General features: G+C 34.2%; 5 protein-coding genes across 5 annotated transcripts in view; 4 read left to right on the forward strand and 1 right to left on the reverse strand.

The window, feature by feature from the left end:
- LOC111986819 (triacylglycerol lipase 2-like) overlaps positions 1 to 779 on the forward strand; it is a 10,480-nt gene extending 9,701 nt beyond the window's left edge. Inside the window, exons 5-7 of the mRNA XM_065765990.1 lie at positions 1 to 14; positions 100 to 195; positions 457 to 779. The exon at positions 1 to 14 is cut by the window's left edge and continues 73 nt beyond it. Coding sequence (XP_065622062.1) covers positions 1 to 14; positions 100 to 195; positions 457 to 779 — 433 coding nt within the window. The remainder of the gene's footprint in view (positions 15 to 99; positions 196 to 456) is intronic.
- Positions 780 to 12,025: 11,246 nt separating this feature from the next.
- Positions 12,026 to 15,388, forward strand: LOC111986821 (triacylglycerol lipase 2). Its single transcript, XM_024018505.2, has 9 exons — positions 12,026 to 12,154; positions 12,250 to 12,357; positions 13,434 to 13,574; positions 13,661 to 13,771; positions 13,886 to 14,029; positions 14,160 to 14,200; positions 14,548 to 14,627; positions 14,708 to 14,803; positions 15,066 to 15,388. The coding sequence occupies exons 1-9, from the start codon at positions 12,026 to 12,028 to the stop codon at positions 15,386 to 15,388; spliced, it is 1,173 nt and encodes a 390-aa protein (XP_023874273.1).
- A 12,828-nt stretch (positions 15,389 to 28,216) lies between these two features.
- Positions 28,217 to 32,662, forward strand: LOC111986807 (protein disulfide-isomerase like 2-2). Its single transcript, XM_065765989.1, has 5 exons — positions 28,217 to 28,404; positions 30,576 to 30,734; positions 31,194 to 31,307; positions 32,206 to 32,363; positions 32,527 to 32,662. The coding sequence occupies exons 1-5, from the start codon at positions 28,279 to 28,281 to the stop codon at positions 32,645 to 32,647; spliced, it is 678 nt and encodes a 225-aa protein (XP_065622061.1). The 5' UTR covers positions 28,217 to 28,278; the 3' UTR covers positions 32,648 to 32,662.
- On the forward strand, positions 28,898 to 30,233 carry LOC136064352 (protein disulfide isomerase-like 2-3). The gene is made up of 5 exons (XM_065765998.1): positions 28,898 to 28,922; positions 29,118 to 29,233; positions 29,319 to 29,464; positions 29,686 to 29,832; positions 29,910 to 30,233. Exons 1-5 carry the CDS (start codon positions 28,898 to 28,900, stop codon positions 30,082 to 30,084), a joined length of 609 nt encoding a protein of 202 aa, XP_065622070.1. The 3' UTR covers positions 30,085 to 30,233.
- A 12,242-nt stretch (positions 32,663 to 44,904) lies between the features above and the next one.
- LOC111986786 (uncharacterized) lies at positions 44,905 to 45,489 on the reverse strand. Its single transcript, XM_024018462.2, has one exon. The coding sequence runs from the start codon at positions 45,487 to 45,489 to the stop codon at positions 44,905 to 44,907; it is 585 nt and encodes a 194-aa protein (XP_023874230.1).
- Positions 45,490 to 72,089: the final 26,600 nt, after the last annotated feature.

Raw genomic sequence — 72,089 nt, forward strand, 5'->3', positions numbered from 1 at the left:
ATCCACTGTTGCAGGTTGTTTTCACTTGCCTTAACTTCATAATATATAATCTCCCTTTCCCTAACACTACTGATTTACATGCGACATTTCTATTTATAGGCCCAAATTGCTGCATAAAGCCTTCCACCTATGATGTTTTTCTGGAACATACACCCCAGTCAACGTCAACAAAGAACGTAGTCCATTTGTCTCAGAGTAAGTCTCTGAATTTTGGATACTCCACTCAGCTCGCCTTTGTCTTTTTTAAACCTTGAATTTTATGAATATAAAAATAAACCTATATGTGGATATCTCATTGTCATTTAGCCGTTCAAGTCCAAGGCTTACAAAGTAACACTACCAATAGTCAGAGTCGTTTTACTTCGAATGTAATTAATAGGTTAATTTAATTGAATTCCTTAGATCACAAGGACTTTATAAATATATTAATTCTTCGTATTTTAAAATTTTGGATAGTGCTTCTAGCTGGAAACATAGCAAAGTACGACTACGGTGACGACAGTGAGAACGAGAAGCACTACGGGCAGCGCACTCCTCCTCTGTACAATCTGACACGCATTCCAAAAGACATTCCTCTTTTCATTGGTTATGGAGGGAAGGATTCGCTTTCTGACGTTAATGACGTGAAGCTTTTGCTTGACAACCTTGAGGATCATCAGAAGGACAAGCTTGTGTTACAGTACAGAGATGACTATGCTCATTTTGATTTCGTTATGGCTGAGAATGCGGAAAGTGTTGTATATGATCCTCTGTTGGCTTTCTTCAGGACCCAAACTTGATTTTCAAAACTCTTTCAGAGATCCTCTACAGACGATTCTTTGGTCCAGTCAAAGTTTCTCATTATTATTTGTACTGCACCCTAGATTTGATTTTAACTCTATGTTTGGTTAAACATTATTATTATTATTTTTTGGCCCTGTATAAGGCTGTGAAATAAGGTTCTACATTTGTAATTTGATGTAGAACTCTTTGAATTCTGAAGGTTTGGTAAAAATTATTTTTACCAACTTATTTTACTATTTAATTTATTTTTGTTACTATTTATGAGTTTCACTGTACTTTTTGATAATATTCATAAGTTCCACTGTACTATTTCAGTTAACTTTTACTTTTATCTACAGTACTTTCATCTATTTTTTTTTTTAATTTCAGTAAAATAAGTGAATCCCAAATTAGACTCAAAATTTGCAGTCTCTTTATTCCAAAAGAAAAAGTTTGTCAATGGCGAAAAAATGAATGTTAAGGAACTCAGCCAATTTTTTATTTTTTTATTTTTTGCTGATTTGATTGAAAAAACTTGATTCCTTTTTTCTAGTAATACGTAAAATGTCATCATTTTTGCCACAATTATTTTACATATCAAACTATGACCAGTAGCTAATCACTTTCATATAAATCCATCATTTTTCTTCATCATTCACAATCTGTCATGTGAACAATTATAGCACAAATTATAATAGCATTTTATGTAATCTTAGAATTTTTGTCCTCGTCATTCATTCAAAGGAAAATAATTTATTTGCTAATAAGAACTAACCATGTCAAAAGCTGCGTAAAAGATCATGAAAATTTGTATCCCTGTCATTATTAGGTAGGTCACGTTGAGTTCCGCTGCCATTATCAAATTCAAATTTGTGAGTTAAAGGGAGTTTATGAAAAGAATAAAAGAAAATCTCTTCTTCTGAAGATATGTAGGTGGAAAGCATAAAATTATAGATGATTTTCCTTTTGACAAACTTCACTGTGAAAATGATAAGTTCCTCATGTCGATAGGTCTAGGTTTCAAATTTTCTTTTTATAGGTTGAAAAAAGAACAACTAGGAAAAATTTCAATAATGGTGACAATGATAATAGGTTTATTTATGAGAAAAAATTAACAGATGCCCTAAGGTCTAAGGGAATTAGTTTAGGAATTTAAAAAAAAAAAAAATTTATGGAAAAAGGAAAAGCAAATGATTTTACTTTACAATTTTTTATATTTTCCATAAAAATAGTATCAAAACTTTCATAAAATGGTTCATTAATAATGATGTCGCGAAAGGCCAGAAGAAAGCATACACAATGCTATCTAAACTAAATTGTTAGTTTCTGATAGTAAACCTCAAATCCATAAGCAGTTTCTTGAATCCACAAGATAATAAGTCTGGAATCCACTAAGGAAAAAGAAAACAAGAGACAAAGTCTAAATTTTTATTAATAGACAAAGTCTACAATGCATTTAAATAGTAAAAAGAAAACTTAGCGCGGCTACGAGAACACATAAAATCCTAATTTGACTAAACAATATTAAAAGCACCTAAAAAAATGATGAAATAAATACTCTAAATCTAAAATAATGTAAATTACGTAAAATATCAAAATTAATGAATTATAAATATTAAATTGTAGATTTTGTCCTACATCAGACCCCCACACTTGAAAAAAAAAAAACACGTCATTGAGTTGAATAGGGGTGGCGTCATGTTCAAGCCAGTGGGTTCAAATGAACCCCCTAACCTGTCAAATATATATATATATATATAACTTCTTTTTGACTCCCTAATTTTTTTTTTTATTTGGACCCACAATTAACATCATTTTTTACCTATCATTAACAACTTGCCACCTAGATTTGTTATAAAATTTTTGTGTATTGAATTTTATTTTATTTTTAAATGTTTCAAATTTTTGCTCCTTCATTAAAAAAAAAAAAAAAAAATCTCCGGTACTTTAGCTTACTTTATTACTGATAGCACAATGAAGTTATTTTTCCCTGTACTTTTTTTCTTCATAAGCAAAAAAGTAAATTACTGTTATAACCAACAGATCTCTATCTACATATGTGATTTTTTGTCATTCTCCTTATCTCTCTTTCTCTCTTCTATATTTTCTTAGTTTTTCTCTTTATTTATCAAATAGTTTGATAAATACTCTATAAATTTCTAAGTCCAAGAAGTATTTTAGTGCTTGCTCAAATTCCAAGAGAGTAACCACATGTGCCATTAAAAAACCATACTTCAAAAGCAAAAACTTATATTAGTTACTATTTTTTTCTTAGTTTCACATTTACTCCTAGTTCTACTCCTAGGTGTGTTACTATTCTCCTTTATTATATATTTTTATTTTTACTTAATTGATAATACATATAAATATAATAAGTTACTATTAATTTGACAAAAATGTATGATTAGTAATTTAATTATATTTGTTGTTAAACCAATCTTTAAACTATTAATAACTTTTTTAGACTATTGTACAATAAAGTTGTATTGTATACTAAATTGTAAAGTTTTATGAACAGAATAAAAATATATAATTTTATTTTTTAACTACCCCATGACAAATTTCTAGCTCTATTATTACTGACCCCCTTAGAAAAAAATTCTAGAGCCGTCACTGGAGTTGATAATTGAAATCTAAAATCTTCCACTCCAAATAAACAAATACTTTAAATGCTCTAATAATTTTATCCGGTTTTGAAACTTGAATTCTTCATAAAGTGTAGCATAAAATTTCTTCTCATTTACCTTCAATTTATTTGCAACATCAATCAACAAAAGGTTGATAATAAAATTAAAATTTTCTACTCCAAGAAAATCAACATATTGTGTCATCATCTTCAACAAATCAACCAAAACTTGGGGATTGTGTAGAAAACTTTCATGTTTTGAACATATTGCTTTTGGTACGAATATACAGATTTATAATCAACACTTGTATAATCTAGTATATCATAATAGTCATTAGGAAACCATAAATCAATTAATACCCTTTTCTTTGCCAAGAGTGGATTGGATGCTTACCTTGTCAATTTCAATCGATTTGAATGTCTTCCCACTATTCCTCTGCTTCATTGTCCAATTTATTAGATGCAATCCAACTTACACATATCTCTATCAAAGAATGAAATTTTCTTGTAGTTAGGAGTGTATCTTTGTATATATTGATAATTATTGTTGTGATATGATTTCCTAGCAACAAGAGTTGCAATCCCTTGCCGGATTTGACGCATACTTTGCTGTCTATCTTCACGAAATTGGTGAAACTCAGCCCTAGTGAGAACTGTGTCTTCAACTTCATTTTTGTTGTTATGGTGGTTACTGTCTCGTCGATTAGGCATCAGACTAGAGTAAGTTAAGGCTCTAATGCAAACTGATGTCGCGAAAGCACACACAATACTCTCTTTGATAGAACAAAATCTAAACTGTTAATTTATGGTAGTAAATCTTGAATCTATAAGGGGTTCCTTGATTTATAGGTTTGGAATCCACTAGAAAAAACAATAGACAAAGTCTGAATTTTTATTAATCTAAAAACTAAATTGCCTATAGAGGCAACAATACATTAAATAGCTAGGAAAAGCCACAAAACCTAATTTGACTAAATAACATTAAAAACAACTAAAAACACTGAAATAAATACCCTAACCTAAAATAACATAAATTACATAAAATGCCAAAATTAATAAATTACAAATACTAAATTGTAAATTCTGTCCTACATCAAACAAATTCCCTAAGAGCACCCCTTAACCATAACATTTTTTCTAGACTTATCTTCCTCTCCACAACTTTCAAACAGTGTTGGTTTTATACTCATAACAAATGGGGTGTCACGAACAGTAGTGTTGGCATCCCATGGAATATATAGAAGCTTTATCGAGGCTCTGCTTGGTTCATGAAGCTTGCTTGCATTTTCTTTTGGTTCCCACACACACACATATATACACACATGCACTCTAGCATGACTGCTCTAGGAATTTTTGTTTGGGTGGTTACTAAATTATACAAGAAGAACAAGAACAAGAACAAGAACAAAAGTATGGATTAATAAATTGTTGATAAATATATATTGTTAATTGTAAAACTATTCTTAATTATTTTTCTAAGCTAGTATTTGCTCAAACCTTAAATGTTAAAAAAAAAAAAACATATCATATTATATTATATACTATATAATAGAAATTGGACATAAAAGTCGTGGTTACGCCAAGTAGTTACATAAAATTGTAGAAAATTTATAGTTGGGTTTAGAAATTGTGGTTGAGTCAAGTGATTGCATCAAATTGCATAATATTTATTAATTTTTTTTTGAAAACATTAGTTGGTGGTAGGGGTGTTCACTATGCAGTTTTGGCTATTTTAAGCATAGCACTTTGTGGTGCAGCTTGGCCAAACCATCACCGCACCACACCTTAGTTTTATAGTCACATATGCGGTGTACAAGGCATGGTATGGTCGGTTTTGGGATGATATATTTTTTAAAATGTCATGGTCAATTACTAGTTTGCTATTAATAACCATAACAATATGACAGTAAGTTTTTTTTTTTTTTTAAATATAATCATGCAACAAAAAAAATCCATGATAGATTGACAATAAACTAAAAGTACCACAAATATATACCCAAAAAAAAAATGCATTAAACTTTTGAACTTTTGATTTTGTGAGAGTGAGAGGTGGAGAAGTGAATGAGGTTTGGAACTTTTGATTTTGTATTTAACCAAAACAAAGTTGTTTTTAACATGAAATTGGAATATACTAACACTGAGTTGGCCACTTACTTGATATAATATTAAATTATTAATATATTTAGTCAAATATATATATATATATATATGGGTGTAGTGCAGTGCGTTTTCTTGTTGTAAAACCGCACACCGCACCTCATACTGTAGCGCAGTTCATTACCACTTGCGACACGGTGTGGTTACTCTATTTTGAGGGCAGTTTTGGTCAATTTAAGTGCGGTAGTGCGGTTTGGTAAACACCCCTAGTTGGTGCCATTCAACTACTACCTACAATAAACTTAATGAGTTTAAACCTAAGCACCTTATGTCCTGGTGTCATACAACTACTATCTAACAGAAACCTAATAAGTTTGAATAACAATGAAATTCTACTCAAAACTTACATACTTTATGTTCTTTTTCATACTATGATTATTTTTTGTGTAGATAAACATGCATCCTATACCATCTTCTTGCATGTATGTATTTGTTTTCAAGATATTTTTTTTAAATAAAAATAAATAGGTTTTGTGTATTTGTTGCCTATTATTATATAGTATATGATATAATTTTTCTCTAAACTTTTGTATCTATGAATCTCATAGTGATTAAGTGATCGCATTTTATTTATTTATTGTTGTTGTAGACGTCGCACCTTTTATTGATGACTTATATATAAATTTTTAATTTAAGGTATTTAAAGGGATTTTGCTGTGATGTAATGGTGTGGAATGTTTTCTCTTTAAGTAGATTATATAGCAAGGAAAATATGTGTATCATTTATTTTCTTATCACAAGAATGTTTGTTGTTGACAATCATGGTTTTCGTTTGGTGCTTTGTCATGTGTAGTCTAGCTTCTTTAAAAGCAAAATTTACTGCCAACATGAAATTGGATACAAGAGAAAAAGAAGCATAAAAAAAAAAACGTTCTTACATGGGGGCCTAGCTTGTACTAATGAGATAATTAGATCAATTGATGCAAATTCCTATGTAAGCCACCCCTTACTTAACTCCATTCTCATATGTTTTAAATGTTCAGAAATCCGGATTGTTCTTAATTAATGAATTGAAATGTTTGGTTAATTTTGTTTTTGAAATTTTTTTATTACTAAATTCATTATTTTTTCCATGTGTATATATTAATATATGTGTTGTGATTTTTTTCTTTTAGTTTTAATTATTTTGTAATACTTATAAATTTGGATAGTTTATAGATATGGTGATTGCTTGAGGCTTAAAACACAATGTAATTAAAGGCATTACTCAAGTTGAATAAATTAGGGTTTTATATATATATTAGCCTCATCACACGCGCTTCACATGTGATGAGGCTATTTTTTATTTTCTATTTTGATTTAGTGTCATAATGTTTAAAAGTGAGATAAAAATAGCGTCCTAATTTTTAGGATCATTTTCTACATGAATTTTTTTTCTTATCTAATTAGTTATTTGTATTTGAGTTAGTGGCTTATAAAAGTTTGAAATTTAGAATTTAGAATAAAACGTGGTAATTTAAATTGGAGAAGAGAAAGGAAAATGCCTAAAATTTAGGAACTTTTTAAAAAATAGTAAATTACTCTTTTAACTAGTTTATTTTTTAAATTTTAAAATTAGGGTAAACTACAAGTTTGGTCCCTGACTACTTTTATATTATATATCAATTTGGTTTCTAACATTTCACAAGGGTCAATTTAGTCCCTAATCATTTGATATTGTTCGAAACGGTCCTTACCGTTAAGTGATGAATGGAAAAAACTAACATAGTTAATAGTTAAAATAAAATATTATTTTCATGCCACATAGATTGCCACTTGTATTGCCACATCATCATAAACTTTAAAAAGAAAAAAAAAAAAATATATATAAATATATATATATATATATATATAGTAAGGACTAAAAAAACCTAGAATTTTCTTTTCCTTTGCTTTGTTGGGGACCATTTTGAGGTTAAAAACCCAAAATTGAAACTCAACTTCATTCATTTTCCCATATTTTCCCAACAGCCAAACGTGGAAAAAAACAGAACTTCAAAGCTCATGGAACCATTCTTAAATTCCCATTCCCAGATTAAGCAATAAAACATATCATGTGGTGGAGTGAAGAGCGGCAACGAGATTTCTCTCCCTAGTCCCTACTATCTCTATTCAATGGATAGTAACTCATATGGAGGAATTTTGTAGGAAATCTATGGCTTTTAATTGATATTTGAGTGGGGCACTTGCCGATGAGAGCTATGGTTCCCACCTAGCTAATAATTCATATACAAACTACAAACTTGTATAGCCACCCAAAGCCACAACACCAAAAACATTTTTTCGATTCTCTGATGCAGCAAAAACGAAAGCCAAAACCACATTTTCAACTCTTTAACAAATCACTTCCCTAAACTCCCTTGCAATCCTAATTCCAATTTTCTCAACAACAAGACTTTCCCACAAATGGAAAAACATTGTCAATGAGGCCTCTCCCCACCATCCATACATGGTTGGTTGACGGGAAATATGGGAAAATGAAGGAAGTTGAATTTTAAGTTCTAACCCCAATTTGGTTCCCTAGAAAGCAAAAGGGAAAAAAAATTATGAGTTTTTAGTGTCTAACTTTTTTATATAAATTTTTTATGATGATGTGGTAGTATATATATGTGGCATGAAAATATAATTTTATTTTGACTATTAGCCATGTCAGTATTTTCCATCCATTACTTAATTATTGGTATGGATCATTTTGACACAATACCAAAAGGTTAAGGACTAATTGACGCAAGTGAAATATTAGAGACCAAATTGACATCAACTTAAAGGATAGGGACCAAACTCCTAATTTACCCTTAAAATTATTTAACTAAAATATAAGGGTATTTTAGAGAGTTTAAGAATTTGTGAGGATATTTTAGCACATAAAATGTTGAAATCTAAATAGGAAATCCTGTTATTAGTAGTGTGTGTGTGTGGGATGGGTTCAAATTACACATAGTATAACTTTTAGCAATGTTACACCACCTAATAATTTGTTGTTGAATTCATATTTTAAAAAATTCACTGTTGAATTATATGTTTTATCTGTTCTTAACATGCATACTAATATTCATGTCAATTAGTTATTATTTACCATTTGATTCATAAACTCATCTTTTATTCATTATTTTAAACTACAAAAATTTAAATTTAAACAATTGATTGATAACATGACTATTGATATTTAATCATCTTGAAATTTTTTCAAGCATGGAGAATGCATGAAGATAATGTAATCTAACGATGAATTTGTCACAATTCGCATTCAATTAAAAAATACTGAGTGATTTAATATTGTTTAAAGTTATACTATGTGTAACTTATACCTCTCTCTCTCTCTCTCTCTCTCTATATATATATATATATATATTCCTTTTCTTTTATTAGTAAGTTAGAATGTTATATGTTGATACCACATATGTAGGTTTTATGATAGGTTAAGAGGGTGATATAACTATTTGAATAAAATCAAAACTACAAGTCTACAACAGATGATATTTCTTTTAGGTGTACAAATACAATTGATTTTTTTTTTTTATCTTAAATTTGGAATTAATTCTTTTAGGATAACCTTATTCATGCAAGTATTAGAAAATATTTTATTGCGAGAGTTCAAATTTCCCTCTTGATTAATAAATATGGAATTAGAAATTTTTTTTATTAATCATTTTAATTAGAGATATTATATAAAAGGAAAAATATATAAAACTATGCATTTTAGAAGCAAACAATAAAAGATCATTTAAATATTATTTCCAAAAAATATATAGAGAAAATTTATGACCACAACTGTGCAATTCAAGGCACTTTCACTAGTATAGTGTTATAAAAAGTTAAAATCAAAGATAAATGAATTACCAAAGAAGAAGGTTGATATCAACAAAATTACAAAATGGGAAAAATCATAAAATGAAAAAAAAAAAGTTGATATTAGTGATCGAGCTTTTGAATTTATCAAATTGATAAATTTGATAAGAACAATTAAGATTTTGTGTTTATCTAAAAATAACTTCAATTTAGTACAATCACTTGGAACCTCCATGGCTTCTATCTAAAAATTACTGCAATTAGGTTTAGCTACTTGATGCATCTATGACTTTTAAGCCCAACACACACACACACACACACATCTAATTTGAATCCCCCCCCTATAATTAGATATGTGTATTTGGAATCTTTCTATTAAAAAAATAAATCTGTTAACATTTGTAATTTATTATGGTACTAAATTACATATATCTAGCATATTTTAAAACTTTCTTTTAGGTTGCCCCTAAGAAAAATTTCATTTGAAGTTAATTAGGAAAAAAATTAAGGGAAAAAGAAAATGAAAAAAACAATGATGGAGTATTTAAAGGAGCTTATAGTGAATATTTACTCTTATAAAGTAATGTTACAGCCACAAACTATTTTACAACATTTTTACAAAATGTGATGTGACCAACTTCTTATTGATTTTCATCTAGACTCACCATTAATATCACATTTTCATTTACCAATAACACTCACCACATTAATAGTTTAACAAATTTTTTGTAAAAAAAATTGTATCACTAGCATTACGCTTTATTATAAAGATAGAATTTATAGTGTGCATTTAATGACTTTTTTTTTTATTAATTTTTTTAATTTACTATTGGCATATGGCAAAAATATTTACATGTACAAATAATTATATGATATGTGGCGTTAATTTTCCATATCATACCAAATTGATGAAGAAAGTTGCAAAAGATGAGATGTGTCATTGTTTATATGCATTGTCAAAGGGACATGTATCATTATTGTGTGCATCAACAAATATTGGGATCAACTTTTATAATATAATAATTGTGATACTACATTACACATATTTAGCACATTTTAGAACATGTCTTTTAAGTTACTTTTGAAAAAAAATTAATGGGGAAAAAATTGATGGAGTTTTTAAAGAAGCTTATTGTGGATATTTATTATCATGGTAGAATTTATAGTGTGCCTTCAAAGAGATTTTATTTTTTTTTAATTTTTTTTAATTACTGTTGATAGATGGCAAAAGGATTTACATGTACCAATATTTATTTGCCACATGGCATTAATTTTCCATATCATACCAAACTGATGAAGGAAGTTACAAAAATGAGATGTGTTATTGTTTTATACATAGTCAAAGGGGCATATGTCATCATTGTGCGCATCCACTAGTTTTGGGATCAAACTTTTTTAATATATATTATATATTATGGTACTACATTACACATATTCAGCACATTGTAAAACATGCCTTTTAGGTTGCCTGGGGAAATTAGACTTACCCTCTAAACTATACCCCCTTGTACATTTAACCCCTTAAACTATGAGAATGCAAGTTTTACCCCCTCTAAATTATTACCCACATAACAATCCCCCCCCCCCCCCCCAAAAAAAAACCATTACTAGTGTTACACCACATCCCATGGGTAATATTTTAGAAAAATAAGTGTTCATTCTCATATTTTATGGGGTAAGTGTAAAATGGGTTATATTTTAGGGGAGGAGGGGGCAAAATGTGTATTATCATAGTTTAGGAGGGGTAAGTGTAGAAGGTGATATAGTTTAGGGGGTAAAGTATGCATTTTCATAGTTTAAAAGAGTAAGTGAAAAACATATCACAGTTTAAAAGAGTAAAGTGTAATTTTTCAGGTTGCCCTCTTAAAGGAAAAACTATCTTTTAGATTACTCCGAGAAAAGAAATAAGGGAGAAAAAAAAAAGGAAAAAAAAATCGATAGAGTATTTAAAAGAGCTTATAGTGGATATTTATTATAATTGAAGAATTTAGTGTGCACTTAAGGACATTTTATTTTTTTAAAATTTTTATTTACTATTCACACATGAGAAAAAGATCTACATGTACCTATAATTATTTGTCACGTGGTGTTAATTTTCAATATCATACCAAATTGATGAAGGAAGTTACAAAATATGAGACGTGTTAATGTTTTGTGCATTGTCAAAGGGACACACGTCATAATTGTGTGCATTCATTAGTTTTGAGATCCAACACTATTGTATGCATTTAAGGACTTTTTTTTTTTTTTTTTTTTTTATAATTTCTCATTTATTGTTGGTCATATCATACTTTTTTTTATATAGAAGATTTTCATATCATACTTAATATGGAGGAAGATACAGAAATATGGTGAGTCATTATTTTATGTATTGTCATTGTAACACTTGTCATTGTTGTGTATAGTATATAACATTTATAATATATAATAAATGGTACTATAATATAACATGATGCAGAGATAAGGTTTAAGGATATGAAAAACAAAAATGGTATTTTATTTATAGTTGATTCTAAAAAAAAGTATTTCATTTATAGCAATTAACGTGTCTCTTAAAAAATATATATTATATTAAAATACGTACATAATAATGAAACATATGTAATTTAGTATGTAATTCAAGTTACCAAACAACATAATCTTTGTATGAATTTGGATTCTTCAAGCATAAATAGCGGGAAGTGTGAAAGTTGTTACATCACTGAAATGAAAATGGATTACACTTCAAACACTCTACTTCTAGCGGTTCTACTATTTGCATCAGCAGTTGCTGTCAATAGTCAAGATAGTCTATGCAAATCCATGGTGGAGACAAATGGCTATGTTTGTGAAGAACATAAAGTTTCTACCATGATTGCCTGCTTATTAGTTTATAAAGCTTTTTCGCTTTGTCTCATATAATGTCTAATTAGTGTGATTAAACTTTGATGCTTCAGGTAACAACACAAGATGGTTATATTCTTGGAGTGCAGAGAATTCCCGTGGGGATGACTAATACGACGGCAAATAGGCCACCGGTTCTGTTACAACATGGGATTTTCATGGTTTGACTAATATAATTAGGACGTCCCTTCTACACCATATATTTGAATTACTTTTCTTTTTGTATATGCGCTCGTGAGGTATTTCTTCCATACATGGAACATTAGTCCGATAACATCAATAACTAACTGTTGGAAAACACCAATTTGCATCACATACAAAACCAAAATAGAGGATGCATGCCGTAGGATCTACTTCTATAATACAATACAATTCGCATGAACTACGAATGTTAGATAAATGGTTTGATACACATACCTTGCTCATTGAATTGACTCCATGAAACACCACCATAGTGAAATGACGTCATAAATTAATTGCCACTTTGTAAATTACTATTTTACTCCTTGAATCCTTGATTTAATCTTTTAGTTATTCGTATATTTATTATATTTAATTTTATTAAATATAAACTTTAGTTATTATTTACTAAAGTTTGATGAAGATCAATCCCTATTTAAATTATCTTTTATTGAGATTATAGATTACATCTCAATAATATGTGTTCTCGCAACACTACATGTGATTGCCCAATAAACTGAGGTTTTGATTGTTATATGAAGATCTCACTTTTTTTTTTTAGGAAGATCTCACTTCTAATATATTAAAGCAACCAACATTTTTGTGATTAGGTTTACAATTCTTTCATGATTGAGAATCTATGGAAATAGAAGTCATAAGATTTATTAAGTGATAGTTGTTAATAGAATAATAAATTAGGCAAGGGTCTAGTTTTGTGTCTTACTCATTTAAGATACACCAATACAACAACTAGAAGTCTTCACTTCCATAATTAAGACAAATCATCTTTGTTGATATGTTATAGTTTTTATAAATGAAAAACGCAATTTCATCACCAACTACGAACTAGAGTTTTGAGTTTATATAGAACTTATGATTTATATCTTACGTAATTAAATCACATACAATGCATTTCATGGGCCATAATATAATATCCAATTAGTTCATGTTGATATTGTATCATATAATTAAACATTTTAATTTATCATATTATGTCATGCAAATTGGATTTTAGGGCACAACTCCTAATACTAACACAAGTTGTGGCTGGTCACAGGATGCAGCAACATGGTTGTTCAATTCTCCAGATAAATCTTTGGCGTTCATCTTAGCAGATAATGGATTTGATGTGTGGATTGGAAATAATCGAGGCACAAAATCTAGCCGTGGACATACTTCACTCACTGCTAATGATCCGGTTCTCTTTCATTTACCAAAATGTCAATTGCATTATTATATATGAACCACATTATATTTTGTAATTTTAACCTTCTTATGCTATAGGCATACTGGGAGTGGACGTGGGCGCAATTAGCGAATGATGATCTTCCTGCTATGTATGACTATATACATAATCAGACAAGGCAGAAACTGTACTATGTTGGGCATTCCTTGGTATATATGTGGAATTGTTGCTTCCATTCTAGTTAAGGACATTATTTATAATTTGGAATTTTGTTCGGCATGTGATAAGTGAAACAAAGGTAATTTTTTTTTTCTAAATTGTAGGGAACTTTGCTTGCTTTAGCTTCCTTTTCCCAAGAGAAGCTGGTGAACCTGACAAAATCCGCAGCTTTGCTTTGCCCAATTGCTTATACTAGTCAGACGACCTCGGTGTTTCCAAGAACTATTGCCAAAGTATATCTAGCTGAAGTAAGACAAATTATGAAACTCTCCTGTTCAATTGTGAAACCCATATTTTGCTAATATCGAATTCAATATCATAACTTCTCAAAAAAAAAAAAAAAAAAAATATCATAATTATTTTTGTAAAATTTAACAGCGCGCATACAGGCTGGGTCTCCATGAATTCATTGCAGGAGGGTGAGGAAGCAATTGGCGATCTTAATTGAGCAACATCTTGCACATCCTTATAAACAAAAACAAAATCTTGCACTTGCTTGCAGTCGATGAGTAATTTTTCAATCAAAGAATGGAGTGTGAATTTTATCTATGATATTTCAACATTATTAATCAAAACGGACAAGTACTAAAATTCTCACTTGCTGAGATTTGTTTAAAGATATTCTGAAACTTTCCAAGTGAAGAAGTTACCCAAATTGTGAATCAAATTAAGACTGATATTTTAGTTTATCTTTTAGACTCTCAAATTCTTGTGAACCCAAATAATGAAAATTACACACAAACAATCTTTTTTTCCTAACAAACAGGTCAGCCGTTGGCAAACTTCTGGAAGGTATCTGCCACTTACCACTCATTGATTGTAGCAACCTGGTATCCGCTATTGCAGGTTGTTCTCACTTGCTTAACATGATAATATAACCTTCATTTCCCTTCGAGTACTGATTTATATGTCCTCTCTATTTATAGGCCCGAATTGCTGCATAAAACCTCCCACGTATGATGTTGTACTTAATCATACACCCCAGTCAACGTCAACAAAGAACATGGTCCATTTGGCACAGAGTAAGTCTCTGAATTTTCAATTTTGTTTACACTCTGATAAGCTCATTTTAGAACCAAAATGAAAAATAAGCCTACTATGTGCATATCTCATTGTCATTTAGCGGTTCAAGTCCAAGGCCTACAATTTACACTGCCAGTAGTGAAAGCTGCTTTATTTTATTTCGATTCTAATTAGGAGCAATAGGTTTATCTAATTGAGTTCATAGTCAGATCACATGGATTTTATAATTATTAACTCTTTTAAAACAAACACTTTGGATAGTGCTCAGAGCTGGAAACGTAGCAGAGTATGACTATGATGATGAAGGTGAGAACAAGAAGCACTACGGGCAGCCCACTCCTCCTCTGTACAATCTGACAAGCATTCCAAAAGACATTCCTCTTTTCATTGGTTATGGAGGGAAGGATTCGCTTTCTGACGTTAATGATGTGAAGCTTTTGCTTGACGACCTTAAAGATCATCAGAAGGACAAGCTTGTGCTACTGTACAGAGATGATTATGCTCATTTGGATTTCATCGTGGCTGAGAATGCGAAAAATGTAGTATATGATCCTCTGATAGCTTTCTTGAGGACCCAAGCTTGATTTTCAGAGCTCTTTTAGAGATCCACTACAGATAATTCTTTGTTCCAGCCAAGAGTTTCTCATTTTAGTTGTACCAGTATGGCAAAAAAAAAAAAAAAAAAAAAAAACCACAATTTTAAGATAAAAACCACTACCATTTCTTTTACTTAATCAATCTAACTGAGGACACCACAATTTTAAGAATCTTATTCATAACTTTTGAAATGGCACGTGGTGTGTTGCTAATAAACAAGGAAAGAAATTGATGCTAATTTTTTTTTTTAAATGGCATCTCTTTAAAATTTTAAGTATAACTTTTATAAATTGACATGGCAATGGGCATGATTGGTGGAGTTTAAAATCATAATATAAAAGAAGGAAAATGTTAAAGGTTTTATAAGTTTTACTAAAGAGTAATGTTAGAAATACAAATTATTTTACAAAAATTTTTATAAATTACTAATATGGTGAGTGGTTATTGGTAAATGAAAAAGTGATGTTAATGGTGAGCCTAGATGATAACCAATAAGGAGTTGGGTATATTAACAATTTGTGAAAATATTGTAAAATAGTTTGTGATTATAGTATTACTCTTTACTAAAACATAAAACTTACAAATTGATATAAAAAAAATGTGATTAATGGACTTCTATTAACTTATAAATGAATATTTGAACTACTTTTTTTTAGTAACATATTAGTTTATAAGCTCCTTTTTTTTTTTAATCCAGTTTATAAGCTCTATATAGTAAAATTTGTAATATTCCTAGCATCACTCGTAAATCATGTCAAAATCAAATTTTTGTAATTTGTAACACATCAACTTGTGAAGATATTGTAATAAAATTTGTAGTGTCTCTATTATTACTCAACAAACAATAGAGTAATCCTTTACAAACTGATCATCAGTCGGATCTTAAGTTTAAGATTTCATTATATTTTAAAAAACAGTTAAAACACTGGGAAAAAAAAAAAAAAAAAAAACCAATTTTTGGGGAGCGCCCATCTTCTTTGACGTCAAGCTGAAATCGCAACCCAGTCACTTGGGAAAATTTAATAGATTTCTAGGGCCTTATAAACTGAGAAAACATAACTACACAGCGCTAATCTATTTTGGAGAGGATTTCAATTAAACCCTATAGTTTCATAAGTTACAAATTAAATCTTATAGTTTAAGGGGTTTCAAATTAAACCTTACAGTTTTATAAGTTACAAAATAAACCTTAAACTTAAAATTTTGTATTAATATAAATCCTCTCTCTCTCTCTCTCTCTCTCTCTCTCTCTCTCTCACTGACTTTAGAAGCGTTGGGTAGTTCAAGGAAGCTAAAACCTGGCCTTCATGTGTTGGACTATTGTGAGTGATGGAGGTTGGCCCAATTTGATCTAAAAGTTGGGAAAGGTTGAGTGAGGGGGAATGGGACAAGCCATAAGGTTGCTTGCCCATAGCTTGCTATTTAGTTAATAAACGGCCATCGCTAAAGTAAACATTACAAATTGTGTTAACACCATGTATATTTTACTACAAGGAGTAGGGTGATCACATCATAATTTTGTGCATCCTTATACGTGCAATTACCTTCCACTTGGTGGATGGTGTTGCTTCATAGGCATAGAATTGTTTTGTGTAGAGAATTAATAATAAACGGTATTTAGGTAAAGGTATGACTCTTGGAATAAGTATATCTATTCATAATAGATATTTCCATTCTCAAGGTATGACTCTTTTAGTCTATGATTCTCACCTAGACAAGACTGCTATCTACATTAGGGACTAACAGCTATAGACACCACATTTTACAACTTGCATTTAACCAATATTATGGGCAAAGAAGTAATTTTGCATCAAGGGCAATATCATAATTTCAACAGTTAAATCTTCGGGTTTGTGATACAAACAAATCTTAATGCTCTAACGATCACAATGGTATGTCATGAGCTTTGATCGGGCCACTTGATCAAAAGTTATCATACAAACAATTTTCAATGATCGTGGTTCACCTACACAATAAATCCAATCACGTCCTATTTTAAACACTTAATTTTGATTAGTTCCAACAAGAATTAATTTAAAATTAATTAAGTGTGAATTTTGATTGGATTTTATTTTATTATTATTATTTAAGAAATAATAATTAAAAAAAAAAAAAAAAGTTTTCCTTTATGGCATCTTACCTGCTCTTTTGAAAAAATTGGATAGAGGAAAAGATACATTTTATGAAAAATTTAAAAAAAACAGAAAAATGCTCAAAAAATGTTACTATTTTCAACTGCAACTTAAATCTCATTTTTGGCCTGGAAAACTTTGAAATTTGGTTTTCTCTATTTCTGGAAAAGTTATAGAGAACTCAATTTACTTTCAAAAGAAACAATCAAGAATCAATTGAAATTTTGAGCAGAAAGTTAGAGCCAAAATACGAAATAGGTGCAGAAGATAACACAAGTTCAGCATCATCTTTCAAAATTCAAATGGGGATTAACACCAAATATGTTCTAGCTTATCTAAACAGGCTTATCCCCTCCCTTAGCTTCAGAAGAAAGCTAATAACTTAGCTTTAAAGCTAAGCCATCCCTTCCCCTATAAATAGAGAAAACCTCTTCCATTTTTGGCACCCCATTCCCTCTGGAGAGCTAGTCAGAAAGCAGAAAAGAAAAACTATTGTGCAACCATTGTTCTTACTTTGGTTGTAGTTTAGTACTTCCTTGCTTTCTCCCTAACCCTTTAAGTGACTACTTCCCCCTTTAATTTATGCTTTATGCTGGTAAATAGTTAATTATGTTCTTTAAGTTTTTGCACATGCTTGAATAAATGCTTCCAAGTCATTATTTGTTTCTTTCATGATATGCTTGGATGTACATGCCTATATATCTCATTGATATTCCTTTTACATGCTTAGATGAATACTTCTAGACTAATGTACAACTTTTTCTTGAATGCTTAGATGAACATGTCTAGGTAGTTGTTTTTCTTTTTATAAATACTTAAACAAACATGTCTAAGTATTTTAATTTTCTCTAGATGAACATGTCTAAAGGATTTTTCTTTACTTTTTTTTTTCATAATTGCTTGGATGATCAAATATGCTTAAATGTTTTTTTTTTTTTTTTTTGTCTCTTTGCAATTGTGTGGATGACAAATAGCATGACAATTCTTTGTTTTCCTTCACATGCTTGGATGAACACTTCTAAGTTATTATTTGCTTTTCATAACATGCTTAGATGAACATGTCTAGGTAGTTGTTTCTCTCTTTTTTGAATGCTTAGACGAACATGTCTAATTAACATTATGGTTTTCGCTTAAATACTTGGATGAACATGTCTGGATGATTTTTTGTGTTCTTCTCATGATTGCTTGGATGATTGGTAGGTCTAAAAATAAATTTTCTTTTGCAATTATGTTGATGACAAATAACATGACAATTTTGTTTTCCTTCACATGCTTAGAAGAACATGCGGCTAGGAATTCCTTGTTTACATTAATTTCTTGGATGAACATGCCATTACTTTCATGCTATCTTTACATTTACATTGTTATCTAACAAATTTCACTTTTTGTTTCTCTTTATGCATGTTAAATTCCCCAACACATATTTGTTTACAATTCTTGCAAATTAACATATTTATATGATATATTATTTGTATTTGTTTGACATGACATGATATTGGCCACCTTAACCCAAAAGACCAGTTTTACTAGGGAAGATGGGTACTTAATCCCTTCCCATCTCATAAATTAGCCTACGAACCAAGATCAAGGGTTCTAGACTAGGCTCTTATATATGCAATTTTACATTTTTTAGAATATAACTAGGAAACAAAGCAATATAATTTACATTCTTAGATTATATCTAGGACCAAAAAGCATTGTAAATTTGTGTTACAAAATTGATGTAAATTGTCATATATAATAATACAACAGAAGCCTCTTTTTTTTTTTTTTAGAAAAGGTTTTCTCATTTTTTTCATTTAAATTAAATAAGTGGTGACTATGTAAAATCCTTGATCTAGGGGGGGGGGGGGGTGTTACATTTTACAGTGAATTCGACATTTTAAGCATCACAATCCCACCCGTTCGAGTGGATTAGGCCTAATTTGAGAAAAAATGGGCAGGCCGAGGTTGTGGTCGCTTACAACAACAAAATGTAAATAACTTATTTTGTATCCTACACGACTTAAGCCCTTTTTCCTCACTGATAACATTGAAAGGACCCATTCCTAAGGCCTTTGTCAAGCAAGATGCAAGAGAACTATTATATATATATATATATATACAAAACCCTAGCTTTGTACACACACAATTTGATACCTACATGTGCATGGTATCAAGCTTGCCCTCGTAGGTTAGAGCTAGTGGTGGAGCTATTTAAAGAAAGTTTCTCTTCGAAATTAAATGCAAAATTGATTCCACACTAGTGGAAGATGGTTTTGCACTCCCATTTTCACCTATAAAAGCCTCATTGGCATTCTTTTCAAAACAACAAGCAATTATTCACTAAAATATGAATTAGAATAATTGAAAAGTGATTCTAGAGTAAAAAGATGGGTTTTTCTTAAAAATCCTTTGAAGTTATTTTTGTTTTTGCTTGGCCAACACCTTTTTCAGGTCTTTGGCATTTTAGTTAAAAGTTTACTAACTTGTTTATTTGTGTCACTAGTGTTTCCTAGGCTTAGGTTCCTTAGGTTACAAATATTTAGGTTAAAATAAATAAAGAGGAGGGTTCCAATCTTGAGGTACATATGCAAGCTTGACCGCATGTATGTGTCTTGAGAAGCTTGTGTGCATAGCTTTAGTCATGCGTAAGCAAGCTCATCTAGAAACCTAGATTTTCCAAATTTCTTTTCTTTGCTTAATGTTTGTTTGATTTCTAGTTTTCAAAAACATGCTAGTACCATCTCTAGGGTTTTAATACTTCCTTAGTAACATGATTAGGGCTTTTGATTGATTAGAAACTTTTCAAGATGCTTGAATCAAATAGGAACGTGTATAGGATTTGGTTAAAGAACACACTTAATTCACTTTCAAATCTTGTGTTGATTCTTGTGTGTGAGTTGGGTTGATGTGTAATTAGGATAAAGCCCTAATAATTGACCTTATTGGAATATGGCTATGGAATATATAAGTGGAGGCTAGTTTGCTTGGCCAAATGGGCTTGGATGATTAACACCTTTCCAAGTTTGTACCCTTGCTCTCTCTGTCTCTGTCTCTCTCTTTGATTCTCCCAATGCTTTAACCCTTTTAGGGATTCTCTAGGACATTCTCCCAAAGATCTCTCAGATCCTCTCAAGGACACTCTTTAACTCTCCTGAGGACATTCTCTGACCCTCTTAGGGACTATCTCTAAGTCTCCCGAGGATTGTCTCTGATCCTTTCAATGATACTCTTTAACTCTCTTGAGGACACTCTCTAACCCTCTTAGGGAGACTCTTTAACTCGCCTAAGGACACCTTTTGATTCGCTCGAGGACTCACACGACATCTAGATTCAACAGAGCCTCCTTCAATCAATAAATTCATAGTAGAAAAGTCAACTAAACCAATTTTGGATCCACTATGACTGGCGTTGTTACTAGGGAGCCGAACTAAAGCAATAGTGCAACTTAAGATCAAGGTCCAACCCCTGCAGTAGAGTAGTCTATAGAAACTCTTAGACCATTCTCCTCGATCTATCTTAACGACTTATTACTAGAGGTTTTCTCAGGATGACCTATCACAAAGGCCTTTTGTAAGTTCCTATTTGAAGACATTGGACAATTAAAACCCTAACATATCCAAGTATGGTCGAGTCATTAGTCGCCATTATCTCAAACCTTAGTCCATCCCCGCATTGTAATTATCTAAAACCCTAGCCTATCCAGGTATAACCAAGCCCCACATCGCCAATATTTTAATCATCGATTTTGTTTATGCATCTTAAAACCTTGGCCCGTCCAGGTATGGCTAAGCTCTACGCTACCATTAGCTCAAAACCCTAGCCTGTCTAGGTTTGGAAAAGCATGGAGCTATCTAAGGTCCCAAAATGCCTCCAGTTTCCACTTCCCCTCCTTATCTTGATAGTGTTGTGAAACTAGGAGGTCCCACTTAAAAGACACATATTGGCACACATTCTCTATTACTAACCACCACATATTCCCTTGAGCACCTACAAATGCACATCTCTCTTTAAAAGGAAGAAGACAATTTGGCAAATGGGGCTAGCTCTTCCTACTTCTCTTTAATTCTCTTATGGCTCTGACCCTTTTAGGGATTGTCTCTAACTCTCTTGGACACTCTCCCAATGACTCTTTTTGACCCTCTCAAGGACACTCTATAAGTCTCCCTAGGACACTTTCTAACCCTTTTAGGGACTATCTCCGAGTCTCTCGAGGACTATGTTTGAACCTCTTAGGGACACTCTGACTCACCTATAGAAACTCTATTGAGGATAATCACTAATTCTCTCAAGGACTCTCTGATTCACAGAACGACATTCTTCTAAGGACTCAAGTGGTACCTAGCTTTAATAAAGCCTCCTTTCATCAATAAATTCAATGTAGAAAAGCCAACTGAACCAAATTTTGACCAACTACTATACACACACACACTACTATTTAAAGGGCTTCACCTATTTGGGACCCTCAAAAATGCCCCTACACCCCTATTTTTATGTAGAGACAAAACTAAAGGATAATATAGTAAAAATACAACTCTAACTCCCGCTAAAACATAGCTTAAAAAATAGGGTCAATCTCTTGTTGATTTTCAAATTGCTTTATCCACTAATAAATTAGATTCTCATAATAAAAAAAAATATATATATATATATATATAAGGGGGGGGGGGGGGGTGTTACATTTTACAGTGAATTCGACATTTTGAGCATCACAATCCCACCCGTTCGAGTGGGTTAGGCCTAGTTTGAGAAAAAATGGGCAGGCCGAGGTTGTGGTCGCTTACAACAACAAAATGTAAATAACTTATTTTGTATCCTACACTTTCCTCACTGACAACATTGAAAGAACCCATTCCTAAGGCCTTTGTCAAGCAAGATGCAAGAGAACTATTATATATATATATATATATATACACAAAACCCTAGCTTTGTACACACACAATTTGATACCTACATGTGCATGGTATCAAGCCTGCCCTCGTAGGTTAGAGCTAGTGGTGGAGCTATTTAAAGAAAGTTTCTCTTCGAAATTAAATGCAAAATTGATTCCACACTAGTGGAAGATGGTTTTGCACTCCCATTTTCACCTATAAAAGCCTCATTGGCATTCTTTTCAAAACAACAAGCAATTATTCACTAAAATATGAATTAAAATAATTGAAAAGTGATTCTAGAGTAAAAAGATGGGTTTTTCTTAAAAATCCTTTGAAGTTATTTTTGTTTTTGCTTGGCCAACACCTTTTTCAGGTCTTTGGCACTTTAGTTAAAAGTTTACTAACTTGTTTATTTGTGTCACTAGTGTTTCCTAGGCTTAGGTTCCTTAGGTTACAAATATTTAGGTTAAAATAAATAAAGAGGAGGGTTTCAATCTTGAGGTACATATGCAAGCTTGACCGCATGTATGTGTCTTGAGAAGCTTGTGTGCATAGCTTTAGTCATGCGTAAGCAAGCTCATCTAGAAACCTAGATTTTCCAATTTTCTTTTCTTTGCTTAATGTTTGTTTGATTTCTAGTTTTCAAAAACATGCTAGTACCATCTCTAGGGTTTTAATGCTTCCTTAGTAACATGATTAGGGCTTTTGATTGATTAGAAACTTTTCAAGATGCTTGAATCAAATAGGAACGTGTATAGGATTTGGTTGAAGAACACGCTTAATTCACTTTCAAATTTTGTGTTGATTCTTGTGTGTGAGTTGGGTTGATGTGTAATTAGGATAAAGCCCTAATAATTGACCTTATTGGAATATGGCTATGGAATATATAAGTGGAGGCTAGTTTGCTTGGCCAAATGGGCTTGGATGATTAACACCTTTCCAAGTTTGTACCCTTACTCTCTCTGTCTCTGTCTCTCTCTTTGATTCTCCCAATGCTTTAACCCTTTTAGGGATTCTCTAGGACATTCTCCCAAAGATCTCTCTGATCCTCTCAAGGACACTCTTTAACTCTCCTAAAGACATTCTCTGACCCTCTTAGGGACTATCTCTAAGTCTCCCGAGGATTATCTCTGATCCTTTCAATGATACTCTTTAACTCTCTTGAGGACACTCTCTAACCCTCTTAGGGAGACTCTTTAACTCGCCTAAGGACACCTTTTGATTCGCTCGAGGACTCACACGACATCTAGATTCAACAGAGCCTCCTTCAATCAATAAATTCATCGTAGAAAAGTCAACTAAACCAATTTTGGATCCACTATGACTGGCGTTGTTGCTAGGGAGCCGAACTACAGCAATAGTGCAACTTAAGATCAAGGTCCAACCCCTGCAGTAGAGTAGTCTATAGAAACTCTTAGACCATTCTCCCCGATCTATCTTAACGACTTATTACTAGAGGTTTTCTTAGGATGACCTATCACAAAGGCCTTTCGTAAGGTCCTATTTGAAGACATTGGACAATTAAAACCCTAACATATCCAAGTATGGTCGAGTCATTAGTCGCCATTATCTCAAACCTTAGTCCATCCCCGCATTGTAATTATCTAAAACCCTAGCCTATCCAAGTATAACCAAGCCCCACATCGCCAATATTTTAATCATCGATTTTGTTTATGCATCTTAAAACCTTGGCCCGTCCAGGTATGGCTAAGCTCTACGCTACCATTAGCTCAAAACCCTAGCCTATCCAGGTTTGGAAAAGCATGGAGCTATCTAAGGTCCCAAAATGCCTCCAGTTTCCACTTCCCCTCCCTATCTTGATAGTGAAACTAGGAGGTCCCACTTAAAAGACACATATTGGCACACATTCTCTATTACTGACCACCACATATTCCTTTGAGCACCTACAAATGCACATCTCTCTTTAAAAGGAAGAAGACAATTTGGCAAATGGGGCTAGCTCTTCCTACTTCTCTTTAATTCTCTTATGGCTCTGACCCTTTTAAGGATTGTCTCTAACTCTCTTGGACACTCTCCCAATGACTCTTTTTGACCCTCTCAAGGACACTCTATAAGTCTCCCTAGGACACTTTCTAACCCTTTTAAGGACTATCTCCGAGTCTCTCGAGGACTATGTTTGAACCTCTTAGGGACACTCTGACTTGCCTATAGAAACACTATAGAGGATAATCACTAATTCTCTCAAGGACTCTCTGATTCACAGAACGACATTCTCCTAAGGACTCAAGTGGTACCTAGCTTTAATAAAGCCTCCTTTCATCAATAAATTCAATGTAGAAAAGCCAACTGATCCAAATTTTGACCAACTACTATACACACACACTACTATTTAAAGGGCTTCACCTATTTGGGACCCTCAAAAATGCCCCTACACCCCTATTTTTATGTAGAGACAAAACTAAAGGATAATATAGTAAAAATACAACTCTAACTCCCGCTAAAACATAGCTTAAAAAATAGGGTCACTTTCTTGTTGATTTTCAAATTGTTTTATCCACTAATAAATTAAGTTCTCAAAATAAAAATTATATATATAAAATAAAAACACAGGGTTTTTCCTTTTTTTTTTTTTGCTACAAAATAAACGTGTAATATTTGTTCATTTTTTGAAGCTAGCCTCATGACACTCCTAGTATTAGTAATTGTAAATCCCTAATATATATATATATATATATATATAAGATTTGTATCCTAGATATATATCTTTATAAAAACTAATGTTATGAATTTCGTTTCATTTCGGCCAAAATGGCTAAAATTTCCCATACTGGCATGCAAATCGGAATGGCAAAACTATATGTTCCACCTCGAATTAAATTTCAAACAATATTAGGACCTTTAAACCATTCTAGTCAATTCTAGGTAATTTCAGCTGAAATTCAAATTTCGCCCAATATGAAGCGTAGAGTTCTTTCAGAGTGAGAGTGGAATTTTGGAATAGAGAGAAGGAGGTGAAAGAGAATTTTGACAAAATGAAAGTATGAATGAGATCCAATATTCTTTTGTAGCCGACAATTGCACTGTTGCTAAAATCTTACCATTTACTTTTGGTTGAAGTAGATCTAATCTATTTTGGGGAAGACTAAAAATGTAGCAAAGGCCAGAAGGTAACAAAAAAAATGGGAAACAGAAGAGTTAAAGAAGGAAACAATGGTTGGTTTTGATATTTTGTTTGGAAAAAGGTGAATGACATAAGACATAAGGGTTTTGGAGACTTTTTTTTTTTTTTTTTTAAATCAAATAAATCTCTCAAGTCTCATCTCATGGATATGAGTAAGGAAACTTGTCCAGCCGCCCAACTCATTCAATTCAACCTGAGAATAGGCTGACCCAATGCCGGTGACAGTTGGCAGTGGGTCTCCGTTCCTAGAACCCGAAAACGGTGGGTTAATTTGGCAGGTCTGAGCCTGAGAAACCAATTTTCAACTGACCCGACTGACTAAACATCGGAAAGTTGTCGTTCTCCATCGATAATAGTGGTTTGCTGGTGTTTTTGTCTAATATGTTAAGATCCGGCTTGATCTCATCAAGATCTGGCCAGATCTCGCAAAATTCGTCGGCTTTTGACAAAATTTCTGACAACCCGAATCCGAACAAGGATCGATTGGTACTCGATGAAAATTTAACCACTCGAACCGACTTCTTTTATCAGCTAGCGGTGAGTCTAGGTATGGGAAACCTGAAGTGATCAGGTTTGTTTTAGGTTGGGCACAAACCCAACCTAGACTGACCCATAGACAGCCCTAGTTATGAGTGGCAAATGGAAGTATATTTTTTTTCCTTGTACTAGTTGTTCTTGTTCTTGTTCTTCTTATTATTATTTAACGATGCCAAAAATCGTCAATAAGCCACACAGTACTCACGTGTTTGAAATAAGACCTGCAAAACAACAACAAAGAAAACCCAAGGAGAGTACTGGTGTGGTATCGGCTAAAGACCCCCCGAAGGTTAAGTTAGAGAACTTTTTCACAACTCTAAAGTACTAGAGCTGAGATAAATTATGCGTATCTTGTTTTCTGGGAGCCTTTGGGTTTTATAGTGATGTAGAATCGACCTTCCTTTCTTGTGTGGGAAGTCTTTTCCTTATGGAGAAGATCATCATTAATGGGTGCATATCACGGGATCTTTCCCATGTTAGGATTCTAGTTATATTGGGACTCTATTGACTAGGGTTAGTCGTAAGACGCAAGTCATTTCCATTTAGGATTGCTTGGAAGCCACTCAAATCATGTAGAGGCCACGTGGCCATGGAGATCCATCCACCTTGCGCCTATGAATCGAAGATCCGTCCACCTCTAGAATCCATCTACTATCAGTCTATTGATCTAATACAGTTAGGTTCATTTGGATGGATCCGTCATTCTCATTTTACCCTCTTCATTATTATTATTATTTCTGTTGGAAGCTTTAAATAGAATTTCTAAAGTATTCCTGTGTATAATAAGTTCTTATTGCTTTAAAAATTATATATTAGTATTGAAATTTTTGTAAAATTGTTATATATTTTTTAATATATTATTACTAAAAAGAAGTATACACTTACCTAAAAATTATAAAAAAGAAAGTATACAATTACCCTATATATATATACATATATATATATACAAGGTTGTCAAAATTGGGATCCTACGTAGGATCGTGGGAGATAGGTGAGATTGTAGATCGTAGGATCGGATCATGAATCATAAGATCTTACATTATTTGGAAAAAAAAAAAAAACATATTGGTATGTTAAATAATCACATAAATTATACATTCATTGATATAATTACCATACATCACTACATCCATTTGTAAGCATCATTTAAAGATGCCAAAAACCTCAAAATGTGACACTCTATTGAGATATTTTTTATTTGAGTCCAACTGACACTCTCTCTACATTAGAGTGGAAAAGCTTGATCTATTGAGATTTTATTTTTCATTTAAGTCCAATTAAGCCTTTTGTCAAGTTAAAGAAAATTACAAAAAATCAAGGTCATTTGGGATCGTCATAATTGTACAATCCTACCGATCTTAAACGATCGCAAAAATCCCTGAAATATCCGGATCATTTTAGGTAGGTGAGATCGTAAAATCGTAGGATTGTAGGATCCAGATCAGGATTTTAACAACCATGTATATATATATATACATATAATGTTATCGACCAGTACCTAAATATTTTGTTTTAGTAATCAACTCGAAATGATGTCCAACTTTGATAAAAGGTTTTGACTTTGAAAAATACTATGTTCATAATATTTTTTTTCAACAAATTTTAAGTGACAAATTGTTACTAATAGGCAAAAATGTGTTTTTAATTTTGGATTTAAATTAGAACTAATAACAACTTTTACTTATGATTTGTTGTGAAAATATTATAGATTTAGCATATATGTCATGGTTTTAAAAATTAGTCTGGACTGGACTAGTCGGTCTAACCAATTCAACTGAGAACTGAGCACCAGTTCAATTCGAAAAAAAAATCCTAAATTGGTCAAAAACCGAGTTAAACTAAAAACCAAAGGCAAAATCAATTTTTGTTTCAGTTCGGTTTTTAAAACCACGATGTATGCACTCCTTTCCTACTTACAAATACTGATAAATTAATTACCGATTAGCAAAAAATAAATAAGGTACTCTCTTGAAGACGTGGCATGGCATAAGGATTTTGACAGGTCTCACCCAATCACTGCATCTAAAATATGACATTTTAATGAGGAGCTGAGGTGTAAGTCGCTGATTGGTGAACACACGTAGCTTGACCCAGCAGAAAAACCAGAGTGAGGTTTCCGTCTTCTCTCCCCTCTTCGATTTGGAGTCCCTTATTAGTGTGTGTAATTCATTGATTCAAAGCGCAGAGAGAGAGAGAGATAGCGAACGAGAATGAGAAAGAATAGCAGAGCCGTGGTCGTATGTGTGTTTATTTTCATCGCATTCAATCTCTGTGAAGCACTGTACGGACCCTCTTCTCCAGTTCTTCAGTTAAACCCCTCTAACTTCAAGTCCAAGGTTTTTCCTTTTTCTTTTTTCTTTTTTTCTTTTTTAAATTTTAAATACTATTTTCCTTTGTAAAATTTCTTCACATTTCGCGAACATGTGAAATCGGCATCGTTTCTGCTGAAAGATCACTTTCCGAAAATCTTAGCTCGGGAAATATATATATATATATATATATATGTTGGAATATATCGAAGTAATTCTTAATTCGTATCTGCTTGTCAGAATTTTCGATCTGATTTTACAGTGTCATAGTGCAGATATTGTTGTTGTTGTTGTTTTCATTGTTGTTTCACTTTTTTTTTTTTTTGGTCTAAAAGAATTACTTTTTGGGTGATGAGATTTTGGTTTACTATAGCTGGGTTTGGAAATAGTGATTAGTGTTGGGAGTCTAATGGATAAACAATTTCTTTTAAGGAAAAATATGATTTGGTAGTTTGTGGATTCCATCTCCATGTGAGGGGTCATGTGTACCCTTAATTGTATAATATGTTAAACTTTTTAAATGGGTTTGTCTGGAAATGGATCATGTAATGTTCATTTATGTCTTCCATGTTGTTTACTATATAAATTCTTCTCTTTGGGGCGTTTCCTGAATACATGTGGCCGACTTTGACTAATCTGATCCATTTCCTAAGGCTTTGTTGTTTGTGGTGGTGGGTCTCTATAAGTTTTTTTAAATAGTTTTCTCACTGTCATCTTTTTGACAATCTAAACATATGAAGTCAATATTACTTTTTCACATGAGGGTGCAAGAAGTGCCTCAGCAATTGAATCATTTGCTTTAGAGCAGCTGGAAACAAATATTGCACCTCCTGAAGTGACTGAGCTGACAGGCCCGGTAAGCCCCTTGCTTTACTTCCAAAACTTCTTATGGAACCATAATCAAGGGGAGTGCATTAATTTTATTCAAGTTCTTCATATAGGATGCCATGGAAGAGAAATGTGGGTCAGTCGCCATCTGTTTTGTATCTTTCCTCCCTGACATTCTGGATTCCAAGGCAGAAGGGAGGAACAAGTACATCCAGCAGTTATTATCAGTTGCAGAGAAGTTCAAAAGGAATTCATACAGGTATCTTGGAGTTCTTACCATTCTGATTTACTCTTTCTTTTACCCCAAATGTCATTTTTTATTCTATTCCTCTCTGAGTTAGGTTCTTACGATTTTTTTGCTGGCAATCCAATTTTATTTATGCATCAACTACTTCATTGAATTCAAATTATTCTGAGAAACTTCTTTGGCTTAATGGTTGAAGATATCATACTGAAATTAAATTTTTCTGTATCTTACAGCTATGTCTGGGCGGCAGCTGGTAAGCAGCCGGATCTTGAGAAGCGTGTAGGTGTTGGTGGGTATGGGTATCCTGCCTTGGTAGCATTGAATGTGAAGAAAGGTGCATTTGCGCCACTTAAGAGCGCATTTGAGCTTGACCATATTATGTAAGTTCTGTTGTGCTTTACCTCAAACACTAATATAGATAAGGACAGGAGGATGAATATAGTGTTTGGTTTTGCAGAGAATTTGTGAGGGAAGCTGGGCTTGGAGGAAAGGGCAATTTGCCTCTGGACGGCACTCCTGAGATTGTGAAGACAGAGCCATGGGATGGTAAAGATGGGGAGATCATTGAAGAGGATGAATTCTCCCTCGAAGAACTCATGGGGGAAGATGCTGCAAGCAAGGATGAGTTATGATCACCTTGAAGCAGAATATTAGAAAACGAGAATGAGATTTCAGTCTAAGAACGATTTTGATGCAAAAAACAATGTTTTTGTGCCATGAGACATTTTATAGTTACTATTAAATGACTTATTTCCCATAGTGAACGTGCTCTACTTCCTAATGACTTCTTATGAGGAATGTTCTCCAATTCTTCCCTTGCCTTCTTTTTGGTAGTCCAGAGGTTTGAAGTACGATCACCATCTAAAGGTTTATTATTGAGGAGCATCATGTCATGGAGAAAAAAAAAAAAAAACTAAAAATATTAAATTGATTAATAAGTTGATTTCTATAATATCTTATAAAGCTNTGAATGGTATAAAACATAATGATTTTTCTTTTTTGGGGTGCTTCCATTTGAATTTTGAAAAACACCTCGATGCATTAAGCAAGCTCTGGAAGACTAAAAAGAGTTTAAATCACATCCAATTATGATTTTCTAAGCAATGTCTTGGGAACATGACAGGTTCTGAACTCTAATGGAGTGGTACTGGTCGAGTTCTTTGCACCATGGTGTGGTCACTGTAAGGCTCTAACACCTACATGGGAGAAGGCAGCTACTGTCTTGAAAGGTGTTGCCACTGTGGCAGCGCTTGATGCCGATGCACACCAGTCCCTAGCTCAGGTTTGGAATTCTTTTCATGACAGTAATCTGTTCCGAATAACACATAATTAGAGTTAATAATAGATTTGCAGATATAGTTTGCTGACTGCTGGTATTTTAATTGATGCAAATTACTTAACTGGAAAAGTGATAAAAATGGCAGTGAAATATTGCCAAAAGCCTTGTAACTCAACTGGTTGACACCTCTTGGTGTTTTCAAAGGAGACATCTAGTGTTCAAATCCCCCCTTTCCCAACTGTCAAATTATAAATAAATAAATAAAATTGGTAGTGAAATATTTACTGATATAAAGAAGGAATCTGTGTTCATGTTTCATCAAAATTTAAAGATGAGAAGGGTCACATGTTTTTTTCACAAAGATATTAGTGCTTGATCTGAAGTAATTGTGACCTATAGCATTCTATCGCTCACTCAAAATTAACCAGAGTCTGTTTGGGTATGCATGTGATTGCTTTGTAGGAATATGGGATCAAAGGATTTCCTACCATAAAGGTGTTTGCACCTGGGAAGCCTCCAGTAGATTATCAAGGAGCTAGAGATGTCAAACCCATTGCAGAATTTGCACTTAAACAGGTTTGTTGTGATTTTCAGCCCTTTCTTTAAATTTATTAAGAGAATTTATAGACTTTCTTAATTTCCTTCCTCCTTTCATGTAAAATCCTTTGGATAAAAGTGTAGCAATTTAATGTTATTAGTAAATGATGAAAAGGGTTAAATTTGGCTATGTGTGTACTAGAATTGGAAACTGGACTGAAATATAGTATGGCATGGCTTGTTTTGAGTCTAAAGAAGACAATGTTTAGCACATTTATGAAGTTGCAAACAATGTTTAGTGACCACAAAATGTTACATCTCACATTAGATGTGCCCTTTAATTTTGCTGATTTGGGCCTGATGTCTTCTTCTAGAGGGTCAAGCTGGTACTTTACAAGATAGACTACTTTAGCTGTTATCTCCCCAAAAGAAGTACTTCATTCACCGTTCTTTTTTCTTTTATCATAAGAGAAGAGAGAGAGGGGGGGGGGGTGTTGTTGAGGAACCTGCTGACAAAATACTCACACTTCAGTTTTACGTTTGAAGGTATGGGTATTTGGTTGTTCAAAATGAAATGTCTCAGTACTGAGTGGAGATATCTTTTGTGTGTGTGTGTGTGTGTGTATTTTTTAATTGTATATATATTTAGTTATTCACTTGTTTATGAGATATTGAGGATCATCTCTCACTTGAGCTTGTACTTAAGAGTTTCTGCAACTTGCATTATGTGTTATATTCTAATGGTTTGTTTAAGATTCGCTTATTTTGCTGAAAGTACTATAAAGGTAAAAGTTAGCTCAAATAGTACAGTAAAACCTATGAATAGTACCAAAAAGTGCAGTGGAGCCATGAATAGTAGCAAAAATAAGCTAAATAATAAAATAAGCTGGCAAAATTAATCATGCCAAACGGACACTAAGTGTGTGGTCTTTTACAGGTAAAGGCACTTCTAAAGGAACGATTAGATGGAAAAGCAACTGGAGGATCAAATGGAAAATCTGAACCTAGTGCTTCAGTAGAACTGAATTCCAGCAATTTTGATGAACTGGTGCTTAAAAGTAAAGAACTTTGGATTGTGGAGTTCTTTGCACCATGGTAAGTGGTTTTGTCGGAATATCTTTTTGAGTCAATTTAGATTTATGGTCTAGCACATTGTCAGCATAAATTAAATGTAATATAGTGGGCCTGGCCATACCTAAGTTACTTTCATATTTGTAGTTTTTTGTGATGATTCTTGTCCAATTTTCTTCTTTAAAAGGTGTGGACATTGTAAAAAATTGGCTCCTGAGTGGAAGAAGGCTGCTGGTAACTTAAAGGGGAAGGTGAAGCTGGGTCATGTTGACTGTGATGCAGAAAAGGTAAACATTGGTCTGGAATGAGAAATAATGCACAGTTTTTAAATTCATTTATTAACATATTCCTCAAGGTGTGGAGATGTTCTTCATAGTCTTAGGGCTTGTTTGGATTGAGGGGGAGAGAGGAAGAGTGGAGGGGAGTAGAGTAGAGTTGGCTGAAAATTAGCTAATTTTAGACCAATTTTACTCTACTCTCCCTCTTTATTCCTCAATCCAAACGGACCATTAGTTTTAAGTTGAAAGGTAAAGTTTGTTACTAGTAGTGTAGATATTCTGCCACAAAGGTCTACTCTTCCACCTAATTGGTTAATATAATATGCCTTTCAAAGTAAATATCTCGTCTACATCATTTGTAATTGTAGTTCTGATGTTTAATTCTTATGGACTGCAGCAAATCACAATGGTTTCTTCTCCACTTATCTTAGTTTATGGTTCTATTTAGTGTTTTTTTTATGTGAGTGAAACACATTGTTTATGCACAGTTAATTCATTATTTTAGTGTTTTGATTTCTATAATATCTTATAAAGCTTTTTTTTTTTTTTTTTTTGTTTTTTTAATCCCATATTCTTCAAACGTATTTTACAATTTTTTGAACTGAATGAAACATGCATGTTCCGTGTTGTAAGAATTAGATCTTATAATATTACATGCAAGTTCTTCAAACACAATTTGTGGGATTTTTTTTTCTTTCAAAATAACACCAATTTGCAAACAATTTTGTTAGTTAGCACGTTTTCAAAATTATTTAGCATAATAAAATCTTGAGTGCAATAGACTTAATTTTGTAGTGCTAAATTGAGTTCACTGAACTCGATTTCCTTGTGAGCAACTATACAAATCGAGTTTGTACACCTCGATTTCTCAGCAAACTCGAGGAAATCCAAAGAATCCAAACGTAACAACACTCCAACAACAACAACAAACCCAGCGAAATCCGACTTGGTTATGTTTTTAGGGCTTTCTGGGCAAGAGCTTGCGTACGCATAATCTTGCCTATGCACGCATGCTTGATTATGCGCACGTAGGCTTGTTCTTGCGTGTACAAGCCGCTGCCTAGAAACCCTAATTTTTGTTTCATTTGTTTGGCTTCTGCTTTCACATGCCTGCTTTGTTTAGCTTCCTTTTCCATGCTTTTATGCTTCCAAAGTCTCTGTTTCACATGTTTGTTTGCTTGTTTGCTATCACATGTTAGAATTAGGGTTCATTTTGTGTTTTCCTTGTTTCAATGATATGAACATTCATTCACATGCTTGTGCATAATACCATAGGTGTTGAGTTGCTACAAGGTTAGTTAAGGTAAGTCATGCATCTATAATGTACATGCATTTGTGACATGATCTTGATTAGGTTTAAGGTTATGTTTATGATCTTGATGCCTTTGGATGATAACATGATATGCTTGCTATATCCTTGCTTTGATTTACTGTTACATGTTGTTGCCTTGAGTATGATATGATGCCATGCTAGATTAATGCTCGGATGATGTGATGACATGTATGTAAGGGTATGCTATGATATAATATGATGAAGCATGTTTAGATGTACGATGCTAGGGTTTATGTTGATGCTTTGATACCATGATTAGATGAATGCTATGGTCTATGATGATATGTTGTGCCGTGATTAGATGTGTGGTAGGTTTTGTTTGCAAGCATGATAGATATATGGTTAGGGATGTTTGATGCCATGTTGATTGTTAGATGTATGCTTAGTGTGTGTATGAGTTAGATACAATGTTGAATATGCCTTTATTAAGGCTAAGACATAAGACACAATGATAGGAAGCCAACCCTAGGGTTAGGCAGTTTTGGGTGCCTAACACCTTCCCAAGACCGTACCTTAACTCCAAACCCATATCTTTGGTAGTAAAATCAAAAGGTCCTTCCTCAAAAGGACGTTATATATATGATTCCTAGGCTATTGCAAAAACTAGGTGGCGACTTCATTTTTTGTTGTATTCACACTAATAAAACATATTACACTTTACCCACTTGTGGTTTTCCCAAAAAACACTTTGCCTACCTGTGGTTTTAAAATTGGCACTTTACCCACCTGGAGTTAGCTCCGTTTGTCTCCCATTACCTTCCTCTTTTAAAAATATGAGTAAATTTGTATTTTTGTTACCCTTTTATGTCTCTCTCCTCTTAAAACATAAAAAACTAAAAAATCAAGAAAAAAAAGATCTAAAAGCTAAGTTTTGTAACTGACACATCATCATAAGCTAGGGTGAATAGATTTTACTTCTTAAGCAGATATTAGTAAATAACTTATTGAAATGCTGTGTAAATTAATCACCAGACTAAGCCCTTTCTTCGTCTAAACCTGTCAACATGATCAGTGCTCATACGAGACTTTTCAGGCTTGTTTGATTTTCTGGACTTCTCAAGTCAGCTATCTAAACTGCTTCTAGAAACTTCTAGAACATTTGAACTTAATTCAAATGTATCTACAATTCCAATTTCGGATGGTTTACCTAATCAAATTCTACTGTAGGTTTTTTAGAACCATTTGTGGTTTCTTTTGATTTGCTAATGGTCTGTACATATTTCTTTAGGTATTTAATGAATTCTGGGTAAAGCTCAAGATTGTAATGTTCACCTCCACTTAACCACAAGGGTTCGTACTTTTCTTTGCAAAGCTCCCAAAGCTGCTTCCCATGGGAAAAATCCATAACTTCATCAAAAGTCCCCTGAACAAGGAACATAACATACCAGGGAGCAACCAATGCCCCTAGTATTAACTACGTGTTGTTATCATATATGAAAAGATTTTATTTGCACCTACAAATTGTGTCAATTGTGTTCAGATTTCTTAACCAGGGATTTGGAGGTTTCCAACTTTATGGACAAAACAATATAAAAACCCAACATTTTTTTTAATGCGTTAAAATAGAAGATCTAAAAGTTAGGTTTTAATTTTTACAAAACCTAGCTTACAGATCTACTTTTCTCTTGACTTTTTAGTTTTTTATGTTTTGAGAGGAGATAGACATAAAATGGTTGGAAAAATAAAAATTTATCATTGTTTTTAACAAAGCTGGGTAACAGGAAACAAATGGAGTTAATCTCAGGTGAGTAAAGTGTCAATTTTAAACCATAGGTAGGCAAAGTTTTTTTTTTTTTTTTTTTTTTTGGGGAAAACCACATTTCCCCTAAAAATAGGGGGGGGGGGGGGGGTTGGGGGAGCCATGGCCCACCCAACTTTGAATGTGGGTCCACCCCTGATTTTGTGCAACGTTGAAGAGGATAAACGCTAGGATCCTAACCAATTTCAGAATGATTTAATGTTAATGACTATGAGTTGTGAGTCCATATATAAAATATCAAATAGCTAATTATGATCTGTCAAGTAAAATAGTTGTAAACATACGTGTATAATTGATTAGAGCATTGGCATCCAAGGATGTAAAATAGTGTATATTTTACATTCTCAAACACCAGTTTATATATTTTACCAACTCATTTCACAACTCACCCTACATCTCAGTTCTTATTTTTACATACAACCTAATAAAATAATATAAACTACAAAACAAATAATATAAAAATATTATTTTATTTCTCTCCCATCACTTCATCTCTGTAGCTATCATCAACATCCATACTCACACCAAAATAGCAGCACCACCGAACTAGCCACCCAGAAACACCAAACAACACCACCACCACCACCACCACCATCACCTCTGAAACTCCATTAAGACACCAAACTGAACCCCCAAACCCACCATTGTAACACCAAATTGAAATCCAAAATCCAAACTCAGCCAAATCCAAACCTATAGTACAAATCACAACCAAATACCCATCACTTGCAACCACCAACAACAACAGCAACTCACAACAGCAATTGTTAACGCTCGACCTTGATCAGAATTGGGCGAAAAAACCGCCGCTGTCATCACGGGCCCTTGTTCGACCACTCGCCTTGGCGAAAGCTCCCATGTGGGCAGGGCCCCATTGAAGGGCCCCTCTCGATGTGATGGTATGGTTCACGCAGGGCTTCAGGTGCTCTCTCTCTCTCTCGGTGGAGGAGGTTATTTGTCTACCTTTGGTTTTATGGTAGGAATTTGCGCCAATTTTTAAGGGGTTGCCAAAGGTGAGTGGAGTCGCAACCAATCATTAGGTTTTTTCTAAGGCATGATTGGTCACCTGTTTCTAGTTGATTTTATTACTGATCCTAGGTTAAGAAAAAGGGCATTTTTCCTAATCTAATGTGGATGGCAAAAAAAATCTTGATTCTTAGGTCCGAAAGTTTGATTACATGCGGGGAAGGTGTTAGGCACCCCACAACGTCTATTTAAGGACAATCCTTTGTTTTAATAAAATCTTAATTTTCAGAAATTGGTAGTAAAAAAAAATGATTTCGACTTTGTCTTTCAGGGCTTTGCATGCATGGGGGACTTTGAGGTTTGGCTTTTGAATGGGTGTGGTCCCAATCTATGCTTTCCTAAGGCGTTCGAGAAAAGTACCAAATTTCTACTGTGAAAATCTAGCAACATGTTACCTTACTCTCGTGGCGAAAATTAGGCATTGCTTGCCTTAAGCAGCACGAACTATGACAATCACACCGATCGAGGTGGGGGCGAGTAGGTATATATATACATACATCATACACAATGCAAGCACACAGAGCAGGAAAGTAAATGCCCACATCCCTAACGTATGACCCAAAATATAGGTGCAGAAAAGTAAACAGGAGTCACCATACTCTAGAGATAAGGAAAAATGGTATAAGGCATGATATACCTAATACAAACCATCTAAAAGAGAAAGGGAGGAAGAAGGAAGGGGTTTAAAAGAGTACATAACCAAAGGGAAAGGCTAAACTCCTAAACCTACTGAACATAGCCGCTTGACTTATCTACATGCTTGTGTTTGCGCCCTTTTTGCTTGCGGCTAGGAGACCGTGCCCTAAATCTATGCGTCCTCATTCTATGTGTGTACATGCAAAGGAAAAGACAAGAAACCAATAGACAAGCAATGGAAGGAAAAGATGCAAAGAGCATATGAAAGAGGCATAAAGTAGACAAGCATGACAGGCATGGCAAGCATAGCATATGGCAGGAGACATGATGAGCCACAAGATAAACAAACAAACAAGAAAGCAAGGAGGCAAATAGGCAAGCAAGCAAACAAGAAAGAAGACAAACATGCAAAAAAGGCAAACAAAAGGTGGTGTCCATGAGGGACAAATATAGGTTTGGATCAAATGTCTATAACTTCATTGTGTTGAAGCGTGGACGACACACTAGCAAGCAAGACTCATGCATGGACATGTAAGTAAGCGTGTAAAAATGCATATAAAGCCAACGGGTGGCACAAAACGGAGCGGAAAAGGGGAAAGGTATGAACGAAGCAATTGGCATCATGGTGATGCATCCAAAGTGGTTGCATCCAAACAGGGCCTCATGGGCATCGGATGTAACCACACAATCACACACTTGCTAAGGGCGTCAAGCATGGTAAAACCTAGAACAAGAGCGGTTAACACAAGCATAAAACATAGGAGCAAGCAAACGTAGACATGCAAATAGGTTGATCCAAACCCTTTTATGTGGGCCTTGGTGTATGGACGATGAAAAAGACCACAGGGTCTAGATCGGGTCCTCACCACTAGGCCAAAATACAAGAAATAAAGATAAAGTGACAAAAGGGCTACAATGACACATGGCATGACAAACATAGCCTAGGTCTAGGCATACAAACGTGGCATGGAGCGCACAAGCACATGGAATATAGTAAAAAGCATGTACATAACGTAGATCCAAGCACATAGGCATGTGAAAACATAGATCTAGACATATAGGCATAGGAACATACATGTAAACGTGTAGAAGCTTAGCACATAGACATGGTAAAACATGAATCCAAGCATACAAGCATGTGAAGACTCAGATACAGGGATAGGAGCATAGAACGTGCATACAAACATGTAGATCTAAGCAAGACATAACCATAGACATGATATCAAGCATGTGAGCATGTAACCCTAACATCAACGTAGAGCAAAAAGAGGAACAAAACATAGAAAAACATGGTATAAATACTTAAGCATGTAGATCTAAACATATGAACATGTGGGAACATGGATCTAAGCACGAAGCACGGCATAAGACATAATCAACAAAGAGATTTAAGCTAGAAACACAAATAAAGCAAGAAACATGTTAAATAAAGAAATAAATCATGTTATTCAAGCAAAAAGAGTAAGATAAATGCTAAGAAAAGATTTAGAAGGTTAGGGGTGTGGATGATAGCTAAAAAAGCTACATCCATACCTCTAAACCCCAAATCCAAAGTGTAGAACCAAGGAAAGGAAGATTGGGTATAAGAATAATACCCTGTGTTGTTAGTGAAGAGAGAAGAATCAAAAGGCCTTGATGTTTTTTTTGGGTGTTTTGTGTATGTTTTTTGGAGTTTAGAAGAAGAAGAACATGCAGGGAAGCTAGGCAAAGAGCAAAAATTTAGAAAATGTGTTCCTCTTCTAATTTGAAGGGTGCCTGGGGCTACTTATAGCCCTAGCACGTGTTTCGAGGCGACGGCCCTTCAAGGGCCGCGGGCCTCAAAAGGCCTCTAATTGGATTGATATTGAATCCCCTGGAAATATTTTGACTTCCTGTTTCTAAAAAGGTATGGATCTTGAAAATTCAACGGTTAGATCAAAAGTTATGGCTCTTTGAAGTTTGTGGTGCATTAATCGGTGCGTCATCCTAGTTTTTGTGATATCTCGGCCGTTCTAACTCCGATTTTAACCCATGAACAATAATTGGAATTAAAATTTGATAATCTTCACAATGGCGTTGGTTTCAACCCGTTCTAATAGCTGGATCAAAATTAGGATTTTTGGGCCCACTCAAGATTGACTTCGGGTCAACCTTGGTCAAAATTGTCAAAATTCTCCAACAAGCTCAGGTTTGATGTAAAACTATGAAAAATGTTGTTTTGTGAGGGTTTTGACATTGTTTGACTTTCGATCAAACCTAGGGCTAACCAAGGGCATTTTGGTCATTTTAGCTGAAAAAGGTACTTCAAGTGCTCCGGTGTCCGAACGGGTTGTGTCATGTCATTCTGGATGTTCTCGCGACCCCATGGAGAAAAAAAATGATATTATTAGATTTTCCGTGGTCTAACACACAAATTGAGGGCTTACAAAATACGATATCAACAGTAACCCATAGCCACCAAAATTTATACCCAACACCGTTCTTGAAATTCAATAACCTAAGTCTAAAGCAACATTCTTCACTATGATCAACTTTTGGAATTGACTTATAGAAGGTAAGAAGTTTTTGTATATATTTGTTTTCCCCTTTAGGGCATCGTGAATACAAGTCTTCTCTGATGCATAACATCATCTTTTAATAAGATTCCGTAACTCAAACACAAGTCAACATTGCAGCAAACACTATGCACAAGCTTGCTACAACTCATAAAAATGAAAATGAATAGTAAGCACTGACCAATATGTCCAATGAATGTTGTTTCTATTAAAGAAGCAATGGGATCTGCCATTAAAGCCAAAGCTGTAGGGAGTGCAATCTACCACCGTTCTTGAAATTTATACCCACCACCAACAACAACCCACAACCACCAAAATTTATAGCCACCACCGTTATGTGCACTAACATTAACCCATAACCACTAAAACCCAGCCACCAAGAAAGCCCCAAAACCCAACCTTATTCAAGCCTCAGGTGCCACTAATTCATCATCCAAAATACCCTCAAAAACCCAAATCCAAACACATAAAATCCACCGCGAACCCCATACGCATCAAACCCATGACCCATGGCAAGCAAAACCCATAGCCACCCACAGCTACCCACGACCCCAGGGCTACCCATGGCCTCACGAACCTAGGACCACCCATAATCTCATGACGCCACACCGATCTAAAGCCCACCCACCCAAAGCTGATCTTAAGAGAAAAAAAGGCTTCACCATGAGAGGAAGAGAGGAGAAGCGTGAGAGAAAGAGATGAAAAAAAAAAAAAAAAAAAGGTCTGAAGTAAGAGGAAGAGAGAAAGTGTTTAAGATTAAAAAATTATATTTTCTTTACAATCTCGTGAATATTAAGGTTGCATATATGCAACCTTAGAGCATTAGCATTGGGGGTGTAAACACCCCCCTAGTTGCTATTTTACATCCTCATATGCCAAAATGATGCTTCATCTGGGTTGGTATTTCTAAAAAAATTTGGCAACTGTGAACAGTAAGGTTGTAAACATACAACTAAATATACAACTTTACTTTAGCAGTTGTTAGATTAAAAAATAATTCTTCTCTCTCTCTCTCTCTCTCTCTCTCTCTCTCTCTCTCTCTCTCTGTGTGGCCTTTTCTCTCTATTTGATCTTGTGCATATTGTTGTGTTTGTGGGTGTTTGATGGTGGGTATTTGGTGGTGGTGGGTGTTTGATGGTAGATATTTGTGGTAGTGGTGTTTGATGGTTGGTGTTTGATGCTGGTGGGTGTTTGATGATGGGTATTGATGGTGGTGGGTATTTTGTGTGGGTGTTTGATGGATGGAGTTTAATGGTAGTGTGTTTGATGGTGGGTATTGATTGGTGGGTATGTGTGGGTGTTTGATGTGTTGATGGTAGTGGTGTGATGGTAGTATTGGTGTGGGTGTTTGATGGTTAGAGTTTGATGGTAGTGGGTGTTTGATGGTGGGTATATGGTGATGGGTGTTTGATGGTTGGAGTTTGATAGTAGTGGGTGTTTAATGGTGGATATTGATGGTGGGTATTTTGTATGGGTGTTTGATGGTTGGTATTGGTGGTGGTGGGTATTTGATGGTGAGTATTTATTGTTGGTGGTGGTGGTGCTGTGGTGGCTATGGTTGTGGGTTGTTTTGCTATGGTGAATCCGTGAACAAGTATGAAATGGGTATGGGTTTAAAAAAAAAAAAAAAAAAAGGCTATGGCGAAGAGAGATAGTGAATAAGAGAGAGAGAGAGAGAGAGAGAGAGAATTGATTTTTTTTTTTAATATTATTTGTTGGTGTAGTTTATATTATTTTAATAAGTTGTGTAGGGATATGGGATTGGTGGCTGGTATTGGCCTATTGTTGTTAGGATGGGCCCAGCCCAGTGGCAATATTATAGAGACTGGGCTGGGCCCAGTATCAGTGAATGGGTTGGGGATGACCATAGGGGTAACAGCCAATACTCAGATCGGTCCCCAAACACTGTTAGTGCCTTGGGGGAATACGCTGCCGAGCACCATTCGACATCAAGTGCAAGTTTCAAGAGAATCCTTAGAATTGACCAATTTACTAGGGATTCTGGACAGAGGTGGGGACCACGTGGGAAAATATGGAAAGGTAATCATTTGGGTCCCCACTAAGGGGAGATTATAAAAGGAAAGGGAGGATAGAAGAGAAGAGGTTGGTTAGTAAGAATCGGGGTGTGAGAAACAAGAGTGAAGGCGAGAGGAAAGATAACAGAGAAGAGAGGGAATTAAGCACGAAAGGTATAAGGGTTATACAGTTGGGCTATCAATGCAACATTTTAAATTTGCCATAGTAGGAATTCAGTCACGCCCACTAACAAGTAAATTGAGAGCCCAATCCCTGCATAGGAAGTACCATTGGGTTTGGGCACCACAAGTTGTCTATAAAAATAGAAACTGAGATGTTGGGTGAGTTGTAAAAATGGATAGTAAAATAGATAAAGTAGATTTTGAGGGTGTAAAATAGAACTTTTTTTGCATCCCGGGTGCAAATGCTCTTACAGTAGCTAGGATGCAAAAAATTTTGGATTTACATAAGGTGAGTTTGGTTCAACATTTTGAAACTAGGCTTTTTGAAAAAGTGGAGTTTTCAAAAAGTGTAGTATGAAATTAGGTTTTTTTTTTAAAGTTGAGTGTTTGGTAAAAGCTGTTAAAAAATGCTACTTGAAAAAAACTGAGTGTTTGGCTAGAATTTATAGAAGTGGCAGTTTGAGTTGTAAATTACCAAAAATAACAATATATATAAAGGGGTTTATTTCATACTTAAATCAACTATCTAATAATACTTACTAAAAAAAAACTATTTAATAATAATAATAATTTATTGTTAACTAAAATTTGTTGTAAAAATATTTTTACAATATTTTCACAACAAATCGTACATGGTAAGTTGTTATTGATTTTAATTTGAACACACCACTTAAATTTTTTTTTTCACTAGTATTAGCTAATAACAACCCATCACTTAAGATTTATTGTAAAAATATTGTGAAAAATATTATAGTAGCATTTCTTAGTTTTAATTTTTAATTTTATTTTTCTCTTTATCTCTTTTTCTGTCATCCACACGTTTATTTATATTTTTTTTCTCTTTTTTTCTCCTCCACACATGTATTCTTTACTTCTCCCTATCTTCACTTTTGACTTTTCTTCTTCACCAAAACACACCAGAAGATCAAGCTTCTAGAAATCGTCCACTCTCATTCTAGAACATACCATTTCTTTTTTCTCTTTCTCTACTTTCCTCCACACATTCAGCCACACAACCCACACCTACGCACTTTTTCATCTTGATCTTCACAGTTAATTTCTCTTAATTTCACCAAATCTTCAATACCTCTCTCAGCCCACACCCACGCAAAGTGATTTTTGTGAGTCACAGTTTCCTTCTCGCAATGAGGCTTTGCCTCCTGACTCATCAAGAATCAAGACCCACTTCGGCACCACCATTTGAGGTAGCTTTTTCATCGTTGTGTTGATAAGTGACTCCATGATTCTCATCAAGAATCAAAACGCAATTCATTTTGGCAGTACCCATTGTTGCAGAGAGATGAGATCTAGTTCTAGAACTGAGGATTGCAGATAGTGTGATCTGCCTTTTGAAACACAGTGGGCAATATGGGAAATTCACAGTAGCTTCTAACGATAATATTGATAACGCACTGTGACTTTTTGCAAAAGCTCGTGCCTAGCTACCACACAAAAAAGTGCGAGTCTTTTGTATTTAGAAAAGAGGTTTTTCTAAAATGTACATTTGCATTTCGTTACCAAACACGCTTTTTGGATTTTTAGCTTGAAAACACGCATTTTGGCTCCTAAAAGTGGAACCAGGGCACATACTTGAATGTTGAGTGATTTTAAAGGTATAGATTATAAAATAGCAACTTGGGGTTTTTACACCCCAATGCTAGTGATTATGATCCTAGTAATAGTATCGGAGAGAAAAGTCATATTACTGGTCAAACCTTGAGATTCCCCATTTTCAAACATAGAATTATAGTCTCAGTATTCGAGCTATTTTTTATATGCTTGTTGATCCACGCGGAAAGAATGTTGAACATAGACATTTTCAAACCGAAGACGTTTGACGGCTAAATATCTAATGCTTTGTAATTGTCAGTCTGGTCAAAACCCCTTTTTTTTTTTTTTTTTTTTCTTTTATTTATTAATTTAATTATTTTTTAACAAACAATAAAAATAGTTTTTTTTTTTTTAGGGGGAAAAAAAAAACTGATATTATTTGCGGGTTATCTGATACTGTTTACTTGCTGTCCATTTTTCCAAAGAACAAAAAAATTACAGAACCAAAATTCAAAATCTTGGCAATAATATGAAAACTACAGCCCGTTTTTCTCTTGTAGCCTTGTAGGGGGAAAAATCGAAGCATTTATGACTGTAGCGACTATTACAAAATTGCACGCAAGATAATATTATAAATTGAAAATCAATATTATTGATGTTACATAAATTATATAATAAATAAGTTTCTTAATTTATATTTAAACGTAACATATAAGCTCATGAGGCTTATCTAATAAAAATGGTAGTACTCTGATAAAAATGGTAGCGTCTTGGGTTTGTTGTCGCTGGTGCTTAGGTTTGTTGTCTACGGTGCTTGGGTTTGATTTTGTTGTTTTCTGGGTTTGTTGTCTCCTGTGTCCCTCTGGTTGTTGCTTGTTTTCTGGGTTGGGTGGTGTTGTGTTTCCTCGAGTTTTCTGGTTTGGTGTTGTTGTGTCACAATTTCTGGTTTGGTTGTTGTGTTTCCTCGTGTTTTCTGGTTTGGGTATTGTGTTTTCACGTGGATAATTTTCCACTAACATCTTGGAAACGATACTAACTAATAAAATTGTTAGCATTTTGGTGTTAAATTGCAAAAAAATCTGAGAATCACATATATTTTGATACAAAGTCTAAAACCCATAAAGGGGGAAAAAATTCAATTCAGCCTTATATAGCTGAACTCGCATTTTTAAGACAATTTCAGAATCATGTACAGAGAAAAAAATATGGAAAGAAAAAAACTTATCAATGTCTTGGACATGAAAAGAAAACTAAACCCTATTCCAAACACCCCAAATCCTCTCTCCAATGAAACTCATAATCTTCCTCACAGACCCCTTCTCCATCACAAACTCATCACCATCACCGCGGCTCACATCCACAGAGACAGACTGACAAAACTCATTATTCAACAACACCTCCCCAGAATCTCTCTCCCTATCCTTCAACTCATTACAGACTCTCTTCCTTCTCTCCTTCTTGCTCTTGGTGTTCCTTTCCTGCTTCTTAATCAATTCTTCCTCATAAGCTTCAATGATTTCATGTATGAGTTCACGGCTTGGCGAAGCATCCCATCGTGCCCAAAAGCTCATATAACACCTAAAGCAGTTGCACTCAAACATAGGTGTGTGGTCTCCAGCATCACCATCACCATTACTACTGAGGATAGTTTTTGTATGAGAAGAAAAGTTGGTACAAGTGTTGGAGCATGAGATGATGAGGTAGGCCAAGACTTCTTTGTCTTCAGCCGAGAGTGCCGCAGTGAGGGTTAGGATTGTTGCAGGAAGCAACGCCAAGTGGTCGGCGATGGATGGCGGTGATGGGTGCACTTGGCCTTTCTTGTAGAGTTTCTTCATGGTTGAGTTCTTGTGGCTGTTCAAGGTTCAAGGTTAACTTTGTGCTTTGGTTAATGGTTTATGAACCGCTGGTTTAATTAAGTTGAGACTTGAAAATTAAGAGTCCTCTCTTGGAAGCGTGTGACCTTTGAAAGAGTCATCTGTTTGACTTTCATTGCACTTTATTTAGTCAAGTCTTGTGGAATTAACGTGGAAATTGAGAATGGAGAAAAATGAATTGCTTACGCACAGCGTGACATAGGAGACAATTTGACCTTTCTCCAATGATGGACCGTGACATATTAAATCAGAAACAAAAGGCTTAGAAGCCGCTCAAAAAAAAAAAAAAAAAAAAAAAGGAATAGAAATTAAACACAAAATTTGATCAATTGTCATTGTAGTCAATTCAATTTAAAAACTACTGTATAATTTTTTTTTGTTTTATAAATTAATAAAATCATCGTTAAATTTTTTTTTTTTTTTAAACTTTGTTTTATAAGAGTTAACGGAAACTTTTAACAACAATTTATGGATAGAAGGACTAAGATGATTGCATTATCAAAATTTATGGATTAAAAAGACAAATTTTAAACTTAGTGGACTAAAATAATAATTAATCAAAGTTCTAAGGTCTAAAGTGTATTTCTGCCTAATTAAGTATTTGTGTTTATTTGGCAATGGGATAAAAGTATAGGAAAAAAAAAAAAAACTTAGGTACAATTTCATAGGTTCTGTACATTAAGTTTTTTAATTAAATTTAAACACATGATTGCATTGATTAATAAAATTAATGAAAATTAATGAAGAACAAATAATAGTCTTTTCCAAGTACAGTGAAATTCAATGCAACTACCTAAGTTTGTTTTCTTTATTTATATATTGACTCCTAGATAATTTAAATTTTTTAGTTTAAATAATTAAGTGGACCGAGCTATGTTTGGTTAGTGAGAAAATGTAGAAGAAAAAAATTTAAAAAGATGCAATTTGGATTTTTAATTATTATTATTATTATTGTTGTTGTTGTTGTTTCTTGAAATGAAAATAAGCTTATAGTCCATTTGGGATAGAGGAAAGAAAAGAATGGAATGGATTGAAACTAAAAAAAAAAAAAAAAAATCCATTGCTCTAATTTGAAGTTTAATAGAGATGGTTATGAGGGAATGATGGAATGCTCAATTCGTTGCATTCCACTCCCTTCCAAGCATTCTTATCAAAATTGGAAGGAAAAACGCATTCCTTTAACAAAATGGAGGCGAAATGCCAATCTGATTCTTATTTTTAAAGATTTTGAAAGGGGAAAAAAAAAATGAGAGGAGGAAGTCTTATTCCCGTATAAAGGAAATTCACCAAATTCCATTCATTCTTCTATGCTGTATCGATTTCATTCCTTAAGCAAGTTAAATGGTTTTAGCATGCTCCATTTAGTGATTACATAAATACTAAGTGATAAAGTTCTGCTAAGCTTGCAATAGAAAGGTCGTTGGGGAGAACAGAAGTCATGAACAAAAAGATCAAAATCATCAACATTAATATTTGTTACATTCTAAATATTAACGATTAAATGTTTAGATTCTTATTTTGTGTATGTTGGTAAACCAAGAACAAAAATATATCTAGATTAGGTATCAGAAATTGCTTAAGATTTTACAAATCAAGATTCAAAAACATTCAAACTGTAGAAAGGAGAGTTCAACTTCTGTGAAACTTGACTAATCGAAAATTAGACTCAACCGATAAAAAATCGCAGATAAGTCAATTCTGCAGAATTTAAAGCAGGCACAAGCTTGCGAAAACATTTAGGGTTTCAATCCATCACTACTAGGTATAAAAGGAAAACTCTAATTACATTTCCAGTGCTCTTGGATGACTTTGGAGGTGCTCTTTTGAGATCTAAAAGGTACTATGCTTTCTCTTTTCAAAGTCACTACCGAATATCATTCTCATACCATTAGAACTGGTAAATCTAAAGTTGTCACTATAAGATCAACAACTACTGATGATCTAAAACCTTTGAGTGGGATCTCAAAGCCATAAGCGTGGGAGTTTGTGTTTAACAAATCCAAAATAAGAGAGTCTATGGAGTTGGAGCTACACGTGGTCGTGTTAATAAATTCTACAAGAAATATCTTTAGATTTAGAGTTTAAATCTATTGTAGAACTTATTATAGTTGATTTAAACTCTAATAGTTGATTTGTTTACCTTGAGGATAGCTAAACAACTAAGTAACTACTTGAATAATTTACTAGGTTTAAATAATTTGTTTTTAAGGGGTCTAAACATAAACAAACAAGTGGTATCAGAGCGGGTTCACTCTGATTGGATTAACGTCCTAAGTGAGATCCCTGGTCCTTGCTATCAAGGATAATTTTTAAATGTCTTACTGCTTTTAGCTGTGATGTTTTCAGTTAAAAGTTTTGATGTAACGCTGAAATTTCTAAACCTAAATCTAAACCTAATGTTAGATTGCAAAAGAAATTTGTTTTTGTGCCTATGTGTCACCTTTGTAGTGTAGTTGGTCACATTAGACCAAATTGTTCTTTATTGAGGCAAAAATCAAAATTTGAAACTAGATTTGTTGTTAGGAATATTGATGTTCCTAAATTTGTTCCTATTTGTCACTTTTGTGGTGTCTCTAATCACATTCATCCTAATTTTCATAAACTAAATTTAAGCTGAGAGCTCGAAAAAATGTGTTGAAAACACAAGAGCTATTTAGACCCCCAATTAAAATTACGGCTCGATAGATTTTACACAAACTTAATACAAAGTGCGGAATAGTGTAAATGCGAGCGGATGAACAAGTAAGCTACTCTAATCCATAAACTAAGCAACACAGCAGTATAATGGAATATAAAAGAGTAGGGAAGAAGGATGCAAACACAGAAAACACCAAGACGTGTTCTCGAAGAGGAAACCGAAGAACTCGGCGAAAAACCTCTCCGCCGCCCTCCAAGCGGAAATCGATCCACTAGACAATCAGTTGGGATACATGAGTAAGCAAGAGACCCTCCAAGCCTAATCTACCCGATGTACCTAAGCCCTCCAAGCTCCTCTCCAACAAGGCTTCTCGGAACCGTGTCTTGTCCTAGTTCTCCGGATCCCGCAACAAGCTCCATGTTGCATCTGCCATCCTTGGCTTTTCCAATGCTTCCCAGCAACTCCAAAACACTCTCTACACTCTGAATAGGTGTGGGTTGTGTTTGGGTACAAATCTCCTCTCAAGGTATGATAATGGGAGAGGATGGAGAAGAGGCTACAATGATTTCTCACTAAGGAGGAGTAGCTCTCTCTCAAAAGATGGGTGTGTGTGTTGTAGAAAACCTATCTAGGGTTTTTCTCTCTGAATAGCTCTACTACATTTGTGGGTAATGAGGGTATATATATAGTATGGGTGAAGGTAAGAAAGTCACTCTTAAAAAACCTCCAGGCAGAAGTTTCGGACTGTCTGCGGGAAGGCCTTACCCGCGAGACACTCGCGAAAACGACAGCCTGGCATGACTCTTCAGCTTCCAGTCATGTGCTTCTCACATGACTCTTTCGCGGCTTAGCTTCCAGCGACACACCCGCGAGATCCACTGATCTTCAATAAAGCTTGAGTCTTCACCAACTTGATACTAAACCCAATACAATTAAATCCCACAAAATACAAGGAAATGAAATAAAGTAATTACAACACATTTTGTCATGGAATAAAGCCAATATAAAACATAGTTGTAAATCACAACTTTACAACTCCCTCTTTGGCTATTCCGTGACAAAACACCCTATAACAGACTCTAGACTTAAACATGAGTTTGGGAACAATGGCAAAACTCACTCACACCTAAATCTAGAAGCTGTGATGAACTTGGAACATGTATACCTGTAACCTGAAACACTTGCACAAAACACATTAGACCCTCAAGGTAAATCAGGTGATAAAAAGACAAGTATAATGTAACAAGTAAACTACGATCAAGCAAAATGGAATAAAACATTAGACCATGGCAAGATCAAACAAGCAATCACTATACAAAAGTGATCACTATGCTCATTCACACAAGGAATGAACATCCGGATATGCAAGATGATAAACTCATTTGTAGAGTATCATTTGCAAATCCAACACTCAACCAATGCAGAATACTAGAAGTATTTGCATCTAGGAACAATCCTACTAGGGCACAAGAGTGTTCATCACTCAACCAATGCATAGAACGTATATGCATCTAGGAACAATCCTACACGGGCACAAGAGTGATGTATTGAAGTAAAATGTGTGACATTGAACTTCAATAACACAAGCATAAAGGCTGCATAAACAATGTACTGAATATGCATGGCACATACCATAGAAGCCTACAAAACATGCAATAAAACAAACTCTTAAAGCTTACAAAAGCAACATGGGTACATGAGAGTTCCAACACATAAACAAGATGCAAAGCATAGATACTAAAAGTAACACAAAGCATCGGGAAAACAAGCATAAAGTAAATCAAGGTTTTCTCAAAAACAATGTCTTCTCCCCCTTGGTATATGCATCTCCCCTATGGCTTTCTCCCCCTACGAATGTGCACAAGGTAGAATTTCTCCCCCTAAGAGTGTGCACATGAGTCACATAGAAATGACGAAACACACCGGTATACTCTCCGGAATATTCTCCCCCTTTTTGTCACGAATAGACAAATGAATCAAGAGGAAGGAGGGAAAGAAGAAAATATGAAGATGATGCATGAGGGGTGCAAGATGAATGAGAAAATGAAACTCAAACATTAGACAAAAACATTTTAAAACAATGCTACAAAGCATAAAGAACATGACATGTTAAGGATGATGGAACATGATGTGGACCTAGGCATAACATAGACACAAGACCATGTTATATGTGTTAAAGGTCTAAAAAGACTTAACTAGCATGAGTGAATGCAAAAACATGTCAAGTGTTCAAGTGTGTGCATCAAAGGTGCAATTAGTGTGCATATGAGATGCATGACCAATGCATGAGCAAGGCACTCAAGGGGCAAAGTGTACAAAACACACCACCAATGATCAAAACATGATAAACATGAATACTTATGGTGATCCCCAAAATTTGGTACTCATCGGAGTCCAAAACAACGAGAAAATGCCATTTGGGCATTTTATCAAACACTTGGAGTGCACACACTACACATGTATGATAAACAATGCAAGAACATATGAAAATCTTGCCTAAATACATGATATTTTTGCCACAAGGGGCCACCATCCAAAGCAAATTATCATTTAAAACAGATCCCAATCAAAAAGATTGACAGAAAATAAGTTTTCCAACTCCCATTTGAGAAAATCCCAACTATGAACATAACACCCCCAAAATGTAATCTAAGGATCAAAATCAATGAAATGAGTTAAAGATTACCTTAGAGATGTTTATGGAATGAAAAACACTTGAATTTAGTTGGGTTTTGATGTAGAAACATTAAAACAGGGGTTTGGGAGAAGATGGGAGGCGTTTAAAACAAATGACCCACGAAATGCCCTTTAAAAAGCTGATCTGGAAATTTTCGCGGGAAGCTGACTCGCGAAAGTACTCGCGAAAATTTTCGCGGGTAAGCCTTACTCGCGAAAGTACTCGTGAAAATTTTCGCGGGTAAGCCTTACTCGCGAGCTACTCGCGAAACAGTCGCGAAACTCTCTGTCCAAAGCTGAAAAAACTTTAAAATTGGACCATTTAACTCCCAGTTGAGCCTATACATGAAATAGGTCACAAAAACACCCAGAAAACATGTTTTTCACACAAAAACACTTTAAAAACTTTGAAAAACATGGGTGATACAAATCACTTCCAAAAGCAAACAAAAAGAACAAAAATCTTTTTGGTTTGAACCACATATGATTGAGCACACACACATCACATTTGAACATGTACAAACACACAAATGAAATAGGCATTCATTGAACATTAAACTTGTGTGTTGTGTGTGGGAATCAAGTGTGGAATAGTCCTTAGACTAGAGTGAAGCTTCAATGATCAATTCAATCGAGTCATACACAACTGATACGAAATCAAGTGGACAATCTCCATTATAGAAATGAGTATATATGACCTCCCACACATTGAATACAAAACTTAGAAGCTTTTCATTTGGCTTCTGCATAAGGCATAACAATTGGTCCATTTTATTTTGTTTGGACAAAAACATCTCATTTTGAGATTGGTGCTTGAAATTTATGATATTTCAACATTGATGATTAGCCTTTGGCTTTTTGAGCACCATACAAAACATATTAAAAAGAGTCGCTTTCCCTTTTTCCTAGTCAAATACTAGTATGTGCGACAGGCTTTTGCAGCTCAATATCTCTTTTCATTTGGAGATTTACATTTGGTGAGCTCTATTTGCAAAAACAAAAAAAAATAAGTGGGAAGAGATATAGACACAAGTCTATGCAAGTATCAAGACCAACAAGACTATTGACCAATCATTCATGACAAGCTTGAAGATCTATTTACAACAGTCACACATAGTTTTCAAGATTTCTCCCACAAAGAACTAGGTGCATACAAAACAAGCTAAGCTCGTAAATGCACAATGCCATTAGTACGAAGGTACTAGGCCAAACTCACATGTGAAATGTGCTCAAACATATACGATCAAACTTTTTGAATTTTTCACTTTTTATGTGGTTTTGGATTTTTTACACACACAAAACAAAGACATAAAAGTAAGATCAAAACAAAAGCAATGCATACAAATAAATGCAAAATGCACAAATGCATGAAGATATGACATTTAATGCATGAAAGGTCCTACAAAGATCGAAAGAATTAGATCAAGGACCAAAAGAGCAAAAGCTCAACCATAAGAACCCTTCCTCATCCAAACGGAATGATTGCTTGGAATGAGTGTCTCAAGAGAAGTGAGACGAGGGTTGGGAGAATGAGAACCGGAGATGCACATAGTCAAGGAGTTAAGAGCATTAAACACTTTCTTTAACAACATGCTATTTTCACTCAAATCCGGTTTATCATTTTTAGCACAACTTGCAAGAAGCTCAAGTTTCTCTTTTCTTTTGATTCTTTTAAAAGCTTGAAACTGAGAGCAATGAGGTCTAAGATGACCAAGGGCACCACAATGGTGACAAACAATGTATTTAGGTCCATTAGGCTTTTTGGGAATGGATCTAGCAACTTGGGTTTGTTCTCTCTTCAACTTAGAACATTGAGGCCTTATATGACCAATCACACCGCAATGGTGGCAAGTTGGAACAAACTTAGATCCACTCAATTCCCTAGGATTGGACCTAAACAAAGGCTTAGGCTTAAGAGCCTTTCTCTCCACTTTTTGATTTCTTTTATGTGGAGGAATGTACACCGATTTGTCCTTTGAGGCAAAACACACATTAGGCACAAAATCGGGTACCACAACATGATTGCAACATATATTTTCATCATTTTTAACAATAGGTTCAGCAATCAAACACTTGGCATGCATCTTAAGAGATTCATTTTCAGATTTAAGATCATCAACAAGTTTGTTAGACAAAACAAGTTTAGCATCCAAGTCCATATTCAAACACTCAAACTCTTTCAGCTTTTCAAGAGAATTTTCAGCAAGTTTCTTATATTTTTCAACCAATTTGATGGATTCATTGAGCTTAGCAATCAAATCATCCTTTTCACAAAATAACTTGCTTAAACTCTTTTGAAACTTCTTAGCATTTTTCTTTAAGAGTTTGGTGTTAGGAATATCAACAACACCCAAAGATTCATGTAACATAGCATCACAATCATGAGGATTATCACTCATAGAGGCATTTTCACAAACACGTGGCATGTTACATTTATCACCAACCAAATCATATAAAGAGGCATATAAAGCACAATCCATGGCAAATAAACACAAGGGGTCAAGGATCACACTTAGGTAATGAAACCAAAACAAGTGTACCCGCTCTGATACCAATTGAAAGCTCGAAAACGTGTTGAAAACACAAGAGCTATTTAGACCCCCAATTAAAATTACGGCTCGATAGATTTTACACAAATTTAATACAAAGTGCGGAATAGTGTAAATGCGAGCGGATGAACAAGTAAGCTACTCTAATCCATAAACTAAGCAACACAGCAGTATAATGGAATATAAAAGAGTAGGGAAGAAGGATGCAAACACAGAAAACACCAAGACGTGTTCTCGAAGAGGAAACCGAAGAACTCGGCGAAAAACCTCTCCGCCGCCCTCCAAGCGGAAATCGATCCACTAGACAATCAGTTGGGATACATGGGTAAGCAAGAGACCCTCCAAGCCTAATCTACCCGATGTACCTAAGCCCTCCAAGCTCCTACTCCAACAAGGCTTCTCGGAACCGTGTCTTGTCTTAGTTCTCCGGATCCCGCAACAAGCTCCATGTTGCATCTGCCATCCTTGGCTTCTTCCAATGCTTCCCAGCAACTCCAAAGCACTCTCTACACTCTGAATAGGTGTGGGTTGTGTTTGGGTACAAATCTCCTCTCAAGGTATGATAATGGGAGAGGGATGGAGAAGAGGCTACAATGATTTCTCACTAAGGAGGAGTAGCTCTCTCTCAAAAGATGGGTGTGTGTGTTGTAGAAAACCTATCTAGGGTTTTTCTATCTGAATAGCCTCTCATACATTTGTGGGTAATGAGGGTATATATAGTATGGGTGAAGGGTAAGAAAGTCACTCATTAAAATCCTCCAGGCAGAATGTTTCGCGACTGTCTCGCGGGAAGGCCTTACCCGCGAGACACTCGCGAAAACGACAGCCTGGCATGACTCTTCAGCTTCCAGTCATGTGCTTCTCACATGACTCTTTCGCGGCTTAGCTTCTAGCGACACACCCGCGAGATCCACTGATCTTCAATAAAGCTTGAGTCTTCACCAACTTGATACTAAACCCAATACAATTAAATCCCACAAAATACAAGGAAATGAAATAAAGTAATTACAACACATTTTGTCATGGAATAAAGCCAATATAAAACATAGTTGTAAATCACAACTTTACACAAGCATTCTGTGTTTCAGTCTAGAATATGTGATGATGTTTCTCCTGCCATAAATCTTGATAAATTGTTTCATATACTTTTGAAAAATTTAAGCTTGTTGGGCTGTGAAAGGAAATTGCAAGATTTCAGTCTCTCCCAAAAGAATTCTATAATCCCTTAAATACACTCTGTCTCTCATGGATTTTCACCTACAAAGCCAAAGACTCATGCTGTATGGGTGAGAAAAGACTTGCTAAAGTGAGTAATGTTTACTTGTCCCTGATTTAATTCTTTCAATTATTTATGGACATGTTTTCTTTCAAATTTTGATTGTTTTATATTCTTAGGTTTTTTTTTTATTAAAAAAAAAAAAAACCAAAAACATTGAAAATTTTCAAAAAGACAAAATATATATATATATATTCTTTTTCTTTTTTGTCTAGTTTTATTTTTCTTGAGGATTACATGAATTAATCTCTCTCTCTTGATTTAGAACATGCTTGATATCGTGGAGAAACTTGAATAGTGTGTGTTGTATAACTAAGTGCATAAGCTATTTTTGATTTTGTATAAGTGTGTACTAATTTGTACATGTACTAGTGTCACATATTTTGATCATAAGGTCTAGAAAATCCTAGGAAAAATGCATAAATAATTATCTTACCACTATTACTCGCCAATCATGAGCACCTATGTGCAAATTATAAAAGCTGTGCTCGGTAAAGTGTAGCACTTGCATAGCAAGATTAAACAAGGTGTTATTCTCAAAAGAATAAAAATGTGTAACAAGGGTATTTTCTTTTCTATCTCCTATATACCCATGCATGATATCTTTGATTGTGCTCAAAAGAAAAATAAAATAAAATAATCAAAAGAAAAAGAAAAAGTATAAAGAATCAAAGTGCTTTTACATGATTGCAAGCATGTTTTCTAGGAGATGTGAGAGTTATATGATGTAACTCTTTAGGTGATAGTTGTTGAGGTACAAATTTTTGAACCTTAATTTCATTAGCCCACTCACAAAAATACCCACATAAGCCCATAAACTATTTTGAGCCCACATAAATATTCCCCACATATTACTCAAATATTCTCCACGTTATTAGGCTCCCACAAATACTCTCTATATAAGCCCTATAAATTATCTTGGACACTCTCACACATATTACCCACATATTATCCAACTTGGGTTTCCACAAAAAAATACTCATCATATTACTACCATGATTAGGCCACAAAATTATACTATCTCCACAAAAAAAAAAAAAAAAAAAAAAAAAAAAAAAAAAAAAAGCCCAAAAAACATTAACCTTGTGGGAAAATCCAAAAAGCCCAACAAAACCCCCTCTAAAAGCTCATTACGATACGACAACTCTAAAACCCATTAAGACACAGCACTCTAAAAGCCCGTTACGATACTACAACTCTAAAGCCTGTTACGATACGACACCTCTAAAGCCCCTTACGACACGGCACTCTAAAAGCATGTTACAATAGGACACCTCTAAAGCCCGGTACGAGACGGCACTCTAAAAGCCCGTTACGATACGACACCTCTAAAGCCCGTTACGACATGACACTTTAAAAGCCTGTTACGATACGACATCTCTAAAGCCCATTGTGACATGACAATCTAAAAGCTCGTTATGATACAACACCTCTAAAGCCCGGTGCGACACGACACTCTAAAAGCCCGATACAATACGGCCCCTCCAAAGCCCGTTACGATACGGCACCTCTAAAGTCCGTTACCACACGTTAATATTTTTACAAAATCCTACAAAGCCCAAATAGTAATTTGGCACCTATTTTATAAAGCCCAAATGTAAATTTGGTACTTATTTTACAAAGCCAAAATAGAGCACTTATTTTACAAAGCCCAAATTCTATTTTGGCATTTATTTTTACAAAGCCCAAATACGATTTTGGCACCCATTTTTACAAAGCCCAAATATTATTTTGGCAAAAACTATTACATTATGCTCAAAGCCCAAAACTATTTTTTGGTAAAATATATATTAAAGTCCCTAACTCATGGGAAATATAAATTACTCATCTCCCAAAAATATTTCTTTTACAAAATTTATGGGAACCATACTTATTTTTCCATAATCGACTAACTACAAAAGCCCATGTATATCACCCATGGCAAAACTATTCATTTTTATAGAGATGACCAAGCCCAAAGAAGCTCAACTACAAAGTCGAGCTGGGCCAACCCAACCCATATATAAATCTCAGCAACTGAAGCTCATATGAGCTATCTAGTCAAACCACAACACTACCTGACAGTTGGAGCCCATCACCATCAATTCCAGCTTGTCCAATCAGAATCAGAAAAGGGACACGTGTCCAGCAGGGGTTAAACCCTTCCTTGCCAAGCTGAATTTCATCATTCCTTATGTGACATAAAGCTGAGGTGTCATGACAAAAAGCTAGGAAGCTTTAGCCAGCTATATCTCCTTCCTTCTCCAACTCATTCGGTCAAGCAACAGTGGCAGCCATAACCAGGCCATGCAAGCTTCTGGATCAACATGAAATCAGTTCATTATCATGCCAAAAATGTGTACTTTCTGGTTCATGGACCAGCACATAAACCCAAATGGGGAAACTTATGGACCAAGTACATGAACTCAAATGGGAAAACTTAGGGAAATGTGGTTTAGAGGGCACCAAAGGGATCTCAACAGAGTTCCCAGCATAGGGCTCTAAGATTGACACCTAGCTTGGGGTGGTACAATCTACCCTATGAAACTCTTATTCTAGTAGCAGCAAAACCAAGATCATTAGCTTAATACATGTTTTAATCCCATCAACTAAGGCTAAATCAGCATTTAATGCTAGGCTAGAATCCCAGCTATTATAACCCAAAATAACAAGAACATCCTACGGCTGAGCTTACTACTCTTGGCCAAAAATCCTAGGAACGATTCTCTAAGGATTTTCTGAAGATTGATGGAGATTTAGCAGAGATTATTTGCTAATTACCCCCTTAAACTCAACTATAAATGGAACTCTCCACTAATCTTTCAAGGGGACCCACAAAGACTAAGGGGCACATAGACGGAAAGAGTTCTTCTTTAACTTCTCTGTGAGAGGAAGAAGAACTCCTTATACCTCTACTCATAAACACTTATCTGTTCCCAGCAGAAAGTCCCATCAGTTTTACTATACACTTTCACTCATTACTTATACTACTTACAGATGACTCTCATTACTCACTACCTATACTATACTCACGAGCATGTCTTGGCACCATAATGATCTTGCTACGCTAGCTAGGATCTCACTCTCTCTCTCTCCATCTCACACTAAGTTTTCCTTATTATTTGTTATAATGGAGCCCATAATATTCATTTACTCATTTACTATTGAAGGTTATGATGTAACTATCACCATAAAATTTTTCGCTCATATTATTATGTTAGAAGACTCTTCTCCAGAACCAATGGATGATGAGTTTGAAAATGTGAAAATTTTCCTTAATCTGTGAAATAGCTAACAGCTAGAGATTTATTCTGTTCTATCTCACTTTACCACTGGGCTAACTTTTATAGAAGCATTTCACTACTAGACTATTTCTTATAGTATGCTTTTTGATAATGCTAACGTGTCTACTGTAGGAATTGTTTATGGGCCATTCTTGTCAGTCTTAATCTAAGCCCAAGGCATAAAATAAAGTGAGTTCTTCAGATCTTCACCGATAGCCTTTGGGCCGTGCCTCAAGCCCATTGTTGAGTTTCGGTTTAGGCCCCCAACCCAACACAAATCTTATTTGTCAGAAGGAAAATTTTTTTTGCCCCTGACAATAGTCACTTTCAAACCAATGTGATTGATGATGTAGAAAATTTGTTTGATTACTATCTACATGTCACCTTTTCTGTACATTGTACACTTATTAGTTGCACACACTACACACAAATCTTTGCTAAATTCTGTACATATGATTGTGTGTTGATTAATCTAGTCATCTTTAATTAAATATAATCTGTTGTGTAAATACAAGTTTCTATTTTGGTTGGGAATTTGAAGAAAACTGTGTTTAGAAGTTTAAAATCTTTGTTTTTAACTTCTTGATTGGTTTTGATGTTTGCATCTGAGTGGCATCATGTTTTTAAAACTTTTCTGGATAATGTGTATCCACATTGAGTTTTAGAAACTTCTTTTCAAAGTTATTTTTTTGCATAAAATTTCCAGATTTTAAAGTTTTAAAATTTTTAGCTACTTCGACCGATCGAAAATGTTCAAGTTTTAAAGCTAAAACTCTCTACCTGATTTGATTAATGTCTGATCGATGCTCGACCGATCGAAATTTCTAGAAATTTTTTTTTTTCTGATTGATGTTCGATTCATTTTGACTGATTGAAACTAAAATTTTTCGGTTTTTAAAGTTCTTGCCCAATCAGTCTTTTCATGCATCATTTTTGTTAGGATTCACATGCATTGCATTGTTTTCATTATCCATCTTGCATTTTTGCAGTCATATCTCTCATTTTTTTCACGCACAACACATACACTTTGCTAAATTGGGTACTCAACTTGATTTAAAAATTGAGTGATTAATTTTTGAGTTCTGTACATTTTAGTATATGTTATTTTTCTTGATGTGTGAATTACTAAAAATTGGGAATATTTCATAGAGATATGGTGGATAATAAATGTGTAAATATCTTCTCTAAAACACATTGCATGCAAAATTTTTATCATTGAGATCTATATTGTGTAGTCTTAACTGATTGTACCTAGAATGTTTGCATGCATATGTTTATGGGTCATATAGTGTCAGTTTGCATATATTGAAAAAGAGAATATCTGTATTCATGTGAATTCTCAGCTTATTTTTTTAGTTAGGCTTGTGACTTTTTATTTTTCCCAACCTCCTAAATTTTCTTCAAAACTGTTTTTCCCAAAACTTGTTTTTCTTTTCCTATTTTTATAGGGTGAGAAAGCTGTTTTTAAAATCTATGTTGTTCATAGGGGGAGTTGTTGCTCTTCATAAGGAGAGTTGCCTCTATTTTCTATAGAGCTGAATTCTTTTGAGGTTCATTGGTTCTCTATTTTCTCTTATCCTCTATTGTGTATGCTTACTATCTACTCTTTGTTGAGTTGTCTTTGTCAATACATGACAAAAAGGGGGAGAAATAGATGAAATTTAGGACTCTTGTTTAAAAGGTTTTTAACTGTTTTTATTTAGGGGGAGATGAAATTGCTTTTGAAAGGGGTAGAAAATTTTTTTATGTATCTAACTTAGGAAGAGAGTTAGTTTGCACGTTTGTTGTTTTCTATTATTGCATTTTTCTCTTTTATTGATTTATATTGTATTTTCCACACATGCGTTTATGGTTTGTTTTCAGTGTTTTAGGAATTTACAGATTAATTATTTCCACAACTGATGACTATTTTAGCAACTGATAGATAGTAGATTGTGATAGAATTGTATTAGGGCAATACTTTGTAATTTAGTTAGTTCTTGAGTTGAGCAATTCATGTTTATGTGTGTTTTGTCACTGATAGCCAAAGGGGGAGATTGTTATGTTCTAAATATTTAGGATTAAATGTTTAGATTATTATTTTGTGTATGTTGGCAAACTGAGAACAAAAACATGTCTAGATTAGGTGTTAGACATTGCTCAAGATTGTACAAATTAAGATTTAAGAACATTCAAGCTGCAGAAATGAGAGTTCAACTTTTGTGAAGCTCGACCGATCGAAAATTAGACTCGACCAATCGAAAATCGCAAATAAGTCAATTCTGCAGAATTTAAATCAAGCCTAATCCTGCAAAAATGGTTAAGGTTTCAGTCCATCACTACTAGGTATAAAAGGAAAACCCTAACTATGTTTTCAGTACTCTTGGATGACTTTGGAGATGCTCTTTTGAAATCTAAAAGGTATTGTGCCTTGTCCTTTCAGAGTCACTACCAGATATCATTCTTATACCATTAGAACCAATAGATCTAAAGTTGCTGCTATAAGATCAACAATTCTAATGATTTGAAACCTTTGAGTGGGATCTCAAAGTCACAAGTATGGGAGTTTGTGTTCAACAAATCTAAGATATAAGAGTCTGTGGAGTCGAAGTTGCACGTGGTCGTTTTAGTAAGTTCTACAAGAGATAGCTTTAGATTTATGGTTTAAATCTATTGTAATCTTCCATTCTATCATAGTTGATTTGTTTACCTTAAGAATAGTTAGGTTAAATCCTTCTCAAGTTTTTACCTTGAAACGGTTGGTTTCATTGGTTCTCCTGGGTCATTATATTACTGTCTTCTTTACTTTTCTACACTAAGTAATATGTTTGTTTGTGATTAACTTAGATCTCATAATTAACCTAAGTAACTACTTGGCTAATTCATTAGGTTAAACTAATCTGGTTTTAAGGGGTCTAAACAAACAAACAATATTGACTCTCATCTATGGGTACATACGATTCCTTATTAAGCTCTCTCTTATGGTCCGTGTGGATTGAGCGAGAGGGAAGGGAAGTAAAGTAGGGTAGAGTAAAATTGACTCAAAATTAGCTTATTTTCAGTCAACTCTGCTCTACTCCCCTCCACTCTCCCTCTGTCCTTCCTCAATCCAAACAGGCCTTTAGTGATGAACATAATTCTAAGGCAAGAAGTAGTGGAACTAAATCAAAGAACTAAGCTTCTTAGAAGTGCAAGAAAGATTTACAACTCTTCAAGACTCAAGAAAGTAGTTTTTTGGAACTAATACTGAGGCTAACTCTGTATTAACATCTAAAATTGAGTAAAATTGTACATTTCTCAAGACTATTTATACATGCATGCCATGGTCGAATTCGAACTCCTAAGAGCACTCACAATAAGATTGCTAAAATGACTAAATAGTCATTTTAGCAACCAAAACATTAAAATCACACACTACAACAAAGAAGCTAAAGCTAAAAAAATTTTAGTGATTGCTAAGGTAGGCTGCTATCTCTAGTAGCTCATTATAGCTAGATGGTATAAAAAAAAACTATTTTTTTTATTCCCCACATGCTCACAAAGCACTTCACGCGCATAGGTTTGTTTTCTCTCTTTTCTTTTTCTTTTTCCTCTGTCACTTCCCCTCTACTTTCTCCTTTCAACTTCGACCTCGGCCCATGTGAAATCGGATTGTGGACATTAGCGTTGAGGTGGCATCAGCGTAGACATCGGATTCGTGGGTATAGGTTGCCAATTTTGTGATTTCTAAGGTGTTGTCGTGCTTGGATTCATGGGTTTGGGTTGGCCGTGCTCTGATGGCTTGATTATGGCACGATTGTGGGTCTTTCTATGGCTTGATTGTGTTTTGGTGCTAGTGGGATTTGGTTGTGTTTGTATCAATGGTGCCAATTTTAATGGTGAATTTTGTCTCGGTGGTGTTTTTCAATGGCAGTGGGTTGCTGGGTTTCTCGGCAGTAGTGGGTTGCTGGGCTTTGTCTCGATGGGTCTCAGAGGTTTGAGTTTTTTGCTAGGTTTTGCTAGGTTTTTTGTGGTGGGATGTTGATAATGTGGTTGTTGTTGTGCTTGTAATAGTGGACTTGTTTTGGGTTTTTTTTTTTTGTTTTGATGTGGGTAGTGCTATGTTATGGTGGTGGTGGAAAGGTTGTGGCTGGTTGCTGTGAATTTTTGTGGAGGAAGTTTTAATTCATTTTAATAAGTTGTTTATATTATTTTAATGAGATGACTGTCAAAATAGTCTTTGTTGTTGGGAGTGTGTTGTTAAAATAGATAAAGTTGCCTTTTTAGTTGCTAAAAGCTATATTTTATAGCTTCTTTATTGTGAATGCTCTAAGGGCTGCAACTATTTAACACATGGCCTAATGCCAGCTATACTAAATTGTAATTGATTTACTAACAGTCTTCTAGCAGTTTTAGTTGTTGTTACAACCTACTAACAGATTCTGTTACAAAAAATTAAGCCTTAGTTAGCCCATTCTAGCTATTACAAAAGGAACTATTTAAGTGTTACTAATTAATGGAATTACAACACAAATCACTACTACAGCTGCTTGCTAAATGCTAACTAGTTGTTGATATATTAATTAAGCTACACCTGCTACTACAAAAAAGCTATTGTTGTTGCTTGTCTCAAGAGTTGCAACGACATTAATTTGATCTTCATACTAACTAAAGTATTAAAAGTTGCTAAATCACTTAGCCAACCTGCTCTCTCTCCCTCCCTCCCTCCCTTGATCCAAAATTACTCCACAATTGTCCCTTTGAATGATTAGAATAAGGTAAAGCTTGAAGATAAGCTTTGTACTCTATTAATTTCTCAATCTCTAGTCAGGTGGGCATGGGATTACCGATACAATGTTCCTTAATATTACTTGATTCGTTTCCACCTTAAACACAAGTTATCATTGGACATGACAAAATTATTGTCATGTTTTGTTAGCTTGTTATTGCTTGTCAAAAGTAACTAAAAAAAAAAGGTAAGAAGTACGTTAACATGCGACTTGGCAAAACATACCGTTGAATTTGACATCTGTAGTTGTCTTATGTAGGGTTGGCAAAATCAATTTGCCCACCCAAACCTATCCACTAAAATAAGACTCAAATCCATCCAATTATTAATCGGGTTAAATGGGATTAAGTATTAACCCAATTAAACTCAATTAATATTAATCTTTATTGGATTTTAACTGGATACTCAATTAGACCCAACTATGATCCAAGTACCATTTCTACAAATCATTCAACTCTTAAACATCCCAAAACCACTAAAAATTACCAAAATACCCCATAAACCTAAAAAATGACTGAAATATGCCTAAAACAAAAAATGACCAAAATAGCCCTAAGACCTAAAAAAGACCAAAATACCCCCTTAAACCTAAAAAATGACTGAAATATCTCCAAAACCTGAAAATTGACCGAAATACCCCTAAACCAAAATACCTCTAAAAATATATATATATAAAAAAAAAAAAAAAAAAAACCAAAATACTACTGAAACCTAAATATTGACCAAAACCCTAAACCTAAAAATAACCAAAATACCACCAAAAACTAAAAATGACTGAAATACCCCCTAAACCTAAAAAAATTTACCAAAATACCCCCTTAACTAAAAATTACCAAAATACCCCATAAACCTAAAAAATGGCCGAAATACCCTCCAAAACCTAAAAATTGACCAAAATAACCCTAAACCTAAATAATGGACCAAAATACCCCCCGAAACCTAAAAATTGACCAAAATACCCCCTAAACCCCTAAAAATGACAAAAATACCCCCCAAAACCTAAAAATTACCAAAATATCCCTTAAACCTATAAAATATTCGAAATACTCCCAAAATCTAAAAATTGACTAAAATACCCTATAAACCTAGAAAATAACCAAAATACCCCCTAAACCCAAAAAATAACCAAAATACCCTCGAAACCTTAAAATTACCAAAATACCCCCTAAACCTAAAAAATGACTAAAATACCCCCTAAACCTAAAAAATGACCAAATTACCTCTGTTGAGGACTCTTTTTTCACCCTACATGACACTACTTCATTGGCAACCCATGCCACATAAACATATTATTGATTTTTTTGGTAAATCTCTTTAAAGCCCAAAATAAGCTTATATCTCATGGATTGGGCTCACATGGCCCACAAGATTCTTACTTTAAGAGGCAGATTCACCAATAAGCTTATATCTCATGGTCCACATTTCCTCTTCATCAATTAGGATCATAACCCCATGACATCATCAACATCAACATATGGATCGGACTTAAGCTCTAAATCAAAGCTCACGGCTCTTATTACCTCTCTTACACTCATGCCAAGCGGCTTCTTCAAAAAAAGCCCATATTTACACAAAATGACAACAAAACCCAAGGTATGTCATCTAATCTTCGGCTTATGATCCAAGCTCATGAGTCTTTTTGGGGAAACTTTGGGAGTCATGGTTTGGAGGGCTAAGAGGTATGTTCAGTAAAGCTCTAGCGATTTAAAGTTGATAAAAGAAACATGTTGTTTGGCGTGTCTTCTCCAACTTCTTGAACTCTGACGAGTCCATGTGTAACAGGTAACATATGGTAAGCATCTCTTATCACATAGTACTTAAAATGATAAAATTCCCCATTGCTCTTAACCTAAAACTTAATATTCATCATATGATAAATACTCAATATTTTCAGCCATCTAAATGCTGAGAAAATAACTATTCATTCAACCTCTAGCTATTCCTATACAAATTTAAAAACTTCATTATATTATTCTACATAAACTACATTACTACTTTCAGCTAAAATCCAACTCAAACACATGGCCTAATCTGTTTAGCTATCTTTAATCTCAAAATATATAGAATATTCATGATATCTCTAATATCCAACTGCTATATACCATAATCAGACCAAATATTTATCTGCCAACTGCTAGAGCAGAGCATTAAATGCTCTTCTTGCTTACTAAGATTAAGTCACAACACAATGAGACCTTGACTAAATCTCTAAAGTTTCATTAACTTTCAACCAACCATTCTATTACTTACTAAAAATGTGCTGTAATAAAACCTTAGACCAAAAATACAAACATTCAAAAAAGGAAACATTTCCAACAGAACACCAGCAGTATGTTCAATAGTTGACACCTAGCTGAAACTGATATCACCAACCATTTAATGCTAAAATCCCAGCAGCCTAACATCTGACCTCATCTGCTTTTGCCCTAAGCAATAGCTATCTTATGACAACTGTGACAGCTATCTTATGATAGCTGTGACAGCTTTTCCTGATAGCTGTGACAGCTTTTCCTGACAGCTATGATAGCTTTTTTAGAACAGATATAACAGCTGACCCAGTAGCCTTGAAATTACTGATTTTCCACATTTGGCTAAAAACCAAAACAAACTAAAGAAACTATCTTTTTCTTGCTAAAATACATTCCTTTTCTGCTGCTCTTTCCTCCAACAACTCTTACCCAAAACAGTAAGAATACCTTAAAGCTAAACATGCAATTTTTGGCCAAATATTTGGAAGGATTTTCTGAAGATTAATTGCTGATTGGGATAGATTTTGACTGATATTATTTGCTAAACCCCCCCCCCTTAAACTCAGCTATAAATGGAACCCCTCATCAACATATTAAAGGACACCAATAGAGAAGAACAACTTTCTCATAAACTTCTCTCTCCCTCTAATTATCTTCTTAAGTTCTTAATGAAGTTCCGAGCTTCTGAGTTTTTAGTTTCCAAATTAGAAACTAAACTCTTCAGCCCTTAGCTCATAACTACCCTTCATAAGTCCTCATCCATCCTCAAGTAGAAAATCCCAATAGCATTACTAAACACAATACAACGCCATTACTCTCTTGTACTCATTCTTTCACTCTCCATATTTAGAAAATACATCTATGTTGCTGCCCATATCTCTAAACATCTCTTTCTCCATTTCTCTCACACAATACTATACACACTTACTACACCATTACATATAACACACCACAACTCTTCTAAGCTCCACTCTCATACTCTTTTACTTTGAAATTCTACTGTTTTGCTGCCCATAAACACATCTCAATATACTTCTCCACCCCTCTTATAAAATCTCTTCTCAAGAAAGGCATAAACTTCTAATACTAAAGCTCTTCTCCTAGAAGGCACCAAGGCCTCATATCAAAACCCTTCTCATGGAAGGCATAAATCTATCTTACATAAATCTCTTCTCTTAGAAGGCACAAATACTCCATACAAAAGCCCTTCTCATGGAAGGCAACACTATGCATAACTTCACAACCACTAAAAGAGCATTGTCAAGGGAGAAACTCATTTAAGTGCATGATAAGAGGGGTGAGCTTAATCAGCCTCTACACACAGCTGGACATACTCTTTCTCCCTCCAATTGCACCCATTTTTCTCCTTCAATGTTGAAGTTACTATGGCAAATTGTCTTTCCACCGCTAGAGTCATTCTGCATGAATGTTGTCAACTCACTGATACTATACAACAGGAGCTACAAACCATACATAGATAAGTAACTCTACTTCCATATCTTTAAATTTACATCATTGAGTAAATGATTACTTCACTTTTAAATACATATTACTTTATTTCAACTACTATTACAACTATTAATCAAAGCTATTATATATCAAACACATATAACATGTTTATTCAACCATTAACATGATTCGTAGACTTTGGCTTTAATGATTTTGTAGGCTTAAAAATACGCCGGTAGCCATTGGACCATGTGGCTCAATGTTGAGTTCTGAATGCAACTCCCTGAACACAACCCAGGCCTAGCAAGGTCACTAATCCAGCAGATAACACGTGGCCGAACTCTAATAAAAGGCCACCGAACACCTCCTTAAGCCTAAAAATTGACATTTTTGTCATTTTTGGTCATTTTCTAGGTTTCAAGGGTATTTCAGTTATTTTTTAAGTTTAGGGGGTGTTTTGGTCATTTTTAGGTTTAAGGGGTATTTTGGTCATATTTAGGTTTAGGAGTTATTTTGATAATTTTAAGGTTTCGAAAATATTTTGGTCATATTTTAGTTTTAGGAGTATTTCGGGCATTTTTTTTTTTGTTTATGGGGTATTTTAGTAATTTTCAGTGGTTTTTGATCATATTTGGTCCTTTTTTAGGTTTAGGGGGTATTATGGTAATTTTAAAGGATTTTAAGAGTACTTTGGTCATTTTCTTGGTTTAGGGGCATTTTGGTAATTTTAATTATTGGGTAATTGGATAGGTTGGGGTTTACCCATAATAATTGGGTTGTGTTGGGTTTGGGTTAGAAGTAATAAGTTAAATGGGCAATAAATGGGTAAATGTGTTTTATGTACCCAACCCAATTGTACCCACTCCAAACCCACCAATTTGACACCACTAGTCTTATGGGCCCCTGTCACAGTCTAACATGATGAAAAAACAATAAAACTGTAGAGTTATTGCTTAATGTGACATAAGTTACCTGTAAATGTGACAAAGTTACAACCATTTGCAACCATGTTATTAATTGTTTATCTGAAGTAACATTAAATTTTCAAAAAGATTTTTTAAAAAAAAATACATAGGTTAGCAAGTGATGTGGTGAAGTATACCATTGGATTTTACACATACAATCTTTTATAAACCTATCATAATCTCACAAAAAATTAATAATTACCATAAAACTATTGTTAGGGTGCAATTTTTTACACCTAATATTATTTAAGTATCACCTATTTATTTTCAAACACCAAAAATAAGTTATTAGACTCTCCCAAATATTTCTTTTCCTATTATTATGTTAGTCACAAATATTTTATATCTCATTATCTAAATTGGGTCATGATATAAACTATCATAAAAAGCCCAAAAAACTCATATTTTATCTAATTTTATTGTCATTATTTAATTCAGCCCAAAACCGGCACTATAAGCCCAATACACACACCACATTCTATTTAAAGCCCAAGATACTTATGCTTGGCAATATTTGAAGAGCCCATGATTCAAGTCAATGACAAAACAATTTTATCAATGGAATTCAAATCCATGATTAATGCCCATGATTTAAACTTGTGACAATTTATTTATCAAAAGCCCAGTTCTTACTGATAATATCAAAAATGCCCAATTCTCATTAGTAACAATAAAAGCCCAGTTCTTGCTGGCAAAAAAAAAAAAAAAAACCAATTTTCATTGGAAACATCAAAAGCCCAGTTCTCACTGGCAACATTAAAAAGCCCAATTCTTATTGGCAATATCAAAAGCCCAAGCTAATTACTTGGCACTATCAAAAACCCAAGCTAACTACTTGGCACTTTTTTATAAAAAGTCTAAACTAACTATTTAATACTATTTTATAAAAAATCCAAGGTTATTAATACTTGGCAAAATACTATGTCATAAGTATTTTACTTAAAAGTCTAATGACGAACAATACTTTAAGTTCTTAAATCTATTATTATAATATTACAAGCCTGATGATGCCAAAATCGTCAGTTGGGTCCCTCGTTCAATCTGGAGCACTAGACGACCTTATAGAACCTGGAAGATAAATGAGAAATAGATCGAAAAAACCACCGGATTGTGCCCGGTGGGGGAGTCTTCGATGCTTAAATTAGTACCAACCCATATATTTCATATATAGATAGTGTTTTGTAGTAGTTTTTTGACGTACCTTAGCAAATGGACAGATTGTCCCTTTTATAGGTGACTTAGGTAACTGTTGGACATAAATGAGGGTGATTATTACCCTAATTGTAACGTTCTTTGTCTTGATGAAAGGGTTTAAGGCCTTTGATGATCATTATTGAATGTGTTGGGCGGTTACTCATAAATCTTTGATGGCCAACTAATGACACAATGACCGTCCATTAAGACGGAAGACCTTAATAGTTTTTATGGACTCATCAATTGCCCCCCATTCCCAAGTCTGATTTTGCTTTGTGCTAGTCAGGTTTTAGGAATATTCTTGACTTGTTTAGATTCAGACTTCTTTATCTTCAACTACTTTTTTCTTCAAGAATGATAGGATTTTTGCGACGACTTCTTAGTATCTGCCTTTTGAAAGTCTTTTTGGGCGTTCGAGGGATCATAACTTGATCTTGAAAATGAGCTAATTTCTTTGGACGATCATTTTTTATTTCTGCTAAAGAGTAAGGTAATTTTTTTGGATGACCATTTTTTATCACTGCTGAGGAGCAAGATGATTTCTTTGGACGACCATTTTTTATCACTTCGATGCTTCTTCTTTCCTTCATTTTTTGGTTGTCATGTTTTTATATTCTTGATTTGTGTGACTTCTGATTGTGTGAGAATCCTTGTTTGCTTACACTCGTCTAAGGGTATTAAGTCACTTAGCCACTTTTAGGTGACTTATATCCAGTTACAGAACTTCGTCATTTAGACTTTGTCAATGATTTACATCAGTCTAGCGAAATCTTGCCCCTTTTTTTTTTTTTGGGTGACTTACATCCATTTAAGGAATCTTGTCACTTAGGCTTCATTAGTAGTTTACATCCGTCTTAGCAGAATCTTATCACTTAACCGTTTTTTTGGTGACTTACATTCATTTAAGGAATCTTGTCACTTAGGCCTCGTCAGTGATTTACATTCGTCTTGACGGAATCTTACCACTTAACTGTTTTTTTTGGTGACTTACATCCATTTAAGGAATCTTGTCACTTGTTGCTAGAAAGATTCCTTGACGCTATGTCGTTTTGGACCTTCTTGAGCCATGTTGATATCTACATTAAGTTGCACATGCACTTGCCAAGACTTAGTTAGACAAGAATTTTAGAACAATTCATATATAAATAATAAGTTACCAATAGCATGTGTGGACCTTTTTTCTTATTTCCTTGTAATCCTAGAGTTTTACCTCTTTTGTGATCTATCTAGTAATGCATACATTTTTGCGTGAAACTTTACTAGGTGTAAATTTTTATAGACGAATATAAAAGAGACAGAAATAAATGTGTTACCTTAAATGATGACATTATTTTGTCACATACCTCGATCTTTTTATTGTTGGGACCTTCTTGACAAACTCTTCTCTTTTCAAGATGACGAGCTCCTCTTTTCAAGATTTTTTAAGCTTAACATGATACTTCATGTCTAAGGCCTAGATCTCCTTTGCCTTCAATTTTTCGGAGGCATAAAAACTAGGCCATGTTGTTGCCTCCATTCAAATATGAAGAATGTAATTCTCGTTTATTGATGACTAGAGGAATGCTCTATCATGATTAGATTTTTTTTTTTTTTTTTGATGACTATGGTCATTGCTGTTTGTAATAGCAATTCCCTTTTCCTTCTTCTTTAGTTGTATGCTTAAGTCACTTCAATAGTGCTAGCTGCATTTTGTTAGGAATGACAATATACAAATATGCAACTGCATGCTATACAATTATGGATGTCATTTGATGAAGTGCATTCTATATGAATCATAGAGAAGTATTCTATGATATATAAAAAGTAAAGCTTCTTGACTATATGCTTCTTTAAACTAATCTTTGTTAGGTGCTTGCACAGTAAATAATTTTAAAAGCAATTTAAAAAGATTTTGGTGAGTTGACGAAGATATTGGAAACTTATTGAGACTTAAACTCATCACTATATTGTGAACATGATCATCTTATCATTTAAAGTCTAGGAGACTTAATAGATCTTTTCAGATTTGTGACGATGAAACATGTGCTACTAATAATATAGTCATACTAATTGTGATAATTGTAACAATTTCATAGCAATATTTTCAACATGTTCCACATACACATTTGTAATAATCATGCAAGCTTGATATCCACTTAGTGCTAACAAGATCATATCTAGCATGGTTAATTAGAAAGAAATAAATAAATGAGTTACCTTAACAAGAGACCCTAAATCACGATACTCTTTTGTATGTACTTCGATCTTCTCCCTGTTGTATTCTTCTTGACAAGTTCCCTTGCCTTTGAGATTTCTTTTGTTAAGCTTAACATGATATTCCATGTTTAAGGCATAGATCTCTTTTGCTTCATTCTTTTGAAGGTGCAAGAACTAGGGCATGTTGACCATTCAAGGTTATATTTCCTTCCTTTAGGGACGAAAACAATCCCACGGGCTTCTATTATTACTTCCTTTATCGTTTGATCCCGACCAATAAAATAACCCTTCGCTTTTTGTCTCTTTGTTGTGACAGTGGCCTAGTTGGCCAAATTCTTCTTGGGCTATTCACTTGACTATTATGATTGATTGTCTAAAATCCTATCATTCTGCAATTTATAAATGTACTTGCAAAGTGTTTCATTAAACACATGTTATATGAATAAAGAGACCATTGGTAAGATTTTATAGGGCGTTTTGCCTTTGTTCCAATTTGTTTTAAGGGGTGATCCCATTAAGGTCAAGATTGGCATGTGCATAGGATAAGATTCTTTTGAACACATGCCTAATTGGTTACGCATATAATACAATTTAAAAGAGTACCTATACTTGATACATGATCTATCATCATACTTTCACATTCAATATATATCCAAGCTAAGGTTTTAACACCATGTCTCTTACATATCATTGTGTGAGCCATTATGTATTAGACATATAGAGTACTGATATAGCATTTTTTTTTTTTTAAAGAAAGAAATATTCATGATGCTGTGGAAAGACTCTAGGCTTTTCCATGATTTTTGGCCTTGGTACAAAATTACCTTATAGCAGTGTCAATCAATTATATATAGATAGAGATATGGGGTGATATGATGCTATCATGTCACATACCTTTGATCTCCTTCTTAACAGGCTCTTCTTAATAGATTCTCATTCTTGATCCAGTGGACTTGAGAGTATATGTACAAACGAGATAGTCTAATTAAACTAGCTTGGTGGTTGTACTATCTATATTCTTGCAGCGTAAAAGATTAGGCTTGGAGCAACATTGCCAGGCAAGAAATCATAAATAACATTAAGACAAATGAATAAAATTTGTTGTGGCTTGAGCCTAGAGGCATTATGACTTTTCAAATGGAGTCATCTAAGCAATAAAAATATCTCTTAGAAAAAGAGAAATAGCAATTTCCTATTAAGATTCAGATTTGATATTATCCAAATATCACAATTTTTTGTTTCTAATACATCGTGATGTAAATTTTGCTTTTTTAATTCTACTTATCTCTTTATCGATTGGTCATTAATTTCCGTTGAGAAACTAGAGGTGTAAAAAGATGTACATACTTATTGTCTTTT

Source organism: Quercus suber, unplaced genomic scaffold, assembly GCF_002906115.3.
Source record: "Quercus suber isolate HL8 unplaced genomic scaffold, Cork oak 2.0 scaffold_671, whole genome shotgun sequence".
In the NCBI taxonomy this organism is placed as follows: domain Eukaryota; kingdom Viridiplantae; phylum Streptophyta; class Magnoliopsida; order Fagales; family Fagaceae; genus Quercus; species Quercus suber.

Coding starts and splice junctions, on each gene's coding strand:
- LOC111986821 (XM_024018505.2), top strand. CDS start 12,026: ATGGATTACACTTCAAACACTCTACTTCTAGCGGTTCTACTATTTGCA. Junction 12,358..13,433: donor TACAACATGGGATTTTCATG/GTTTGACTAATA, acceptor GGCTGGTCACAG/GATGCAGCAACATGGTTGTT. Junction 14,804..15,065: donor CATGGTCCATTTGGCACAGA/GTAAGTCTCTGA, acceptor CACTTTGGATAG/TGCTCAGAGCTGGAAACGTA.
- LOC136064352 (XM_065765998.1), top strand. CDS start 28,898: ATGGGTTTGTCTGGAAATGGATCAT. Junction 29,234..29,318: donor TGACTGAGCTGACAGGCCCG/GTAAGCCCCTTG, acceptor TTCTTCATATAG/GATGCCATGGAAGAGAAATG. Junction 29,833..29,909: donor TTTGAGCTTGACCATATTAT/GTAAGTTCTGTT, acceptor TTGGTTTTGCAG/AGAATTTGTGAGGGAAGCTG.
- LOC111986786 (XM_024018462.2), bottom strand. CDS start 45,489: ATGAAGAAACTCTACAAGAAAGGCCAAGTGCACCCATCACCGCCATCC.
- LOC111986807 (XM_065765989.1), top strand. CDS start 28,279: ATGAGAAAGAATAGCAGAGCCGTGGTCGTATGTGTGTTTATTTTCATC. Junction 30,735..31,193: donor CACACCAGTCCCTAGCTCAG/GTTTGGAATTCT, acceptor ATTGCTTTGTAG/GAATATGGGATCAAAGGATT. Junction 32,364..32,526: donor GTGGAGTTCTTTGCACCATG/GTAAGTGGTTTT, acceptor CTTCTTTAAAAG/GTGTGGACATTGTAAAAAAT.